The 72,089-nt window shown below is 37.0% G+C and overlaps 3 protein-coding genes across 5 annotated transcripts; 1 reads left to right on the top strand and 2 right to left on the bottom strand.

Annotated features, from left to right (window-relative positions):
- The first annotated feature begins 34,221 nt into the window (after nt 1-34,221).
- On the top strand, nt 34,222-53,960 carry LOC114277989 (uncharacterized). Of its 2 annotated transcripts, XM_082917006.1 has the most exons (15): nt 34,222-34,662; nt 35,721-35,746; nt 35,898-35,956; nt 36,190-36,298; nt 37,088-37,197; nt 37,386-37,454; nt 37,769-38,380; nt 40,250-40,788; nt 40,925-40,989; nt 50,433-50,512; nt 50,705-50,809; nt 51,519-51,658; nt 51,728-51,856; nt 52,838-52,990; nt 53,428-53,960. In XM_082917006.1, the coding sequence occupies exons 3-15, from the start codon at nt 35,924-35,926 to the stop codon at nt 53,564-53,566; spliced, it is 2,283 nt and encodes a 760-aa protein (XP_082773132.1). In that variant the 5' UTR covers nt 34,222-34,662; nt 35,721-35,746; nt 35,898-35,923; the 3' UTR covers nt 53,567-53,960. The 2 variants fall into 2 exon arrangements, with proteins under 2 accessions (XP_082773132.1, XP_028075756.2); XM_028219955.2 differs by lacking the exon at nt 35,721-35,746.
- Nucleotides 53,961-54,520: 560 nt separating this feature from the next.
- LOC114277990 (calmodulin-binding receptor-like cytoplasmic kinase 2) lies at nt 54,521-60,029 on the bottom strand. Its single transcript, XM_028219957.2, has 6 exons — nt 59,579-60,029; nt 58,248-58,504; nt 57,979-58,147; nt 57,790-57,879; nt 56,183-56,484; nt 54,521-55,074 (listed from the first exon to the last, which is right to left on the bottom strand). Exons 1-6 carry the CDS (start codon nt 59,829-59,831, stop codon nt 54,811-54,813), a joined length of 1,335 nt encoding a protein of 444 aa, XP_028075758.1. The 5' UTR covers nt 59,832-60,029; the 3' UTR covers nt 54,521-54,810.
- A 5,945-nt stretch (nt 60,030-65,974) lies between these two features.
- On the bottom strand, nt 65,975-69,948 carry LOC114277988 (Pentatricopeptide repeat (PPR-like) superfamily protein). 2 transcript variants are annotated; one of them, XM_028219954.2, is made up of 3 exons: nt 67,669-69,948; nt 66,878-67,004; nt 65,975-66,321 (listed from the first exon to the last, which is right to left on the bottom strand). In XM_028219954.2, the coding sequence occupies exon 1, from the start codon at nt 69,861-69,863 to the stop codon at nt 67,863-67,865; it is 2,001 nt and encodes a 666-aa protein (XP_028075755.2). In that variant the 5' UTR covers nt 69,864-69,948; the 3' UTR covers nt 65,975-66,321; nt 66,878-67,004; nt 67,669-67,862. The 2 variants fall into 2 exon arrangements, with proteins under 2 accessions (XP_028075755.2, XP_082773120.1); XM_082916994.1 differs by lacking the exon at nt 65,975-66,321 and having other exon boundaries at nt 66,675-67,004.
- Between the last annotated feature and the right edge of the window lie 2,141 nt (nt 69,949-72,089).

Raw genomic sequence — 72,089 nt, 5'->3', positions numbered from 1 at the left:
ACTATGGTTGAGTACAATAGAATTGGAATTTTTCCTTTCATGCGGAGCCAATGATTGGCATTTTGGTCTTCTGTTTCGTGATTCATGCAAAAATAAATAAAATTATAGACAATTTAGTTTTTTTTTTTTTGGTGAAAATAATCAAGTGAAACAGCCAAAATGGGCTACGGAAATCAAAGTAATGTCCTAGTGAGGTTTCAACAATATATTTATATGGGTTAATTACCCTTTTCACTCAAAGAATTCAATTTAAATTTCATTTTAGTCTCTATTGTTTCATTTTAGATAATTTGATCACGACATTTTAAGTTTAGTTTTAATTTGGTCATTCCTTCTAAATTTTTGTTAAATTTGTTTGCGCATACACCTTAAAAAATTGACAAGTGTTCTAAAATTGTTAATTATTAATTTTAATTTCCAATTTAAATAAAAGGATCAAATTGATACTATATTGAAAGTATAGAGAACAAATTATTCAATTTGAAACTATAAAGGTGAAAGTGAATTTTAAATCAAATTATAATAGTGAAAAGTGTAATTAACCCTATATATATATATATATATATATAAATCTCTAATTTTTATTTTATAAAATAGATATATATGTGTGTCTCATTTTTAATTTAATAAATGTTTAAAAATGCACCAACAGTGCATATAGTATAGATAAAACACAAATAGTGCACAAATAAAACACAGATAAAGTACAGAGAATTATGTCTACTTTATTTTAATTAATAAAATTGAATAATTGTACTAGTTTTTCATGCCTTTGTTACATGACCCAAAATTTATGTGTACAAGGAGTAGTATAGTCTTTCAATCCTTATGGCCATAAAAGAATAAAATTTGGGCTAATTTTCTCACAAATTTTACAATTGAACTTGTGAATCAAGTGTCCAAAGAAATATCCAAGAAAGACCGATAATCTATGAAAAAATATATTGATTGGCTAAAAAAATTAACAATTTCTAATTTTGTATTTTGTTGCTAAAAAAAAAAAAGGCGGATTGGGCCTTGTTTTAAGGTGTGCTCAGTATGCATGGGTTCAAACCTGAAAAAACAAAAAAATAATTAATTATCAACAGGTCTTTTTGATTGCACTTATTTATTCATAAGTCCAAAGTAAATTTTTTTACATATTTGTTCCTGTTTTGATAATAATAAAAAGACTTTGTATATTTATTTTGTATTTTTGGGATGATCACATTGATAAATTTATTAAAGTGATAAATCATTAGAATATTTTGCTTTTATTTGTGAGTTGTGATTTACTTTTAGTTTATTTGTGGTAGTTTGTATTGAAATACGATATTAGAAGTATAAGTAGTTGAATTGTATTTATTTAAAAATATTTGTATAGTAATTTGGCAAATTATACAAATAGTCTCTATAGTTTGGGACTCGTGTCAGTTTAGTCCCTGACTTTTCAATTGTAACATATTTAACTTTGAATTTTGAATCTTGTTCCAAATAAGGATAATTGAAGATACCATTGTTTAATTTCAAAGCCAAAATCATCAATTTAATAAAATATAAATTAATTTGACAAAAATAAATGTCAAAAAAATATTTTTAATTTTTTTAAAATTATTTTTATCCACCAATGATAAAATTATGTAAAATTGATAAGAATTAATAAAAATTACATGATTAATTTTTTTAAATTAATTTTATATGATCATTATCCAAACACATAAAAAAATTAATTTGGTAAAAAAAAATAAATATCTAAAAGATTTATTAGTTTTACATAATTTTATTTTTAGTGGGTAGAAATAATTTTTTAAAATTCAAAAATATTTGTTTGACATTTATTTTTGTCAAATTAGTTTATATTTTATCAAATTGACAATTTTACCCTTGAAAAATCTAATAATATCTTAAATTGTCCTTTTTTGAAATAAGGTTCAAAATTTAGGGTTAAATATGTCACAATTTAAAAATCAAGGACCAAAATAACACAAGTTCCAAATTATAGGGACTATTAGTATAATTCACCCTAATAAATTATCAGTAAAAATTAAATAAGATTTTTAAGTCAAATTCACAAGACCGACTTATACTGTCCCACACATTAAAATGAATTAAGCTTCTAACAAGGCAAAACCAATAAAGGCCCGGCCCGAATATATCTTTACTTTGGTTCTTCGAAAAACAAAATAACAAAAACAGAAATGCTAGTATACATAAATAAACACAGAAAAATATGTAATTGTGCTTGAAATTCCTCTCAATGTTATGTTTAGTTAGGGATTTAGGAAGGGATTTGAAAATAAAAAAAAAATAAAACGCGTGTAAAATTAGATAAATATATTTTATTTATATTTTACCTAACTTTTTCCTTCCATTTAAAATATAATAATAGTTTATATATAGTGCAAACGTGCACACGTGAAATTAGTTAAAATGTTTATAATAGTGTGGGTGTTTAAAAAAATGCTATTTTAGTATATTATTTTAGTTTTTAATTATTTTAATAGGTTAAAATTTTTGTGTTTGGGAAGATGATTAAATTTTTTTATAGTTGGATTTGATATTTATGAGAGAAAAAATAAATTAATTATAAATTTGATGTGACATTTTATCTTATTAACTATTTTAATTTATTTTATCTTTTGTCAATTTTAGCCACAACCAGGCTAGAAATTTTTTTGCCAAACAGCCCCAGTGCATATAAAACAATCAAGTACACCTTTGGGGTGGACAAACACCTGTTGGATATACCTCCTTATTGGAGTGTGGGACCCAATTGATTTTGAAATAAGAGTTTTAATGTGGTTTAGTTTAGGTATAATATATTTTTATATATTATATCTAATTTTGTGGAGAGCCAATTCAATTTAAATACAATTAGGGTTTAATTACAAAAATCCAAAATTCACAACATATATATTATAACTAATATATATATTGTTTGTCCTTCACCTTTTCCGAAGCACACAGCGGCAGCAGTGAATTCTTGGGGGAAAAGGTGCTTGCCTATCAATTTCATATATAATATATATAATGTTTAGCTCTTTTTTGAAGAGGTGCTGTGGCTAATATAGAACAATTTGAAATCAATCAATTCGGTGGGAGTGTTTCAGTGCATCTTCGGCTAGGTGTTTTGGTGAAGTTGATTTGGATTCGTTTTTTTTTTGTCTTCTTCAACTCTGATTCTGAAGATTTTGGTTCATCTATTTGGTGAGATCTTTCCTCTTATTTATTTGTGATTAGTTGGAATTCACCTGAGGGTGGTTTTGTGAGACCATTAGTGTCTCGTTTGTAATCGTTTGAAACTTATTTGGTTGATAGTAGTATCGGATTTCAATCCCGTGGACGTACCTCACATTGAGGGAACCACGTAAAAATTCTTGTGTTGCCTTTGATTTAATTTTTTCGCATTAATTTTTATTCCCATTGATTGATTTACTTGTAGGGAATCACATATTTTCCCTAACAACTGGTATCAGAACTTACGGTCTATTTGAGTTTATTTATTTGTGTAAATCAATGGAGGGAAATGTGGGTCGTATGTCCAGCTTCAATGGAAGCAATTGGGTAACTTGGAAAACTAAAATGGAGGACCTATTATTTTGTAAAGATTTGTATGGACTCATTGAGGGCGATAGTGGCAAACCCGAGGGTATGAAAGATGATGAATGGAATAGGCTTAATCGAAAAGCCGTTGGTGTTATCCGTCAATAGATTGATGACAGTGTGTTTCATCATGTTGCTACTGAAACTTCAGCACATGATTTATGGAAAAAATTAGAGGGTCTTTATGATAGGAAATCAGCCACAAATAAAGCCTTTCTATTTCGTAAGTTGGTTAATTTAAAATATAAAGATGACAGCCCTATTCCGGAACATCTGAATGAAATAAAGAGTATTGTTAACCAACTTGCTTCTATGAAAATTATTTTTGATGATGAGTTGCAGGCTTTGATGCTACTTAGTTCTTTGCCCGAAAGTTGGGAGACTTTGGTTGTGACGGTTAGTAATTCGGCGCCCAATGGAGTTGTCACAATGGGGCAAGTCACTAGTAGCCTGTTGAATGAAGAAACTAGAAGAAAATCAACGGGTTCCTCTCATTCGGAAGCATTCGTTGTGAGAGGCCGAAGCAAAACAAGAGGGAGGAGTAAAACTCCTCATGGTCGTGATCAAAGCCGTGATAAATCAAAAGATGGTTCTTTTTCAAAGAAAGACATTGAGTGCTATTATTGCCGAAAGCTCAAGAACAAGGAGAAAAGGCATGAAAAAAGGGTGGACAAGAAGCAAGAAGACACAACGGCAGTTACTACCAATGGTGATCTCAATGTCGTTTGTGAAGATGATTGTATCAATTTTGTGGGCCAAGAGAGCAATTGGGTGATTGATTCTGGTGCTTCTTTTCATGTGACTTCTCGAGTTGATTTCTTTACTACCTACACTGCAGGAGATTATGGTTCTGTTCGAATGGGTACTGAAGGTTTGTCCAAGATTATCGGCATAGGTGATGTTTGCTTGGAAACAAATTTGGCCTACAAGTTGTTACTTAAAGATGTGAGACATGTTCCCGACATTCGCCTCACTTTGATCTTTACCGGGAAGCTAGATGATGAAGGCTACAACAACAAATTTGGTGATGGAATATGGAAGCTCACAAAGGATTCCTTGGTGGTGGCTAAGTGTAAGAAGACTCATACACTTTATTCGATGCAAGGAAAAATTTGTAAAGGTGTTGTCAATGCACTTCAAGATGATACTTCTACTGAATTGTGGCACAAGCGGCTTGGCCATATGAGTGAAAAAGGGCTGCAAGTTTTGTTCAAGAAAGAGCTTCTACCCGGTTTGAAAGGTACACATCTTAAAACTTGTGTTCATTATTTGGCGGGTAAACAACATAGAGTTTCTTTTCATAAAAATGTTGTTTCTAGAAAAGAAAATGTGTTGGAGTTGATTCATTCGGATGTTTGTGGTCCTTTAAAAGTTAGAACACATAGTGGTGCACTTTATTTTGTCACTTTCATTGATAATTATTCAAGGAAAGTTTGGGCTTTTCTACTAAAAACTAAAGATCAAGTTTTAGAAGTATTTAAGCATTTTCAGGCCATGGTTGAAAGAGAAACAGGGCAGAAATTGAAATGCATCCGATCAGACAATGGTGGTGAATACATTGGGTCATTTGATGAGTATTGTCGCAGCCAAGGTGTTCGGCATCAAAAGACAGTTAAGAAGACTCCTCAACAAAATGGAGTTGCCGAGAGGATGAACCGCACCATTGTGGAAAGAACAAGGTGTTTGCTTTCACAAGCTAAATTGCCAAGATCCTTTTGGGGTGAGGCAATGAAGACAGCGGTTGACGTGATCAATTTGTCACCTTCCTATCCTTTGAATGGTGATGTTCCAAAAAGAGTTTGGACCGGTAAAGATGTATCCTATGAGCACTTGAGAGTGTTTGGTTGCCGAGCTTTTGTTCACATTCCAAAAGATGAGATGTCCAAGCTTGATAGCAAGTCAAGATAATGTATTTTTCTTGGCTATGGGCGTGATGAATATGGATATAGATTGTGGGATCCGGTCGACAAGAAAGTCATTCGAAGCTGTGATGTTGTGTTTCTTGAAGACCAAACAATTGAAGACTTTGGCAAAGGTGATCAACCGGAGCCAAAAGCTAATGATCTCATTGACATGGATTTATCTCCTTCATCTTCAGTTGATGATGAAAACGGGGGAGATGTGCAGCCACCTATTGAAGATGTAGAGGATGATGCTAATCCTAATGAAATTGAGCCAGAAATTGAGGAAGAACATCCAACTCAAGAACCGCCACCACAACTTGAGTTGAGGAAATCTACAAGGGACCGGCAACCTTCAAGAAAGTATCCTCCTAATGAATTTGTGTTGATTTCCGATCAAGGAGAGCCTGAGAGCTACCAAGAAGCAATTGCGTATGCAAAGAAAGGTGATTGGAAAAAGGCCATGGAAAAGGAAATGAACTCCTTACTTGAAAATCACACCTATAATTTAGTGAAGTTGCCTAAGGGAAGGAAAATTTTGAAAAATAAGTGGGTCTTCAAATTGAAGAATGATGGCAAGAATTTGAGGTACAAAGCACGTCTTGTTGTGAAAGGCTAGGCTTTGGGCAAAAGAAAGGTATTGATTTTGATGAAATTTTCTCGCCGGTTGTAAAGATGTCTTCTATTCGGGTTGTACTTGGTATGGCTGCAAGTATAAACCTTGAAGTTGAACAACTTGATGTAAAGACCGCATTTCTTCATGGTGATCTTGAAGAAGAAATTTACATGGAACAACTAGAAGGTTTTGTGGAGAAAGGGAAAGAGAAATTTGTTTGCAAATTGAAGAAAAGTTTGAATGGCCTCAAGCAAGCCCCGCGACAATGGTACAAAAAATTTGACTCTTTCATGATGAATAATGGTTTTTCTAAAACCACTTCGGACCATTGTGTGTTTGTGAAAAATTTCTCAGATGGCAAATTTATTATTCTTTTGCTTTATGTTGATGACATGTTAATTGCGGGTCAAGATTCTACCATGATTAACAAGTTGAAGTTAGAGTTGAGTAAATCTTTTGCTATGAAAGATTTGGGACCGGCAAAGCAAATACTTGGTATGAAAATTGTTCGTGATCGCAAAGATGGACTGATTTGGTTGTCTCAAGAAAGCTACATTGAGAAAGTTCTTGAGAGGTTCAACATGAATAAAGCAAAGCCGATTGGTTGTCCACTTGCGGGTCACTTTAAACTTAGTTCGAATCAATGTCCTACAAGTAAGAAAGACAAAGAAGAGATGTTGAAAGTTCCTTATGCTTCAGCAGTTGGTTCTTTGATGTACGCCATGGTTTGTACAAGGCCGGATATTGCTCACGCCGTTGGTGTGGTGAGTCGGTTTCTCTCTAATCCGGGTAAAGAACATTGGGCAGCGGTAAAATGGATTCTAAGATATCTTCGAGGGACTTCGAAGGTGTGTTTGTGTTTTAGGGATGGTAAGCCGATGCTTGATGGGTTCACGGATTATGACATGGCCGGCGATGTTGATTCTAGGAAAGCTACTTCAGGGTATTTGATGACTTTTGCAGGGGGAGCTGTGGCATGGCAATCTAAATTACAAAAATGTGTTGCTCTCTCAACTACCGAAGTTGAATTTATTGCCATTACAGAAGCTTGCAAAGAAGAGTTATGGTTGAAGAAATTTTTGCAAGAGTTGGGTTTGAAGCAAGAAAAGTATGTACTTTATTGTGATAGTCAAAGTGCTATTCACTTGAGTAAAAATTTTACTTTTCATTCGAGATCGAAACACATTGATGTGAGATACCATTGGATTCGTGATGTGTTAGATTCGAAATTGTTACAACTCGAAAAAGTTCACACGGATGATAATATTTCGGATATGTTGACTAAGACTTTGTCGAGGGACAAACATTTGAAGTGTCGAACTTTAGCAGGTATGGTTGATATCTCCACCTAAGTCAGTAGGGGAAGAATTGTTGGGTATACCTCCTTATTGGAGTGTGGGACCCACTTGGTTTTGGAATAAGAGTTTTAATTTGGTTTGGTTTAGGTATAATATATTTTTATATATTATATCTAATTTTGTGGAGACCCAATTCAATTTGGATACAATTAGGGTTTAATTACAAAAACCCAAAATTCACAACATATATATTATAACTAATATATATATTGTTTGTCATTCACCTTTTCCGAAGCACGCAGCGACAGCAGTGAATTCCTGGGGAAAAGAGTGCTTGCCTATCAATTTCTATATAATATATATATTGTTTAGTTCTTTTTTGAAGAGGTGCTGCGGCTAATACAGAACGATTTGAAATCAATCAATTCGGTGGGAGTGTTTCGGTGCATCTTCGGCTAGGTGTTTTGGTGAAGTTGATTTGGGTTCATTTTTTTTTTTTGTCTTCTTCAACTCTGATTCTGAAGATTTTGGTTCATCTATTTGGTGAGGTCTTTCCTCTTGTTTATTTGTGATTATTTGGAATTCACCTAAGGGTGGTTTTGTGAGACCATTAGTGTCTCGTTTGTAATCGTTTGGAACTTATTTGGTTGATAGTGGAATCGGATTTCGATCCCGTGGACGTACCTCACATTGAGGGAACCACGTAAAAATTCTTGTGTTGCCTTTGATTTAATTTTTCCACATTAGTTTTTATTCCCATTGATTGATTTACTTGTAGGGAATCACATATTTTCCCTAACAACACCAAAGGGTTTTTTTTTTTTTTTTCAACGGGAAGGATGTCTGATTTAGTTTATACGTATTCTTTCTTCAGTCCAGTTAAAGGTAGGTTATTCATATTAAGATTAGGAAATTCATAATAAAATTCTTTCTTGTGGCTTAACCCCAAGAGCTTAACCTTGAATAATTGTATGGAGAGTATACTCACAAACCATTCAAGACAATCCTCCAAGTTGATCCTAAGTTAAAGAAAGAAAAAAAAAAATTCCTGCCCCAGTTTGGCCTAACTCAACTTCAAGCCTAAAATATCCCATAAGGCTGGCCTAAACTGGTATTACAATCTCAATTATGCCCAACAAATTCTTTTATTAAATAGAGATTCACTAATAAGTCTCATATTTTGGATTTGTAATCTATTTAGTTTTATATTTTTTCATGTGATCTATTTAGTCCTTTGGGATGTGTAATGACCGTTGGAACAATCTTCTGTGTAAATAAAATAAATTGAAATAAAGCTAAACAAATAAATAAATAACGTACCGTATTTATTTATCGAACTGAATTAAAAATTCAAAGACCAAGTCGAGTGTGTGACACTCTGTCTTTAAGACAAATTCGCCCCGCTACGGTGCTTATGGTTGAGTGGCGTCTATCTCTCAGGATACAATGATTTTCAAAACTTGTAATAGCACTCCACACAATTTTTTACGGCGAACCAAACCTTGTGTTCTATACTCTCTTAATATTATTCTAAAATTAATAAATGAAGAATAAATGCAGTAAAAGAAATTAGGACAGCAAAACAAAAAGTTGCAGACTCAATTTCGGGTTCCAATAAACTGCTGGAATGATTTGTATTTATAGGCAATACTTCTGTCCGAATAGGTACCAAAAAAGGAATGAACAGATGCACTAAAAATTCAAATGTTCTGAAAAGTGTCCGTTGGTTAGTACAGGAACACACTTTCAAACAAATTTTGAATAGTGATCCGTTGGAGAAACTATTGGACCAAGTCAACGGAACTGTAGGTATATTATTAGTTAAACTATTTCAAATATATATATATATATATTAAACTAATGAAATAGTTAAATAAATAAATGAAGAGGTACAAACTTTAGGAAACTTCTTAGGAACCTAAAATTTAAATTTAGAATTAAATTAAATTTCCACAATTACAAATTTTACGAAACCACTTAGGAACCCAAAATTTGAATTTCGAATTAAATTAAATTCCCACAATAATTTTTTTATTGAAAAAATTCAAATGAATTTTATTTAAAAAATTAATGTTAGACCCGAAAACGACTTCAACTTCTCATTCACTCATAAATGGTTTTGACGTTCCATCTTCACCGTGTGACTTGTCACGCGGTAAGGAACACTTCACCTCTTCGGACCCGCCCTAAAAGACGTTCAGGGCCCACTCAATTTTGGGCTCAAAGTCGGCCCAAAATATGCCTATATTAACCATTTTTCCAACAATGACTCATTTGACTGCCACATTAGAGTCACATTTGAAAAAAAGTATACTAAAAAGTTTTTAAGTGTCACATCATACTTGTCACATTAGAGTGTTATACTTGAGAAAAGTACACTAAAGAATTTTTAATTTTTTTAAAGTGTCATATCATACCCGTCACATTGGAGTGTCACATGTCATATTTAGGAAAAATATACTGAGAAATTTTTAATTTTTTTAGAGTGTCACATCATACTCGCCACGTTGTCACTTTTTTTTTTTTGAAGTGTCACATTATACTCGTCACATTGTCACATTTGAAAAAAGTACACTAAAAAAGTTTTTTTTTTTTGGAGTAAAAGTTTTGAAGTGTCACATCATACCCGCTACGTTGTCACATTTAGGAAAAGTACATTAATAAATTTTTAATTTTTTTGGAGTTTCACATTAATACCTGCCACATTGGAGTATCACATCATACATGTTACATTAATAAAATAGTATAGTTGTCCACCAAAACAATACCAAAATAAAAAACAAGACTACATGAAAAGAAACTCTCCACTAATAAGACTTAACAGATCAATTAAAAAAATTTAAAATTAATTGGAGTATTTGTTTGTGAGATGGGATTTATTAGTAAATATGCTTATATGGGATGAAAAATATATTATAAAGGGATTTTTATTGATAAATCTTATTTAGAAGTGTTTTAACCCAAGAAGTCCATGAATGAACTTTTTAACCCATTTAGTCTCATGTATGTATAGTTTTATTCCATAAAGTCATTTTTCTTGATTTACACTATTTTCTTGGACACTTATGCTCTTATCTTTAATTTTGATACTCTTATAAATATTTTTTGAACGGTTAGCAATTTTATGATGTGAACATTCATATTTTAAAATTCACATTGGTAGGAATGTAAAATTGGCCCGTGGGCGGCCCGAAACCCGCCCGCGAGCTGGGGCAGGCCTGGTCCGTTGACAATGTGAATATTCACATTGACATGTTAACATTCACATTAATAGGAGTATAAAATTGGCCCGCGTCCCGTGGCGGCGCGAAATCCGCCCGCGGTCCATGGACGCCCGGGGCGGGCCCGGTCCGGCCTGTTGACAATGTGAATATTCACATTGACATGTTAATATTCACATTGATAAGAGTATAAAATTGGCCCGCAGCCCATGGGCGGCCAAAAGCCCGCCCGCTGCCCGGGGCAGGCCCGGTCCAGCCCGTTAACAATGTGAATATTCGCATTGACATGTTAACATTCACATTGATAGGAGTGTAAAATTAGCCCTCGCCTCGTGGCTGCCCGAAAGCCACCCACGTCCCATAGCGCGGCCCGGGGCGCGCCCGGCCCAGCCTGTTGACAATATGAATATTCACATTTACATGTTAACATTCACATTGATAAGAGTATAAAATTGGCAAGCGGCCCAGGGCGGGCCCGACCCGGCCCGTTAACAATGTGAATATTCACATTGACATGTTAACATTCACATTGATAAGAGTGTAAAATTGGCCCGCAGCCCGTGGGCGGCCCGAAGCCCGACCGCAGCCCGAGGCGGGCTTGGCCCAACCCGTGACAATGTGAATATTCACATTGACATGTTAACATTAACATTGATAGGAGTGTAAAATTTGCCCGCTACCCGAAATTTGCCCGATGCCCGAAGCTTGCCCGTGGCCCGGGGTAGGCCCGGCCCGGCTCGTTGACGATGTGAATATTCATATTGACATGTTAAAATGCACATTGATAGGAATGTAGAATTGGCTCGCGGCCCGTGGGCTACCCGAAGCCCGCCCACGGCCCAGGGCAGGCTCGTTTCGGTCCGGGCCCGAGCATGTCCGAGACCCTAGGTTAGGACCTAGGTCATCACTTTGAAGCCCGGCCCCGCCCATCGACTCGCTTAAGGCCGATTCAAGGCTCGGTCCGAGGCCCAGCCCGCCTGAGGTGCAATGTATTTTTTTTTGAAAAATAATAAAATTTTGGTAGAAAAAATTAAAAAGAATTAAAAAAAAATGTCCAGGCCTGCCCAAGCCCGACCTAAGCTCGAGGTTAGGCCCAGGTCTACCGGCCCGACCCGACGCTTGATCCATCGGCCCGTCCAAAGCCCGAATACCCTTGTGCCAGGGCTAGGGTCTAGGCCTAATTTTTTGGCCCGTGGGCCGGCCCGAGACTCGGCCCGGTCTGGGAAATGCTCATTTGGGCCCAGGCTCGAGCCTAGTTCGAGACCCTAGGCTAGGGCCTGGGCCATCACTTTGAAGCCTGGCCCAGCCCATCGGCCCGATTAAGGCCCATTCAAGGCTCGGTTCGAGGCCCGACCCGTGCCGAGGCCTAGTGTCTTTTTTTGTAGAAAATAATAAAATTTTGGTAGAAAAAATTAAAAAGAATTAAAAAAAATGGCCAAGCCCGTCCCGGGCCGCCCACAGGCCGTGGACGGGTTTCGGGCAGCCACAAGGCACGGGCTAATTTTACACTCTTATCAATGTGAATATTCACATTGTCAACGGACCGGGTCGGGCCCACCCTGGGCCGCTGGCCAATTTTATACTCTTATCAATGTGAATGTTAACATGTCAATGTGAATATTCACATTGTCAACAAGCCGGGCTGGGCCCGCCCCGGGCCGCCCACCGGCCGTGGGCCAGTTTTGGGAAGCCACGAGGCGCGGGTTAATTTTACACTCCTATCAATGTGAATGTTAACATGTCAATGTGAATATTCACATTGTCAACGGGCCGGGCCGGGCCTGCCGGGGGCCGTGGGTGGGCTTTTGGCCGCCCATGGGCCGCGGGCCAATTTTATACTCTTATCAACGTGAATGTTAACATGTCAATGTGAATATTCACATTGTCAACGGACCGGACCGGGCCCACCCCAGGCCGCCCATAGGCCACGGGCGGGTTTTGCGCCGCCACAGGACGCAGGCCAATTTTACACTCCTATTAATGTGAATGTTAACATGTCAATATGAATATTCACATTATCAATGGGCCGGGCCCGCCCCGGCCCGACTCGAATTTTTTCGGGCACCCACGAGGATCGACATGAGCCGGGCCCCTACACAATGACGATATGAACATTCACATTGACGGTGTGAATATTCACATTAGGGGTATTTTGGTAGTTATGTCACCCATAGGACTTATTGAAACATAAGAAAATAATGTGAACTAAATGGAACATAAGTAGATGAAAAGGGTATTTTGGTCTTCTTATCTCAAATAGGACATAATGGAATAGTAAAAAAGAATATGGGTTTGAAGAAATAAAACTCTTAGAAAGTGGATTTATCAAAAAAAACTCCCTATTATAAAACTAAAACTAAAAATTATAATTTTGTTGTTGAATTAGCACAAAAACTTAATATTTAGCCATTACATACTAAATATAAAATTAGGTTAGCTTATTTTCCATCTTAAGTGCATCATTTAAAAAAAACAAAATAATGAAATAAAGTAAATTATATATGTATATACATATTAACATCTATGCACAGATATAACATATATATGCACAGAAGATATATAATATAATTTTTACAATATTTTGCATATAAATTATAGTTTTTTAATTCATATGCAATTTTTTTAAATTTTCGTCATTTTATTTTTATACTTGACTAGAAAATCCTAAAATTAAAAACCATTTTTACAAAAATTGTGGCTTTTTTTATAGTTATTTTTCCTCCTATTTTGCTTTAAATTTTACTTTTAACATTATTTTTTAAGACCTCCTAGTATGGCAGAAAAAATAAGAAATAATTTTTTTTTTTTAAATATTTGTCAAATAGTGACATACCCATTTATACCGAACAATACCTATTTGAAAAGTGTGTGTTCTATTTAATCACAAAACTTTTTGGGTAAACTTAAAAGTCCTGTACCAATTTTTTTTTTTTTTCTTTTTCTCTGCACCTTGCTTCTTCTCTTTATCTCTTTCTCTGATATCCGGCGACAACCATGATCACGCATTTCTTTTTTTCTTTCTCTTTCTGATCTACAGTCATCAGTGACCGACGACCACTATTGATTAAGGTCCACTAGCAACCACCGAGTACCGACTCCTTACTTCGTGCTTACTGATGGCGAAAGAGATAAATGTTTGACGAAGAAGATAAGTAGATCTACTCAAATCTGAATAGATCTGCGTTAGATCTAACTAGATCTATTCAAAAAATAGTTGTCAGAGTACAAGCCTCTCTTTATATTTGTCTCTTTCCTTCAATCTCTTAACTTTTTTACTTTTTGTACTACACGATGCTATTTTTTCTGTTTTAATGGAGACAATTTTCAAGTTCTAAACAAGTTGTTTTCGAGTTTTAGTTGCAGGCGGTGAAAATTATAAAATTTTACAGTTTCAATTTTTTTGATGCTAAAATGAATCATTTTTTAGAACTATAAAATTTTGTAGTTTCAGCCATGGCACAATATGTCTCACTAATATCAATATTAGTTAGTAACTGATATTGTCCCACGTGTACACTGACTATCAATTGCTGTATGCTAGGAATCCTTGAGTATCTTATCATGCTTACTCAAGCGAATGGAAGAGGAAGCCACCATAAGCTTGCTCTGAAGATACTGAAACCGTGCAACTAACAAAGGCTTAGTAAGAATATTCGCATTTTGATCAGAAGAGGGAAAATGGTGAATAACCAGCTATTTGGTTGCAACCCACTCGTGTACATAGTGCTAATCAACTTCGATGTTTATAGTATGGGCATGAAAGACATGATTACTAGTTAAAGAAATAGTAGAAAGATTGTCACAGCACAAATGGGGAACATCAGCGGCAACATGTAAGTCCTTGAGAAACATAGATAACCAACTCAGGTCGGCGGATGTTTAAGCCGTGCACGATACTCTGCTTTAGTGGAAGAGCGAGAAATAGTATTTTGCTTCTTAGCAGCCCAGGAAATCAAGTTATTACCCAAAAAAATACAATAGCCAGTTGTTGATTGGCAATAAGTGGAATTGCCGACCCAATTGGAATCAGAATAAGCATTCAAAACAAGTAGGCCAGAGGAAAAATGCAAACCATGGGTAAGAGTACCTTTCACATAACGAAGAAGGCGTTTGACAGCGACAAAATGACAGTTAAGAGGTTGGTGCATAAACTAACAAGCATAATTAACAACAAAAGAAAGATCATGCCGAGTGATGGTTAAGTATTGAAGAGCTCCAACCACAGATCGATAGAGAGATGGATTAGAGAAAGGCAAATGAGAATCAGGAGATGAAGAAGATTTAAGAGACATGGGTGAGAAATAAGGCTTATAGTCACTCATGCCAGCTTTGACAAGCAACTCAGTGGCATACTTAGCTTGGGAAAGAAAATAACCATAAGAAAAAGTAGTAACAGAGATGCCAAGAAAATAATTCAAACAACCCAATTCTTTTATTTAAAACTGGAATGCATTTGAGCAGTGAGAGAAGTAATAAATGAGGGATTGTTACCAGTTAAGAGGATATCATCGACATAGATAAGAAAAATGGTGAGAGAAATAGCAGTGTAATGAACAAAAAGAGAAGAATCATAATGACTAGAAATAAACCCATTTTGAAGAAGAAAATATGAGAAAGTGGCAAACCAAATCCTAGGAGCTTGCTTAAGACCATATAATGCTTTGTGCAATTTACAGACCAATTGAGGCTTAGTACGATCAACAAAGCCCTATGGTTGGGTCATGTAAACTTCCTTATCAGAACCCCATGCAAAAAGGCATTATAAATATCAAATTGTTTTATAGGCCAACCAAAATGTAAAGCAAGAGACAGAAGCACTCGAATGGTGGGTTGTTTGGCTACAGGACTGAAGGTTTCTTGGTAGTCAATACTTGGTTCTTGAAGATACCCTTTAGCCATAAGCCTGGCTTTATACCTAGCAATAGTGCCATCGGAATTTTTCTTAAGCTTATACACCCATTTACAGCCTATGGCATGTTTGGAAGGAGGTAAGGGAACTAAATACCATGTTCCTTGTTTTTGAAGAGCATGAAACTCTTCAAGCATGGCTTTGTTCTAGGATGGTGAGAGAGAGGCTTTAGCAAATGTAGTAGGCTCAGAAGTAACAGAGGAAAGTAAGCAGTGAGAAGATGTAGAAACAGTCTTGGAACGAGTGAGCATAAGATGCTTGTTGATAGGGGCATAGGTAAGTCAATATGTAAAGAGGAAATAGAAATAACAGAAGATGGTGGAGGAGAGAAGGTAGGAACATGTACATGTGGTGACAAAGAGGGAGGAATAGAAGAAGTGCAGATGTATCGACATAAGTAGCAGTAGGATAGGGCATAGGGTTAGGACTGTGTGTAGATTGCTGAGCAATAGGAGAAACAAGATTTAGAGAAGAAGATAAACCAGAAAATGTATTGGTGTGTAGACACCCCATTTTTGACCGACCTTAAGACTCAGATGTCATCGTTTGTGCGCGCGATGATTATGCATGTTTGTGCTCGTTTTGAGTGCCCGAAGATCTCGGCCGTGTGCCTTGTCTTTGAGCCTCTAAACCCTCTGTGTTTTGGCCTGATTTTTGGACCGGACCTTGGTGCCTTTGCCTGGAGGGAGAGAGAGGCTTGTAGGCCACTTTTTGTAGCTGTAGGCTACTTTTCCCTCTTGTAGGCCACTTGTAGTGGCCCGTAGGCTAGTTTCAGGAGCTTTCAGCTAAGTGCCTTGTCTTGGGGTCTCTTGGATCCCTTCATTTTGGTTTGTTTTTGTGCCATACCTTGTTGCCTCTTGCCTAAGGGAGGAAGAGGCCTTGCCGACCACTTTTGGCATGTGCCGGCCACTTTCTTCCCTTGTAGGCCACTTTAACTAGTCAAAACTAGCTGGCCGACTAGTTAAAGTGGCCGACCGGCCACTAAACTGGCCGACAGCCTTTTTTTCTCATTTTTAGATATTTTCAGATCTTTTAAGCCAGTTGTGGCTCACTGGATTCATCCTCTATACACGTGTATGGAGGGATTGAGCAAACTTTTTGGCTTGTTTGCTCTATATAAGGGGAGCTTCCTCCCCCTTGAGAAGGGTTTAGAAATTTTAGGGCTAAAATATCCCTCTCTCACTAGAATTCTCCCTCTCTCTATATATTTGTGCTATATTGCCTCAAAAGTGTTGTTTCTTCATACTTTTGCACACAAACACCTACTCAAACACCTTCACTTTGGAGCTGAGGTCTATTGGAGTTTCATTTGAGGTCTTTGGAGTTCATTTGGTTCAAAATTATTGCTGAAGTTGCCTCATTGTTGCTGTGCTTCAAGGGTAAGGCACTTGTCCCTTTAAAAGCTTTGTTTTGATTATGTCTTTTGCCACCTTTGCATGCTAGTTAAGGGTTGGTTTTAGCCTCTTTATAACTCTGGTTTTAAGGCTTTACAGTGTTGGTTTGAACCTTGTGGGGTTAGGGGGGTGGTCCCCATCTTTTGCTCTTTGGCTTGTTAAGCCTTTTGAGCCAATTCTCTAAGCTTTTGTTTTGACCTTTGCTTGGCCTTTTTAGCACTGAAACTCAGAGAAATTTTAGTGGTAAAAAGTTGCTCTTGTGGTCCAAAATAGGAGGAGGGGATCCCCTCTCCTTGTATTCTTGTTTGCTTGTGTTGATGGCCTAATACATGAGCATGTATTTCTCTCATTTGCTAGCTTAGTCCAAGCATATTTTTGTGACTTTTTGGACCTTCCCTAACTCTGTTTTGGGTTGGTTTGATCATTGGTTTCTTGCATCATACACTTGTAGTGCAATCCTCCTTCTTGGCCTAACATGCATCATGCTTTATGCCTCTCATTCTAGCTCATGTTAGCTCTATCTCAGTATATTTTTGCCACTGATTTGCCATGTCATAACTCTATTTTTGATTGGTTTGGTTGTCTCTTGCATGCGTCTTGCACTTGTAGTGCAATTTTGTTCACTAGCCTAGTGTATTTGGTGTTTTAGCCTATTGATCTAGCATGTGTATGCTCTACTCCAGCACATTTTTGGCTATGTTTTAGCATACTTTAGGTCTGATTGGAGTGTTTTTAGGCATGCATGCTTGGCTTTGCATAGCTATAGTGTATTTGGCTTTGCTAGTCTTGCACTTTGAGACCTCTAGCATGTCATATTTGAGCTTTTCGCATGGCATGACATCATTTGGCATGTTATTTCAGACCATATACCTCTGCCATATTCGTGCATTTCTCGCCCTTTTGTTGTGCTTGAGGGTTGAGCCTTATGCTTCACTTGTGAGCCAATACGTATGCATGCTTGTCTAAGCTTTTGAGCTTCCATCTCAGCATGTTTTGGTCTTTGTTTTGGCCTAATTGAGCTCTGTTTTGGGCTGGTTTGGTTGTTTGTGTATTGTATTGCATGCCTCTTGTGTAGTGCCCCTTTACTAGCCTTATGCTTTGGGCCTTCTACCATGCCTTACTTGTGATGTTTATGTGATATGACATCATTAAACACCTAATTTCAGAGCATATAGCCTAGCTATACTCTCATGTTTATCACTCTTTAATTGTTGTTGTGCCCTTATGCCTTGTTGATGAGCCAATGCATGAGCATCATTATCTTGCCTTTCATGCCATCATTTCAAATCATTTTGGCCATTGTCTTGGCATGCATGAGGTCTGTTTAGGGTTGGTTTAGTCCATTGAGCATTGCATTGTATAGCCCTAGTGTTGTGTACTTCACTAGCTTTAATGCTTAAGGACTCTAGCATGCCATACTTGTGTTGTTAGCATGATATGTCATCATTTAACATATGATTTCAGTGCTTATACCTCTGTCATGCTCTCATATATGTCGTTCTTTCAATGTGTTTGAAAATTAAGTTCTGTGCCTTGCTTGCAAGCAAACGGATGAGCATACGTTCCTTGCTTTTTGTGCCTAGGTTTTGGTGTGTATTGGCCACTATTTTAGAGCATCTTAGGTCTGTCCATATGTGGTTTGGTCATTTGAAATTGATATTGCATGCCTCTTAAGTGATGCTCTTTACTAGCTTAACATATTTGGCATTTGAGCATGCATTACATATGTTGTTTGTATTGCATCGTGTTCAATCGGACGTTATGTTGAACACAAGGTGGATTGGTCCACTTCATACTCAAAGTGATGAAAGTGAGCCAGTCCCCTTTGTCTCCATTGCCTTTGATCACTCATGATAAGGTCGTGGTCTTAGAGTCTTGTGCATGCCACTTTAGCATTGAAAGATGAGCATTTGTTTGCATTGCATCGTGTTTGGATCAGATGTTAATCAAAACACGAGGAATGTGGCACGTTTCATACTCAAAGTGATGAAACGTGTTGCGTTTCTTGGTCGCCGATACCCTTGATTATGCATGATAGGGTGGAGACTCTTCGAGTCTTGTTTGTGCATTCACTAACATTGTTCAAGCTTGGCTCTTTGGCCATTGTGCATTGAGATACGTGATTGGTGGCTTGAGAGTCGAGTACTACGCTCCTTTGAACTTAAGAAATGATAAGGAGAGTAGTTGCGCACACATTTCCTTGTAAATGCATTGTTGTGCCTTTGTTGATCTCTGTTGCAGTAAAGTTGGGATTCTGGAAAGGAAAGTGGCCGACCGGCCACTTTACTAGCCTGCCGGCCAGTTTGAGTAGCCTGCCGGCCACTTGCAACAAATTTGTCCAAAATGCTCCTGTTTTGAGGCAGATGCAACCTGAAAGTGCGTTCGATGTCCTGAGATCACTGCGAGTGCAAACAGAGACAACTCATGGCAAAGCAATGCATTTCCTGGGCGAAGCAAACTGAGCATGCAGGTTTCCCTCCCCTCGACGCCATTTTAACTACTTTGCTTAGTTAGTTAATTTGCCGATTTTTTGTAATTAATTAGTCAATGTGTTTAGCTAATTCAATTGTTTTGTAATATTCTAATTAGCTTAGCATAGCTATTTGTTCCAATTTGGTTTGTAATAATTAATTAGTAAGTTAGTTAATTAATTGATTTGTAATAAGTAGCTTGGCTTAGCCTAGCTAGTTAGTTTATTATTCGGACCCTCCGTTGAGAGGGCAAATGTTGTAATAAGTGTGCGTGTGTGTGTGAATGTCTTCCAACCCCACGTCTTTCTCCCTTTTACTTATCAGCTTTGGATGGTTAGTTTAGGCCATGTTTTAATTAGCATACTTATGCTTTGCATGCGTGCATCATTCATATGTCTTGCATGCACCAGGCTCGGCGTATCATTTAAACTGCATTGTATTTCAATACTTGCTTGAATATGTGTTTCAAAGCATGTTATTGAGTGTTGCACTCATATGCCATCTTAGAATAGCCAAGCCCATTTAGCTGTATTTTGCATGTGTTGCATTAGGCATTGTTAACATAGTTAGGATCATGCATCGATTACTAACTAGCTTCTGTTTTGGCTCAGAGTACTCGGTGAGTGTTTATGCTTTAGCATCCTTGCATGTGTGTAAATGATTGCCATGATAGCATGCTTACCGTGAGGCTTTGTGCTTATGTGTTTAATTGCATGAATGCCTGTGGATGAAGGCTTCATTACTTGAGTTGGAACAATTCATCGAAATGTGAGTTTTAAGCCTACTTGAAGGTGGAAAATCCGCGTTTTAGCCTACTTGCGAGTAGCATCTTCAACCATTTTCGAAAAACAAACATGAGATGTTTTGTTCCAAATCGAGCGATTTAGTCTATACTTGTATGCTGTGCGCATCACATAGTAAGGTTAGCTAATAAAACCGGAATAAAAACACATGTGTTTTTAAAAACAACATATCAGGTTTAGTAGAGGCCGATTTTTAATCAGGCGAGCGGGGGTGCTCATTTCAGGACCTTTCCCTCTCGTACCCAAGTTCCCGAGTCGAGGCAACTTTGGTGATGACGGACACGTGGCCTTAGGCACGAGTTAGGGTTTCTTAAATTTTCCAAAACAAAATATTTAGGTGGCGACTCTGTGTAGACACCCCATTTTTGACCGACCTTAAGACTCAGACGTCACCAATTGAGCGCTCGGTGATGATGGATATTGTGCTCGTTCTGAGGTTTCAGAGTCTCGGCTGCGAGCCTTGTCTCCAGACTTCGGGGCTCTTTTGTGCTTTGCCTCGGTTTGCGAACCAGGTCATGTTTTCTTTGTTTTCTCTTCTCGAAGAGAGGGAGAGGTCTCGTATACCATCTCTCAGTGGCCGTAGGCTACGTTTCGTGGTCGTAGGCCATTTTTCCCGTTTGGAGCCCAGTTTTCGGTTTTCGGAGCCGTCAGCCGTATGCCTCAGTTCAGGACCACTTAACTACCTCCGTTTGCCCCTGTTTTTGGTACACACCTTGTTTCCTCTCTTTTGAGGGACACTGTAGCCCGAGAGACCACCTTCGTAGTCATACGCCACTTCTGGTGCCTAACAGCCTGTTTTTGGGGCCCCGGACTGAGCGTTTTGGCCCCCAAACCTTCGTTTTGCATCCATCTTGGTCCATTTTTGGTAGGGACCTTATTTTCATTGTTAGGGAGGTGGTAGTATGGTGGGAGGCCACCTTTTTTCCTTGGAAATCAGTTTTCTTTTTTTCTCTCTCCTAAAGCCGATTTTTTCTGACAGAAAGTTGGTTTTTCTCACTTTTGAGCCAAAATTTCTGGCTTTTCATACCACCATTGTGTTGTGCTCATCTGGTAGGCCACCAATATAGGTAGGCCGACCAGTAATTCTTCTTGACCCTTTTGAACCTTGCTAAAAAGCTGCTTTTTCTCTCTCTTGGGTCACATTTTCTGGTTTTCCACCATACAGCTGTGTTGCACTCATCTGGGAGGCCACCTTTTTGGGGTGGCCGGCCAGCATTCCTCCTTGAACCTTTTGACCTCTGGTCGGCCGACCAGGGGGAGTGGTCAGCCGACCACTTGAACTGGTCAGCCTGGTTCTTGCTTTTTACTCTCTCTGAATGCATCACAGTTGTGCCAGCTGGGAGGCATTTGGACCATCCTCCATACACGTGTATAGAGGGTGTATGGAGGATATTTGAAGCTTCCAAGAGAAGCTTTGGCCTCTCTTCTCTATAAGAGAGGCCCTCCTCTTCCATTTGAAGGGTTCAACAAATTTGTTTAAGGCATATACACTCCACCCTCCATAACTCACTATTCCAAGCTCCAAACCCTAATTTTCTTGCACCATTTGCACTACACCTCATAGCCTACCACCTTCACCATCCATTCCAGCACTTTGGGACTGATTTGCAAGGGTTGAAGGTTCACCAACTTGGTCCAGAAGTTGCTGCTTTGCTGTGCTACAAGGGTAAGCCTCCATTTCCCTTTTTCTTGCCTTATTTTGCATGATAGCTTAGCCCTATTTGAAAGCATTTTTGGGTTTTTTTTATAAACTGTAAAGTTTCATATTTTGAGCTCCTATTGAATTTTGATTAAGGATACTTTTCTGTTTGAAGCCTCCCACATCCTTGTATGCTTTATCCCTCTTTGTAGGCTTATTTTGCATCATATCTTAGTCCTACTTGTGAGCATTTTAGAGATTTGTCATAAACTTAAAAAAGTTTCCTTTTGAGCTTATAAACATGTTTAATTGATGTCACTTTTCTGTTTGGGGTCATCTACCCCTTTTCATGCTTTATTTCCTCATGTTTTGAGCTATGCATGTGAGCATTTGCATTGGCCTTGGTTTGGCTTCTTAGCCACTAAAATCTAGTGGATTTTCAGTGGCTTGGATGTGTTTTTGAGAGCTAAAATCAGAGGGGGGTGACCCCCTATCTCTGTGTCTTGTTTGTTGGCCCTTTTGGCTTTCCAAAGGGCCCCTTCACTTACATATTGTGAAGTCACTTTTTGGGCCCAATTTGGTGAGTTTCAAGGTCTGTCTTAACTCTGTCCGGAGCCCCTTTGGCCATATTTTATGTCTATAATGCATGTGTAGAACAATTTCATTCAAGGCCTTTCAAAGGGGCCTTTCATTGTACGCTTCATTGACCCATTTCAGGGCCAATTTGGCGAGTTTTAGGGCTTTCATAATTGATTTCTAGAGTTGGTTTTGCCATGTTAAGTGTTCTTGTTGTATGTGTTGAGTAACCCCTTGCATGGCCCTCCACAGGAGCTCATCATTTTTGCATGCATTGGATACATTTCAGTGGTTATTTGGGGTTTATTTGACATGTCATGTTCCTATTTTTGGCTGGTTTGGTGACCTCTCTTATGCTTCATGTACATGCCATGAAAACCATGCTTACTAGCCTAGGTTGCGTGTTGTTTTGGACCTTCATGTTGGCACCTTTTGGCCATGCTTTGAACTAACATTGTGCTTATTTTGGACTACCCTAGCTCTTTTTTTGGGCCTCATGGTCAAATGATGTCTATTTTGCATACTTGTTGTCCAATGCACTTGCCTAGCTTCGAGTTTTGAGTTTTATTGCATGCTTATACTGAGGTGTGTTCATGTTTTGAGCCTATTATTCATCACATTTCAGAGCTTGTTTGAATGCCATGTTTCCATGTTTTCATCTCTTTAAATGCGTTTGAGAGTCGGGCTTGTATGCCTCATTTACCGACCATTGAATGAGCTCCATTCCGTTGCATTCCGAGCCATCATTTTAGGCCAATTTTCCACTGTTTCAGACCTGCCTAGGGTCTGTTTGGGGTTGGTTTTGCCTTTGGTGTATTGCTTTGGGTACCTCTAGTGTAACGCACTTCACTAGTTTCGGTACCTGGGCCCCCTAGCTTGTATTGTGTGCCATGTTTGCATAATTGGGACCATTGAGCATCATATTTCAGAGCTGTAAATTGCATGTTTGTATGCCATCTTTCATCCCTTGCCATGCTTTAGCACAGTGGTATTTCATGTCCTAGGTTCGGTCCTTGGTATTTATGCATGTGTGCACGCATTTCGGTTGTCTCATTTTCATCTAATGGCCACTGATGTGAGTGTGGCTGAGGTCCACTCATGTTGGTGTAAGTCCATCGTGCATTGTGTATGCCATTTCGGTCCATAGCATTGTGTATGCTGAGTTGCATGTTAGAGCATTGTGTATGCTATGTTACATCGCGCATTGTGTATGCCATTTCATAGCATTGCGTATGCTAACTTGTATGTTAGTCGCCTTGTGTACGCCATCTCATTTGCATTGTATTTGAGATAGGAGTTAGCCCAAGCAAGGGAAACGAGGGACGTTTCGTACTCCGAGTGACGGAACGTGTCTCAATTCCCAATCGCCGACACTCCGGATTACCCATGATGGAGTTTAGGTCTTGTTGTGTTTATATGTGCATTCATTTCACATCGAGTCGTGCAATTCGACCCCTCGGCCATCATGCATCGAGATGCGTGATTGATGGCATGAGGATCGAGGACTACACTCCTTGAAGAGTAATCATGCATACATATGTGAAAATATTTTTGCCATGCCCCTTTCTTGCTCTCTGTTGCAGCAAATCAGAAATCAACAGCCTTCTGGAGCTTCGCACAGCATTCCGAGATTAAGTGTAAACAGAGGCGAATTGGGGCATCGCAATGGATTTCCGTGCCAAGCAACTCAAGCATGCATCTTTCATCATTCGGAACAGAGCTGAGGCGGTCCATAAGCTTGCATGCTAGTTTATCCGCTTTCCTAGTTAATTTGTTAATTAATTAGGGTTTTGTAATATTTAATTATTTATTCAGACTGTATTATTCTTTCGGACCCTCCGAGCGAGGGCACAATTGTAATAAGTGTGCGTGTGTGTGATGTATGTCTTCCAACCCCACGTCTTTCTCCTTTTTATTTACCAGCTTATGATGGTTAGTTTAGGGCATGTTTTAATTAGCATACTTATGCTCGCATGTTTGCATCCATTCATCTGTCTTGCATGCACCGGGCTCGGCACATCATGCTAACTGCATTTGTATTTCAATTCCGAGTTGAATACTTGTTAGTTGTAGCATTTCACATGTCATTTTAGAATAGCCGAGCCTACTGTAGTTGCATTTTTGCACGTGTTGCATTAGGCATTTCTGTATAGTTAGGATCACGTATGGATTTCTAACCTAGTTTCTGTTTTGGCTCGGAGTACTAGGTAAGCTTTTACGCTTTAGCATCTTGCATGCGTGTGAATGTTACCGTGATAGCATGTTTACCATGAGGCTATATGCTTATATGATATAACTGCCTGAATGCTTGTGGGTGAAGGTTGGATTATCTGAATTGGAATATTGCATTGACTGTGAGTTTTAAGCCCACTAGATAGTGGCAAAACCATGTTTCTAAGCCCACCCGAGGGTGGCAAAATCTACATTTTTAGCCTACTTGCGAGTAGCAAACCGCTTTTCGAAACAAACATGAAATGTTTTGTTCCAATTCAGGCGATCCAGTCTATACTTGTATGCTGTGCGCATCACATAGTAAATCTAGGCTAATAACTGGAATAAGAACGCATAATGTTTTCAAAACTAGATATCATAGTTAGTAGAGGCCGATCTTTGATCGGGCGAGCGGGGGTGCTCACGCAGTGATCTTCCCCAATCGTACCCAAGTTCCCGAGCCGAGGCAACTTTGGTGATGACGGATACATGGCCTTAGGCAACGAGTCAGGGTTTCCTAAATTTTCCAAAATAAAATATTTAAGTGGCGACTCTGTATCTAGCAAAGCAGTCCATGTTTGGCACTTCTTTAAAAAAATCTGTTTTCAAAAACGATTTGTCGGATTTGGACTCTTTGATGATTCATCGGTCTTGCATTACACTCCGCAAGATTAGATACAGGACCGTGACACAAATTGAGTCCGAACTGTAGTGAGGCCCAAGGGCGCGTCTACACTCTAAAATCTGGCAAAGCAGTCCATGTTTAGCGCTTTTTTATTAAAATCGATTTTCCAAAACGATTTGCTGGATTTGGACTCTTTGGTGATTTATCAGTCTCACATTGCACTTTGTGAGATTAGATTCAGAACCGTGATAGGAGTCCGAACTGTAGTAGCTAGAACCCAATTCGCGCCCTCGCGTGCAGATTGAGTTCAGGCGGTCTACAGGTGGACCAAAAGAAATTATGCAAATAAGGGACAGAAATGAGAGGAGAAGAATGAGACTCATCAGCAAAAGGAAAGTAATTTTCATCAAAAACAACATGTCTAGATATGTAAATTTTACCAGCCAAAGGGTCAAGGCATCGATAACCCTTAACAGATGAGTGATAACCTAGACACACACATGTAACAGACCTGGGTTGAAGTTTATTAGTTATGAAGGGTTTTAACCAAGAACAACACTGACAACCAAAGGTTCTTAAGATACTATAATTGTGACAACCCTACTCAGTGTTATTCTAGTTAATCTTAAATGTGCTTATAATTGTATGCTTGATATAATTTTGAGAGCTAATTATATGATTATATGTGTTTCTCAATTTGTATTTGTTCACCGTAGGAAAATCTGTTCGTTTTTCTGTTATAGAATTTAAATTGAAGGTTGTGGAGGCATTAGAAAGTGAAATTGTCTATACCATTGTGATTAGCGTGATTTTTAGAGCCTGTGGTGAAATTTAATTAAAAATTGATTCGGATCAAAATAATTAGAATGAGTTGATTAAATTAAGTATAATTACTTAGCCTTAATCAAATTTGATTAGGCAAAGCATATATAAGTGGCCTTTATACACCTGAGTTTATTCCTTTGAGCTCAAAATCTGAAATACACCGCTAGAGAGAGAGAGAGGGTGAGCCGAATTTAGAGAGAAAGGGCTTATTCTTGAAGATTGTTGCAAAGGAGCTCAAGAACTAAGTGGATTACCTCAAAACTTAGCTATAATTGGAAGGATTAGAGCTTCTAGGAGAGTAACCAACCCTTAATTCATGAGTGTAAGCCTTCAATTATGTGAATTCAAAGAGAATTGGTAATCAAGAACAAGATTTGAATGGTGTGTGATGAATTTGAAGTCTATATCTCCATGCATATAGAGGATTACCATGAATGTGAAAAATCATGAAGAATTGAGTACCAAATCACACATGCATGCATAATTTTGTTGAGCTTCATGCTTTTGAACATCATTTGTACCATTTGAAATGGAATTGGAGTCAATAATTTACATGCATGCATGAGTCGTGAAGGTATGAAGCCTGATTGCATGAATTTTGAAATTGGCAAGAAGAACTTGAAATGATTTGGGAAATGAACCATGATTTTAGCCCATTTGGTTTCAAACTACCTTTGTTCACATGATAGACTAAGTTTTTCCATGTTTTGGTGTCAATTTGCAAGTTTTGGACCTTTAGGAGTGTGTTTTGAACTTTAATCAAAATTCTGGAAATTTCAGAATTCGATTTGTCCGCTTGAGCGATGAAAGTCTCGCTCGAACGTGAAGTTTTAGCTCTTAGAAGTTTTGTGGAGATTCACACAGAGGCGTGAGCGGCAGATGTTACGCTCGAGCAAACCCTGTTTTGCAAGACTTTTCGTTCGAGCGTCAGAAATCTCGCTCGAGCGTAAAATTCATGCAACCAGTACTTTTACAGAGTTTTACAGGCTGCTCGAGTGACCAAACTTATGCTCGAGCGAAGAGCCCTATTTCAGAAATTTTGAAAAGTTGTTTTATGTTTTGTTTTTCGTTCTCTTTCATTTCTAAGCACTCTTAAGCATACATTGAACATTGTAAATGCACTAAAAGGATAAGAAAAAGGCCAAAGAGAAATAAACAATTAAGAACGGATTGAATCGCTTGTGACCCAATATGTTATGACCCAATATGTTATGAAATGTGTAGGGTCAAGCGCAATCAATGGAAAATCCATCGGCAGAACACTGTGAGTAATATCTTAATAAAGATATTTTCAAGTATGTTAGTTTCCAAATGCTTACTTATGTATAAATTTCATGGATTTGTCAATTTGAATTGTGAATGAGTATTCATTATGTGAATGAATTGGGCCCAAAGCCGTTTGACATGAATGAATTAGGCCCGAGGCTGTCTGACATGAATGAATTGGGCTCGAGGCTATCTGACATGAATGAATTAGGCCTGAGGCCGTTTGATTTAATGGGCCAGAGGCCATTTGATGTATTAGATAGAAATATGAATGGGTCTAAGGCCATTTGATATGTTTGTTAAGAATTTCATTCATGTAACTTCTTTATTTTGATATTATTCACTGGTCTTTCGCTCACTCTTATTTATATGTATGTAGGTGAGCAAAGAGATGTCCAAACCCAGCTCAGTGAACCTCAGTAGAGGATATGAGAGAAATCCAAGTTTTGTGAAGTCAGCCCGAACGTCTCACGCACGAGACTTTGTTTTTGTTCTTTTGTTTATCCTTTTTGCTACCTTGGTGAATACATCAGATAACCTATGTATATAAACTTTTGTTTGGCTGACTACATGTTTGAAGTTCCTGGATGTACAAGATGTTATAAGATGTTAATGTTGTCCATATGTGTGAGTTATTATGGAATGCTTTTGAAATAATTTTTGTTACGCCAAATAAGCGCAGCTCAATGGACAAAAATTTTAAGTCGCTTTCATTTGGCCCCCTTTATTTATATTGAGACATTTTTGTATAAAGAATGAGGCCGTAGGTAATCTCATGATTACTGGCCGGTTATGACCTTAATCCATAGGGGCTTGTTCGAGTCATGACAATAATCATATGAATGATTATACAAAATCTTAAAATGAGTTTTAAAATGCAACTTAGCAACAGGTAGCCGATTAATGAGTAACACAATTGTGGCTAAAGCATCAAACCAAAAACCAAAAGTGAAGAGGTAAAGAAGAGTGATGCATGAGTGCAATAGTTGTTTCGACAATGTGACGATGCTTCCTCTCAGCCACTCCATTTTAAGCTAGAGTATGAGGGCATATAAGTTGATGAACAATGCCTTTAGCGATGAGGAATTTCAGAAACTGAATAGAGAGGTATTCACCTCTATTATCACTACACGAGATTTTAAGTTTGGTGGAAAATTGAGTCTTGACAAATTGTTTGAATTCGAGAAACTTAGTAAAAACCTCACTTTTATAGTAAAGAGGAAATAACCAAGTGAACTTACTGTAATAATCCACAAAAATGACATAAAACTTGTAACCATAACTAGAAGGAGAAAAGGAACCCCAAACATTTGTTCCACAGTGGAATTTGTAAAATTTGTCTTCAGTAACTGTCTGACAGAAGTCCACTGTAGAAAAGGACAAATTGTAAAATTCCACGTGTTTGAGGTTCCACTGGAATTAGAAAGGACAAATTGTCTTTGGTAATTGTCTGACAGAAGTCTAACGATAGCGGCATGTAGTAGCGTCTTTAATTTTTATTTTTATTTTTTTATAAAAAAAATTATAACAATTAAAAATAGGGGGACTTACGTGTAAGTCCTAATAGGTGAATTTATTATCCAATAGATTTTATAATGATTAATAGCATTTTTCATCAAACACTATTAAAAAGCGTCACTAGTTCTTAATTTTCAACATAGTTTGAAAATTGTCACAAAAAATGTCACTAATTATAAGTTTTAGTGACAATTTAAAAAACAGTAGCAAAAAAAAAAACACTAATTTTCAACTTTCAGCAACAGTTTGAAAATTTTGTCACTAAAAAGTTACTAATTACAAGTTTTAGCAACAATTTATGAAAATCATGACAAAAATTCATTAATTATCAATTTTTAGCAATATATGCAAAAATTAGCAATAATTTTACTAGGATTTAATAAGAATTAAGTTCACCTATTAGGACCTACTGATAGTTTATTCTTAAAAATATGTAAGAGTAATTGATACAAATATCTTATTTTGAAACTAGATAGTATGCCCTATCGATAAATTCCTCATAAAAATTTGATGAAACTCAGCCCAAGAGGTGAGCCCACCATCCCTTGTGTCTTGTTTTAATACTAAAAGCTGTAAAATATGAACATTCTTAAATTTATTATTATTTTTTTAAATCTCAAAGATCACATGAATTATTAGGCTTGCTATAAGTATGAGTCCTCATTGGCAAGTGATTTTTTTAGTCATAAAAATATAAAATAAATTAAAAAGTTAATAACATAAAATGTCACGTTTATGCTTCGTTTGGGAAGTGGGTTGGTTTTTTGGTTTTTTTGGTTATTTTAGCCTGGGCTAAAAAGTTTGGTTTGGGAATGACTTTTTGACTTTTTTGATTTTTTGTGTGAGACGAGAGTGTAATGATTATGGGTTGGATGTAATGTTTTGTTTGTTATGGCTAAATGTGACAACCCTCACCTCTGATTAGTGCTAATCTATGATTAAGCATGATAAGTAACTAATAAGAATGAAATTCTGAACTGAGTGTATGAGTGTATTGTTTTGAATGCATTTCTATCTGTTTGATTTATGAATGAATCTGTTCATGTTTTAACTTTGAACTGCGAATTGAAGGTCTTATCGGCGACCGAACTAGAAACTGATTGGTGTTATGTGTTAATTAGAATTTATGTGATTTTATGGTAGATTTAATTAAAATTTGATTTGGAATGATTAAATTAGATTAAATAAAGATAAATTACAATAGTTTGCAATAACTACATCTTTGCCATTGAGTGGGCCACTCTTAGAGTCATTGTTTGGAGCTTGGTTTTATATCATTTCTTCAGCCACTTTGGAGACCATAACCGAGAGAGAGAGGGAGAGTAGGAGAATTTTGGTTTCATTGAGATTTTGGCTTGGAGAATTAGAGGAATTGAAGGGGGATTGCATGTTTGAGCTTGTATACTTTGAATTCAAGGCCTAAGGTATGAAAATCATCTTCTTAATTGTGAATTCAAGTTGTCTCTTGCATGTTTCATGGAAATTTGGAGTTAAAGTCAAGAATTGAGTTAAATAGTTGATTTGAGTAGCTAATCCATGCATACATGCACATACTCTAGTATTTTGAGGTTGTTTTCATAAGAATTTCCACATGCATGTCTACATTTGGGTTGTAGTCCATGAATTCATCATGTTTTGGAGTTCAAACTTGCATTTGGTTATGTTTTGGAACATTAGAATCCATTAAAACACTTGCATGCGATGTTCTTGCATTGTTCTTCAAGTTTCCTTTGAATTTGTGTTCAATTGACTTACCTATGGGCTTTGATTTTACAAATTGATCTTTGAAACATGTTATACTATGAGTCTTCAAGTGTCTTCCAAAAATTAGCCCAAAAGAATCGAGTTTGAAGCCTTAAAAGTTGAGTTTTCTGCTTGAGGATCAATCTGAAAATTCCAAATTTAGATCCACGCTCGAGCGGAGGACTTCACGCTCGAGCATACACTTTGAGTACATACACTTCCGCTCGAGCGTAGGAAGTCACGCTCGAGTGTGAAATGCATATGCCCAGAAGTTCATATGTTTTGCAGTCTGCTCAAGCAAAAGAATTCACGCTCGAGCGAGGATCTGAGTCTCACGCTCGAGCGGAGGTCGAGCGTCCGTCAATTGTGAAAATCGTGCATCTAGTACTTTTCTCATGAGTTTACAATCCGCTCGAGCGAGGGAATTCACGCTCGAGCGAAGCTCCTTTGTTTACATGTCCGCTCGAGCGTAGAAAGCCACGCTCTAGCGAGACCCTTGTTTTAGCAAAAATTTGAAAAGTGTTTTAAAGTGCATTTTTGCATCCTCATTCCATACTAGGCATTCCTAGGCCAAGTTTAAGGCATCTTAATGAAGATAATGTTATAGAACCACACCTGTATAGTTAGGGGCTAAGTTATTAATCCTGAGTGTGTGTTCGTTCTGCAACTGTAGAGTTGACATCTGAGGACGCTCGTTAGCTTGTCTCTAGCTCAGTGCTCTGTGAGTAACAATGTTGTAAAGATATGTTCAATTATGATTATTTTCTGAATGATCAACTGTACTGCTTACTGAAATGCTATTGTTCAATGAATGAATGTTTGTCCTATTTGTAAACTGTATCCGTGGCATCCGTAGCAATTTACTGCTGCTGTATTGTTACTGCTACTATCACAAAGATCTCTGTTGGTTCCCATGCTTGGAACCACTATTGTTACTGTTATGATAGCCATCGACTGACTGTTCGGTCTGTTAAGACCTACTGTACTGTTTTGCTATGTGATGCACCACATATGATTGCTATGGTTTCTGAGTGACTGATATGACTGTTTAATTACTGAAAGGACATTCATTCTTAACCGCTTTACATAACTGTTATTCACTGGGCTTTAGCTCACTGTTTATATATATATGTAGGTGTCCAGGGACCGAACCGGAGCTAGGAGCGTCGGATTAGCTCTTGTTTTGTCAAGCCAACCACCGTGCCTCATCTCAAGGTTCCAAGTTCGTTCAAGCTACGACTGTTTTGGGGTGTTCAAATTCACCCTTTTGTTTCTGTTTTGTAATAGTTGAACAAGACTTGACTGTACAGTTATAGTTAGGGATTTGATCCCTGACATGGATATTTGTGTATATGTTGCATATATATGTTTTGGTTGTCAATGTGGCATGTTTATAAAAAGTCTTTTTGCATTCAGACTGTCACAGCTCATTGGGCATCTTTTATTTATTGTTTTGGCTTCCGCCAACCTTTTTACTCTATATTACTGGCATTACTGTTAAGCAGACTTTCGGTAATCACGGATTACTGCCCGGTTACGGTGCTAAACCTATAGGGGTGGGTTTGGGTCGTGACACTAAAATAGCCTATTTTGTTTTTTAGGATTAAAATAGCCGCAAACCTATCCAAACCCACTTGCCAAACCATGCCTTAAATTATAATTATTTCACTTTTACTCTCATAAAAGTCAAAAAAGTCAACTCAAATGAACTTTTTAATCCTAGATTAAAATAATTAAAATGTAAAAAAATTAAAAAGTCAATCCACTTCCCAAATAAAGCCTTAGGTTTATAGATATCCTAACATTGTTAATGCTATAATTTATGATTTGTAACCTTACATGTTTGATTGTTGAATTAAATTGATTTGCATTGAGGGACAAAATTATTAATATGATGATATTAAGTTCAAAGTAAAATAAATTGTGTTTAATTATGTATTAGTGTGTTGATGTTAATTGAATGGAACTAAATTACACTAAATCCCTCATTATAAAAATAGTTTTTTTTTCTTATTTCGGTAAAGTAAAAATAAAATAGTATTTTTAATCATTTAATTCATGAGATTTGATTATGAATCCTACGTTAATGGCAATGTTAATCTTACCCTTTGGAGTTAGCAATCACATGGAACTCTTCCCATGTCATTTTGAGGGCCTGACAATTATTTTTAGTAGTTTTTTTAGTCGATATTTTTGTTTCTACTAAACATTTTTTTTTTTCATTTTTAGATCTACTAAACTATAAATCTTTAAAAAAAAAAAATTTAAAAGTCCATTGAAGAAAATAAAACTAAAAAGATTAAGTATTTATTTTTAAATTTTTGAATTTTTACTTTTAAATTATTCCAAATAAAGACTTGAAAAATAAGAAAAATGACACATTTAAAAAAAAAAATGTTTGTTTTTCAAGCAATGGAACAAAGCCAAGAAAACAAACTCGAGCAATGTTAATTATATATTTTATTCCTTCCGTCTTAACATATTTGTCTGTTATTTTATTTTTTATTATCTAAAAATATTGGTTGTTTCTCAAAAATTAAGAATTAAAACAACATGAATTTCATATTTTGTCATTTTTTTAAATTTATTAATATTAATATACACAAAAAATATAATTATAACAATTGATATTTTCAAAAAAAAATATTTTAAATCAAATGATAGTTTTAAAAATTAATATTTTTGAAGTATAATAATTGTATTACAAAAATAAAAAAGTTAAATTCTCTAAAAAAAAAAAAAAAAAAAAAACTATATTTTGGGACAAAAGAAACACTAGGCCTCGTTTTGGAACATACTATTTTAGTAATTTTATAATTTTTTGACTAAAATATAAGATAAAAAAATTAGTATATTTGAAATGACTTTAATTTTTTATGAAAATATATGCAAAAAGTATAAAGAAAATAAAATATTTAACTTTTTAGAATAAGTTATAGGCGTTTTGATTTTTTTAATAACTTTTTGACTTTTAAACTAAAAATATTACATGCCAAACGAGCCCTAAATGTGAATATTTGGTAAAAAATTTAAGACATTTAGGGTTCGTTTGGGAAATAGGTTGCTTTTTGATTTTTTGGTTAGTTTAGCCTGTGACTAAAAAGTCTTGTTTAGGAAGAGTTTTTGATTTTTTTGACTTTTTTTAACTTTTTATAAAAAAAATAATGTAATAATTATGAATTGAATGTGATATTTTAACTTATTAAATTAAAAAATTTATTTTATTTTTTTGTGACTAAAAAAAATTTCAAACTTAACTTCCCAAACGAAGCGTTAACATTTTTGAACAAACTATGATCACGCCCCCATAGATTAACACTCTCCCAACCCAATAAACAAAGAAAAAAACTATATGCTACCATAATTAATTCTTATACAGAACATTTAAAAAACAATCCGATAATGACATATTAATTAATTATTATTAGGGTCATGCTACATCCCCCTAAAAAACATCCCCTAATCCCCCTAATTTCCATATTAAGTAAAAAAAAAAAAAAAAAAGGAAACAGTTGCCAGAAATGGAAATTAGGGGGATTAGGGGTGAGGTTTTTAGGGCTACAAATCATTTCCCTTATTATTATTCTGATTATTATAAATGAGGACCTAATCATAATCACACCCTCTGTGCTTTTTAAATGAAGAGTCCCAATTTTAGATTTGCGTAATCTAATGGGAGTCTTCAATTTCAATCTTGTACAACAATACACACACATACGAAACACACACGGGTCAAAACTCAACCAAGATGTGTTCTCTCTTCTCTTCACTCCTCTCTTAATGTTCTAAACTCAACCCAACATTCATGTTACTAAACTAATCAAAACCCATTTCATAAAACTCTCTCAATCATCAAACAATGGCCTCGAATTCGATTCTGGGCCCTTGTTATCTGAATCTGTTCTGCCTTACATACTTGTCTATAATTTTTTTATGTTTTCTCGGCCACTGTTTCTCGTACGACCAAGTACAACAACGCGGTGGTCTGTACAATTCCTTCACCGTTTCGAGCTATTGTTATTCCAGAATTGAGCTTAAACCCTACCAATGGCGTTACATCAGAGGTACTTTGCATGTATACTCTTCTTATACATATACATACATACATATATATATATATATATATATGGTGACGATTGGATTCGATTAATTAAGTTGTTCCTAATTTTTAATGGGTTATTGTCTGAAATGGGTCGAGGTCAAAATTTGATCTTTTTATTTTAAAATGGTTTTTTTATTGAATTTGTTATGTCAGTCTTTACTAATTTTTAATGGGTTAGGTTATTAGCTGAAATGGGTCGAGGTCAGAATTTTATTTTTTTTTATGTTTTTTTTTTTTTTTTGTCGAATTTGTTATGTCAGATGTTTTGCATGTATACTCATTCATTTATTAATGTATATGGTGCTGATTGGATTTTTAATTAATGAATTTGATTAATTAAGTTGTTTGTAATTTTTAATGGGTTCTGGGAATTTAATTTAATTTAATTTTGTAATGATTTTTGTAGAATTTGTTCATGTGATTGAATGGGTATTCAATTGCGTATTCAATTGCTGTTTAGTTTTTATGCTATTATATGTATTGTGTTTTGTTGTTTATGTGAAATATTATATGATGGATTTCACATGCTTTGTTCTGTTGTTTTCTAATTTAATATCACATTGTGGTTTAAGAGGGGAGAATTATAAAAAGTAAATGAATTCAGGCAAATAGTTTCCGAACCTTGCCGTTGACTTGGGTTTTTGGATTTGAGGTTTTTTTGGTTTATTAATGGGATGTGGCCGAGTAGTTTATTTCTTAAAGAACATTAAAATTGGTAAAGTTATTCGAAAAGATTTAAGATCTATGTTTTGTTTAATTTTTTTTTTCTTGGGATTTTACTTTCTGTAGAAAATTGTGGATATAATTTTAAATAAATTTTAGACAAAGAAAGAGAAAGGATTCAACCAGGTGATCCTTGTATCTAACTAGAAATAGCCCTGTTTGGTTGTGTTTTTGTTCTCCTCGTTTTTTGTTTTTTGTAACTAATCATTTTTATGTTTTATGCGAACATTGGATTTTTATGTTACTGTTATTTTTGGTGTATATCCCGGTTTGCCTCTCACTTTCGGCTGCAAATAGTTAGACCTCCAATAAAGCGGTTTCAGGTCCGTGTATGCACTACAAAAGACCATGCTTATTATTTCATTCTTTAGCTCTCTTTTCTATCTTAATATCACTATGTAATTTCAGAAGTCATGATGAACTAGAGATTTTTAGTGGTTGATTTATTTCTTTGGTTTTTGTGTCTTGTTGCAGTTGATTTGCCTCAATGGTTCTCTTCAATGTCTATAGCGCTGGAGTCAGATGTAGACCTTGTAAGTATTCTTATCAAACTTTCTCCAGTTTGCTTGTCCAATGTACAATAAACATGTTTGATAGCTACTTCCTGACTTTCGATTTGTTTTGTTGCAATCAAGTTATCCTCTCCTCCCCCTCCCGCCCCCCAAGAAAGTGTTTTCTTGACTTTTATATAGAAATTAGAGTTTTCCTACAGTTGTTTGATTGTTATCCTTTGGATTTCTCATGTGCATAATTCAAATTCTTTCAGGATACAAAAAGCATTAAGAAAGTTCCCACAAGTACGCTACCAGTGATATGCTTACGAGAAGGGAGCCCCCCTCTGCCAGATGCTTATAACACTTCTTTGACAGGTTTAGGTAAAAGTTACCAAGATAAACTTGTTTAATTCATATTTCACATTCCCTTAAATCCTTATCGAAATTTTTGTTGTTTACTTGAGTCCTTTGCATTCATCTCTATCTAGTCCATGTTTTCTATGGGGTTATCATCACTTGCGCATGAATGCATTTAATAAACAATTGAACCTATTACACATCTTTTTATGTCCTAAAAATTGGTTTTCATTTTAAATGAAGTCACATCAATACTCAAATCTTCCTAGGATTTTGTTCATGTTGCTATGTTCTGTTAGGAATTGTAGAACACCTAACTAGGATTAATGAAACACGAAAAACAGAGAAAAACAAATGATCAAGAATTGTAAATTGCGCACACACAAGAACAGAAGAACACAAGATTTATGTGGTTCACTCCAAAACTAGGATTATGTCCATAGTCACTACAGTTTCACTTTGATCAAAGGATTTGCAAATGGTATACACACATAAGTAGGGCTACAAGTCACATGTGCGGAATACCAAAATACCTTTACTCAGATTCGTGATCGAGTGGTAGTGTCTAGTACTTACTAGGATCCACCCTACCCCAACTTATTATTCATAACTCTGTTGGTTTTTGACCATTATTTAACATGGTTCCATTAAAGTGCTTATCCGTTTGTGGGTGTTTTTATTTATTTTGTTTTTTTACTTGTGCTTATCTTTTGAATCAATTGAGAATTGTTTTTTCTTTGTTTCTTTTGTTCTTTTCTTCACTTCTTATCTTCCAATCGCTATGTTTTAGATGTGTTTCTCTTCTCACTGCAGTTTTAGATCCTATATCAAATGGATCTTTTGGAGACATTCAAGGTCTTCAGAATGCAGAACTGTGCTATCCCCTCCAGAAAAATATATCTGTGATTCTGACGAATGAGCAGGTTCATTTCTAAATGTTTGAATATTCACTCTTCAGTGTAATTTTCTTTTATGTGTAACTAGGAGGGTTATGCACCAGTGTGGCAGTGCATAGAGTATATGATAAATACTTTCCTTAGTTTTTTTTTTTTTGGTTGTATTTGTCATCCAGTTAATTAAAGTGAGTTTGACACACAAAGTTGTTATACAGATCTCTCCCGGAGTCTGGTATTGGGGCCTATTTAATGGCATCGGACCTGCGAGGACACAGTCAAAGATGGTACTCTTTAATCTTTGTTAAACTGATGTAATGATGCTCAATATCTTCTTCGCTTCATTTTTGTGATACGTTTCTTGTTTGATTGTGTTGTGTATGTATTTTTCTTTGGGTACCTTATTCCTTTTGATAATGTTTCATCCACTAATTTATTCTTGCTGTATGTCGTTTTCACATTGCATTACACGGGAAAAAAAAAAAAGGGAAGAAAGAAAAACTCTTTTTCTTTGGGTACCTCATTTGTTGTGATTAGTGACATTTTAAACTTGTATATGAAATTGGAAGGAACTTTTAATAATGCTGTTCTGACATTGCAGATTAATCGAGGTTCAACATACTCAGTCAGTGGCAATATAAGTGTGGAAGGATGTGCAGCCCCGACGCTGTCGGGCCAATATTGCAACCAAACAGTTGATCTGCTTTCCTGTGCTGATAGCTCCAATTTAACCCAAAATCTCCTAGATGCTAAATTGTACAATCAAACAACAGAGAATGTGGTCTTTTGCAGAAATTCAGATCAGAATTCTTGTCATGGAGTCAGTGAACCGAAAATCTACTCCTTGGATGTAGCGGGGATAGCAGAACAATTAACCATAATGGCAATGAATGTGAGATTGAATGAAACAACTTCGTCCAATGGTACTGGGAATGATAGTGGAATTATTTTGATGTGTTATGCACGTCAAGGTGCAATACCACTGCCCACTCTGCATGATTATTCCTCCAACATCAGTGAAGGCCCTTTGGTTATACGCTCTCCGAAAGTTGGTCGTTGGTACATTGCAATTCATCTTGTTAATTTGTCAAGTGAAATTGGAGGGTTTGAGGGCATGAATGTGACTGTTTGCTATTCATTGGACTGGCTGATGCTTCAATGTCCTGAGGGTAAGGCTGGATTGAACTGTACATGGGAAAGATACATTCTTCAGGTGGGATTACTCATTATTCGTATTGTCTGCATTTCCTATTTCAATTTAGGTTTTCATCTACTTTGAATTTCGATAATTGCTTTGATGCTATATTTGGTTTCAATGCATATCCTCCAAGTTGGATAATTTGCTTGTGTATAGTGGTGCTGAAATTGACCTTAGGCATAGTGAGAAAGAAATTTCATGGGGAAATGCTATTTATTACCTGATTTATTTCGCCAGTCCTGTGTATTCATCCAATAAAAGTCGTGTGTATGTGTAGAACCCACCATATTTGTTTTTTTATTATTTATTTTAAAAAGGTGAGACTTACCATGCCATGTGGGAAAAGACATAGGAGGTGAAGAGTTTTGATAAAAAATTCCGGTCAATGTAGCACGGACACGAACATGGGACACGACACTGACACTCGAAAACGCAATTTTTCAAAAAATAGGAGACACGACACATTGGGGACACGTTTAATATATATAATTTTATTTATTTATTATATGTCTAAAATAAAAATAAAATCATTAATTCTTATACAATCACAATAATAATAAAATTAATAACATAATTTTAAAAAAAATTAATAAAAAATGAGTTTTTTAAAATAAAAATAATTTATTTTATGAATTTTAAGTTTAACAAAAAAAAAAAGGTATAAAACAAAAGAAAAAAGAAAAAAAAGAAAGGGAGAGAGAACGTTGAAAAAAAAATATAAAAGAGAAAATAGAGGAGAGAGAGAGTGAAGTCAAAAAGCAGAGACAGACAGAGTCAAAAAAGGGAGAGACGAAAGGGAGGAGGAGAGGAAGAAAATGAAGAGGAGAAGAAGAAGACCAGAGAAGATGGAGAGAAGAAGAGAAGAAGCAGAATACCTCAACTTCTTGGATTGATCTGAAACAGGTTAGGCTTCTCTCCCTTGATCTCTTTCTCTCTCCTCTCCTCTCCTCCCTTGATCTCTTTCTCTTTCTCTGTTTCTGTCGATCTCTTTCTCTGTCTCCGTTGATCTTTTTCTCTCTTTCCCTGTCTCCGTCGATCTCCTTCTCTCTTTCTCTACCTCCTCTCCAACAGTTAGGGCTTTTCGATCCCCCTTAGGCGTGTCCGGAAAGTGTCCCACCATGTCCATGGCGTGTCAGACTGGAAGATTTCAAAAAAAAAAAAGAGACACGTTAGAGAGAGTGTCGGACACGTGTCTACCGCGTGTCCGACACGTGTCCGACACTCGTACGCAGTGCCTGGGGACGTGTCGGTGCTTCATAGATTCCGGTGATATATTTCAGCCTTAATTTCATAACATGGTATACTGAAGGCATATTGGACCAAGGAGTTTGTGCCTTTATATTAAAAAATTTGGCATAACTGAACAAGTGTTCATACTTCAGAATGTTTGACTTGAAACCATGAATTGGCTGAAATATTAATAAAGTTTAGTAATATCCATTAGCATATGCTGCCATGCCTTATACGATGAAGGCAATTTACCTTAGACACATTTTCTTATTTACAGTTCTAATAGTAGTTTCATATATTGGTTGTATTTCTGTTTAAGAATGCCAATTAAACCAAACCATACTAAGACTTATGCCCCAATCAAGTAGGGCTGGCTATATGAATCCTTTTCACCATTCTGCTACGTCAAGGGTTATATCCTTAGTTAAATTTATGAATGCCAAATACTTGTCTTAAATCTGGTTACATGCAGCTTTATTTCCTTCGTGTCTATGCTTGTTGAATCCTGAAGAAAGTCAAATTTATGAATGCCAAATACTTGTCTTAAATCTGGTTACATACAGCTTTATTTCCGTAGTGTCTATGCTTGTTGAATCTTGAAGAAACTTATTTGCGGGAGTAATTTACTGACAAAGTGAGAATGATTGTGTGCAGACAGTTCTCAGGAAGAATCCATCCGACACTTTCGAATCTTATTATTTACCAATAAGTGGAAAGGTTTCGTCAGATTCAGCTGATTTCCCTCTCGAAACCCTTTTAAGCAACTCGTCATACGAGGGGAAGTTGGATTTTGCTTGGACCTACTTTCTTTTGGATGCTCCTTTAGGTGCTGCAGGAGGCAATCTCCACATCCGACTAACATCAGATGCAAAGATAAATTATGAAATCTATGCCAAATATGGTGGATTACCGTCTCTTGACAGCTGGGACTACTTTTATGCAAACACAACAAGCAGCAGCAATGGCTCAATGTTTTTTAAGCTGTATGATTCGGATGATGATACTGTTAGTTTCTACATCTTGTATGTTAGAGGCGGACTGTGGAGTTTCGGGTTGAGGCACTTAAACCCTGGTGATGGTGCTTCCAAAAATCTAACTACTATGTCTATTTCAGTAGAAAGATGCCCAAGGAGATGCCTTCCTCACGGGCGGTGTCAGTCTAGTTTCGATGCAAGTGGATTAACATTATACAGGTTTCATTTTCAGCCTATTTTAAATATTTTATTTGCTTGGCAAGAAAAATGAATTTTCTAGACGATGACATGTTTCTTTCATTTCTTTCTTACCTTTGTGATTTCGGCTTATAGTACTGTATTTTCCATTTTTCAGTTACTGCTCTTGTGACCGAGACCATGGAGGCTTTGACTGTAGTGTTGAAATTGTAACACATAAAGGTAAATCTTATATTATTAATTATGCCAAACCAGCCTTTCTAACTGGTATCCGTCAATTTTTTGAACATATTTCAAGTTGCTATCATAATCTGATTTGTTTATTTTATGCCTTTCTCTTCCTAGTCGTGTTCGTGTATTTTAAACATAAGGTTGAAAGTTTATTTTCCACAATGAAACCAAAATATTGGAGACCGCTCTTTTGAAAAAATTCAAGTTAGCTTTTAGAAAATAAGAATTTCTTACACGGGCATTATGAAGAAATTGATGATTTTAGAGTAACCAGATTAGGGAATGATTAGGATATCATCCTCTATTTATATTAATGAAGATTAATAATTACAAAGCAGCCCTAAGGCATAGAATAATTACAAACTAATAACCCAAATAATAATATAATATGCTAGCACTCCCCCTCAAGCTGGTGCGAAGATATCTCTCATGCCCAGCTTGCCTAATATGTCATGAAATGGCTTATTCCCAACTCCCTTGGTGAGAATGTCAGCAAGTTGTTCACCAGACTGCACAAAAGGAGTACAAATGGTGCCACTTGTGAGTTTCTCTCTAATGAAATGGCGATCAATCTCAACGTGCTTTGTCCTGTTATGTTGAACCGGATTGTGAGCGATGTTGATAGCGGCCTTATTATCACAGTATAACCGCATGGAGTCCGTCTGATCAATACCTAGATCACTCAACAATAACTTGATCCATAAAAGCTCACACACCCCTTGTGCCATAGCTCTAAACTTAACTTCTGCACTTGACATGGCAACCACATTTTGTTTCTTACTTCTCCAAGTAACTAAGTTGCCTCCAACAAAGGTGCAATAGCCGGAAGTCGATCTCCTATCAGTTACTGATCCAGCCTAGTCAGCATCTGTATAGGCTTCCACACGAAGATAATCATACTTTGAAAAATAAAGACTCTTACCAGGAGCAGATTTCAAGTACCTCAAGATTCTCATGACAGCCTCGAAGTGAATCTGATGTGGAGCATGCATAAACTGGCTAATCACACTGACAGCAACAGCAATATCAGGACGGGAGTGAGATAGGTAAATGAGCTTACCCACTAATCGCTGATAGCTCCCCCTATCAACAGCTTCTCCTCTTTCATCATCTCCTAATTTCTGATTGGGTTCAAGTGGAGTGTTACATGCCTTCCAACCAAGCATCCCAGTTTCCTTCAACAGGTCAAGCACATATTTTCTATGTGAGATAAATATCCTATCCTTGGAGCGAGTAACTTCAATTCCCAGAAAATACTTCAAGCTTTCTAAGTCTTTGATTTCAAACTCATTGGCTAAATATTTCTTCAACAGAGGTATTTCCTCACTATCATCGCATGTAAGAACTATGTCATCTACATAAACAATAAGTGTTGTAGTCTTACCACGTGAGGAATGTTTTACAAACAATGTGTGGTCTGCCTGACTCTGTTTGAAGCCATATTTAAGTATAGCCTGAGTGAATCTCTTAAACTAAGCCTTTGGAGATTGTTTGAGACCGTATAATGACTTCCGAAGCCTGCATACTTTGTCTTCTGTCTGATGATCCTCAAAATCAGGAGGAATGTCCATATATACCTCTTCTTCGAGGTTACCATGGAGACAGGCATTCTTGACATCAAACTGATGAAGTGGCCAATCTAGATTAGCTGCTAGAGAGAGAAGTACTCTGATTGAATTCATCTTAGCCACGGGTGCAAAGGTCTCCTGATAGTCAACGCCATATGTCTGAGTAAACCCTTTTGTCACAAGTCTTGCCTTGTAACTCTCAATAGAACCATCTGCTTTGTGTTTCACAGTATACACTCATGTGCATCCCACAGGTCGTTTGCCCGTAGGTAACTCAGCCAATTCCCATGTGCCATTCTTCCTAAGTGCTTTCATTTCCTCAATCATGGCAAGTTTCCACTCAGAGGTAGCAAGAGTATCCTGAAAATGGTTAGGAATGCTAACAGAGGAAATATTTGACACAAACGCTTTATATGAGGATGACAAATGAGAGTAGGACACAAAATGTGAGATAGGATGTTGAGTACAAGATCTCACACCCTTTCTCTTAGCAATAGGAACATCAAGATCAATGGACTCAAGAGATTTAAAGTTACCTGGACTCTTATCAGAAGTAGGAGATGGCAGTGGAGGAGCAGAAGTGGTCCCTTGTATCCAGTTAATTTTCTGTCTGTCTTTGTCCCGAACATAAACTTGCTCTTCCCTATCCTTGTCCTTGGTGACATTGGGTTCTGTAGTCCCAATAGAAGAGGTTGGTGCAAGAACAACTGGTTCTACTATAGGAATCATAGGACTCACCTCACACCAAGGCTCCCCCGGAAGGGAGGACTGTGACACCAGAGAGGACAAGAAATATGTCTGGGACTCAAAGAAAGTGACATCCATGGACACAAACCACTTACGAGAAGGAGGGTGGTAACACTTACCCTTTTTGAGTAGGAGAGTAACCCAGAAAAATACATTTGAGGGAGCGAGGGTCCAACTTACCACGAGTAGGAGAGTGATTATGAACAAAACAGACACAATCAAATATTTTGGGAGGAATAGAAAACAAGGACTGGGAACCTAAGAGGACTTGAAGATGAGCTTGTTTTTGCAAGACCTGGGTAGGAAGACGATTAATAAGATGTGCAGCAGTGAGAACAACGTCGCCCCAATAGGACCGAGGCACACTCATAGAAAAACACATGCACTGAGCCATGTCAAGAAGATGGCGATTCTTGCGTTCCGCCACCCCATTTTGTTGAGGGGTATTGGTGCAAGAAGTCTGATGGATAATGCCATGAGTAGAAAAATATTGTCCTAACTCAGAATCTATGTATTCTCCCCCATTATCAGAACGGAATAGTTTGACAGTTGCCCCAAACTGAGTACAAATCATCTTATGAAAAGTGCGGAACACAGAGAGAACCTCACTCTTGTCTTTCATGAGATACACCCAAGTAGTACGAGTAAAATCATCAATAAATGTAACAAACCATCGATGACCTTTCACAGACATAACACGAGAGGGACTCCAAACATCAGAATATATTAATGAAAAAGGAACTAAACTTTTATTAAAACTAGGAGCAAAAGAAGCTCTGTGTTGTTTTCTAAGTTGACAAGACTCACAAAGAAACTCAGACACATTATTATTTGTGAAACCAGATGGAAATAAAGTAAATAAAAAGAAGGATGCCCAAGATGCCAATGCCACAGCCATAAATCATCTAGGATAGTAGGACTCGTGGTGGAAGAATAAGCAAGCTTGTCCGGTTGATCCAAGACGTAGAGGCCATTTTTTGCACTACCACTGCTAATCGTTCTCCTCGTGACAAGATCCTGAAAAAGACAATGAACAGGAAAAAACGTCACACTACAATTCAAATCCTGGGTAAGACAACTCAAGGATAACAGATTAACAGAAAAGTTGGGAACATGGAGAACAGAAAATAGAGGTATGGTAGGAGTGACGTGGACTAAACCTTTCCCAAAAATGGAAGAAACAGTACCATCTGCAATCTTAACTTTGTCCTGATCTGAAAAGGGCTTATAGGCAGAGAAAATATCAGAGGAGCCAGACATATGATCTGAGGCACTGGAATCAATAATCCAAGGCAAAGACTTATGAGACAGGAAAACACAAGGAGAAGAGGCTAAGTTACCTGAGCGGGCAAATGACGAGGAAGATGTACTGAGAGAAGTAGAAGACCGGTGGTCCAGTAATTGACGCAGAACATCCTCAAGCTCATGAGTAGGCATGCTAGAGAGATTGTTAAAATGTATGTATTATTGAATGTATTATTGATTGATGTATTACAAGATTTATGTTTACAATTCCTATACAATCTATATATAGAAGAAAATGTGGTAGTAGGTGTAGTGGAGGTGATAGTGGGTTAGGTGAAGTGGAGTGTGTGGTGAAGTGGAGGTAGGTGAAGTGGAGTGTGTAGTGGAGTAGGTGAAGGTAAAGATGGGAAATTCTAACAGCCCCCCGCAAACTCAAGGAGGATAGAAACTAACCAACTTGAGTTTGAAGAGAGGAACAAAACAAGAAAATACATAAAAAAAAGGATAGGAGACACTGTATGGTCGTGTCAGACCAGTGGTGAAGACATTGTATGGTGGTGTCATAACGTTGCAGAGGACACTGTATGGGGGTGTCATAACGTTGTAGAGGACACTGTATGGTGGTGTCATAACGGTGTAGAAGACAGTTTATGGGGTCATGTCGGACCGTTGTAGAAGACAGTTTATGGGGTCATGGCGGACCGTTGTAGAAGACAGTTTATGGGGTCATGTCGGACCGTTGTAGAAGACAGTTTATGGGGTCATGTCGGACCGTTGTAGAAGACAATGTTGTGACAGTTTACGAAGTCTTGCTGGACCCTTGTAGAAACTAACCGGAATCAATGTCGGGACAGTTTACAGAGTCTTGTCGGACCCATAAAGGAGCTAACCGGAATCAATGTCGGGACAGTTTACAGAGTCTTGTCGGACCCTTGGAAAAGCTAACCGGAATCAAATGTCGGGACAGTTTACAGAGTCTTGTCGGACCCTTAAAAAGTCGCACCCTCAAAAGGTGTGCCCAATTTGTCAAAAAGGCGTGCCATCAAAAGGCGTGCCCAATTCATCAAAAGGCGTGCCATCAAAAGGCGTGTCCACTTTATCAAAAGATGTGCCATGAAAAGGCGTGCCAGTTTGTCGGGCGGCAAGAGGCGCGCGATACGCGTGACTGCTGCGGCTATTTAACCAAGACGAAGGCTGAGGCTGAGGCATACCATTCTGAAACCTCTGAAACCAACCCTTCGCTGAAAAACTCTGCCTCTGCGGAGAGAGAAACTGTGGAACACTTTGTTGCCATTCTGTCACCAACCCTTCCGAACATTACCAGTCTGAAATTGCTATTTCGCTGAAACACTTAGCAACCCAAAAACATGGCCTCTTCTTCCCGTCCAGTTACCCAGAACCTGCTCACGCTCTTTCCAGAACTGAACGAGCCCACAAGAGAAATAACTGGTGCGGTGGCCAGTGAACCGCAACCAAACACCGCTGGGTATACTCCGTTGAACTTTCCGATGCGGTCTGTGGAGCAAAGAATGGCAGTGCTCTCGGATGTGGAGGCCAATCAGTATACTTTGAAGGTATGTGTGGAAAGCATGACGGCGGTCACAAACCTGTCGAACCGGCTGCAGAGTAGGACAAATGAGGTGCAGCAGTTAAACTCCCAACTGGCTCTGCTCCAACGCATGTATAAGGATGCGCGAGCAGAGATAAGCGTGCTAAGGGCAGAAAACAAGGAGCTGAAACGGAAGGCCACCGTGATGTTCCGATTTGGAGGGCCACCAGATGCGGGAGTGGAAGAGCAGAGAGGAGGCAACTGGCTTGGTGGTCGAGGAAGCACGGAGGCAGTACCGTCAAGGGCCGCCCAGGACGGAGGCAAAAAGAAGAGACCGGCGGCAGAGTAGAGAAGAAAAATCCCACCTGTGGATGTGGTTTTTTTTTTGTTTTTTTTTTTTTTTTTTTGTGTGTGTTTTTTTTTGTTTTTTTTTTGTTTTTTTTTTTTTTTTTTGGGTGGAAAATGCTGATCGGGGTTGATCCCGGCATGAAAAAAAAAAAAAAAAAATGACAAGTTTCTGGAATGAAAACCGAGGTGGGTGTGAGTGGATTTTTTTTTTTTTTTTTTTTTTTGAAACTAATAATAATAATAATAAATAAAATGAAGTGGTGGATCAGCAAGAGTTGTGAATCAGCAAGAGTTTGGTAGTGGGAAAAAGAATGATAGTCTGTGCAATAAAATAAACATAGATATATATATATAGAGAGATATATTAAAATAAGAGAAAGTGGAGTGGGGTGATTAAAAAAAAAAAATAAATGTTGGCATCAGAAAATACATGTGGGTCTGTCAATCCCGTGAGTGTGTGTATTGGGTGACCTTTTACAGTAGGTGAGTCACATGGGAGAGAGAAAAGCAACACACATATGCATGTGCTCTCTCTGCCGATTGTCATGGAGCAAAATTCATGATTATGAATTACTTTTGCTAGTGGTAGGGCCCACCAGCACAATTCATGGACCATTCTTTTGATTATACAACATGGAGCATCTCTGGGAAAGAAAAATAGAGAGAGAGAGTAAAAGAAAAGGAAGGTAAGGGAAGCATCAGTGTAGGAGAGAGAAAAAAACAACACACGCAGGTGCTCTCTCAGGATGGGTTCCCCAACAAATCTTTTATTAATCTGTTGAGCCACAAAGTATGGCCAACAAATCAGAGGCACTCCCTCGAACACACTCTCCAGTGGCGAGTTCTGGTCATTACGGTGGCCGACGCAAGAGAGGAGAAGGATGAGAGTGAACATAAGAGGTCGAGGGAATTGGTATTTTGGTAAGACGATTTCGGAAGCAAAAACGGCTACGACTCGGCAAAACTGCAGTGGGATGAGGTTCAAACAGCCATTCAGCAGGTTCAAAACATCATCAATCGGTGTTTGACAATCCATGATAGGCTAGAAGCATCGTTACGTGATCTCTCCAGAACAGGGGATGTACGAGCTTGTAAAGCAACTCGGAAAGCAGCTGACAGTTCATTGAAAGAGCTTTCCAAAGAATTGAAGCCCTTGGTTGCTTTCTTGCATTCCTCTCCGCAGGCTGCTCAGATATTGCCGAAGGTGAAGGAGCTGGTTGTCAAGGAGAGAGAAAATGGGTAGATTTGCAGGGTGTTGGGAAGGAGGTGGCTCTCAGTTGATGAGGGAAGCGAGGCAGTTGAATTGGTTGAGATCCGGCGGGCGGTCAAGGCAAGGTTGCCGCCCACCGGAAGACGAAGAACACCAAGATCTTTAACCTTGCTCTGATACCATGTTAAAATGTATGTATTATTGATTGATGTATTACAAGATTTATGTTTACAATTCCTATACAATCTATATATAGAAGAAAATGTGGTAGTAGGTGTAGTGGAGGTGATAGTGGGTTAGGTGAAGTGGAGTGTGTGGTGAAGTGGAGGTAGGTGAAGTGGAGTGTGTAGTGGAGTAGGTGAAGGTAAAGATGGGAAATTCTAACAGAGATCATTAGAAGCCGGGCCAACAGAAGCAGAATTAGAATCAAGTGTATCAACAGCACTAGACTGATGAGCTCGGGGATAAGAGCCACGTCCTCTAGACGGGCCTGACTGACCTCCTCTAGAATCAAACCGATCACCTCGACCCTCGGGGATAGGAGTCCCATGAAGCTTTCAACACGTCTCACAAGTATGCTGCGGCTTCTTACAATAATCACAGAATACAGACTCTTTGGCGGTAGACGGAGGGATGTGAGTCAGGCTGAGGCCATCTCGAGGGGTAGATAGTAATGCTGAGCAGTCAGTAGAGACAGGAGACATCATAGCAGACTGGTGACTCTCCTCATTCTGTCCATAGGCAAATGCCTCCTGAAGTAAAAGAAGAGTGTCCATACCCAGAACTCGACTCCTAACTAGATCATACTCCACATTTAGGCCTTCCAGAAATTTAAAGACCCGTTCCTGTCCGATGAACTTCCTGTACCCGACAGAATCAACAGTGCAAACAGGCTTATAGTCCTGCAGGTGATCAAGGCATTTTCAGCCGTTTGTGAGGAGGGTGAAGTACCGAAGAACAGTCTGCTCCCCCTGAATAGAGCTCTCAATAGAGCGGCGCAACTTAAACGCCTGTGAGAAATTCCCTTTGCGAAAATAGGTGGCAGCCACAGCATCCCAAACATCCTGGGCAGTCTCCATAAACAAGTAGCCCTCACCAATTTCTGGAACCATCGAATGAATAAGCCAACCCATAATCAAAGAGTTGGTAATCTTCCATTAGTCATAACCCGGGTCAGTGGTGTTAGGTGCCCTGTATCCTGCTATCAACATACCTCATCTTCCCTCTGCTCTTCAAAAATATAGTCAAACTCTGAGACAATGCTAGATAGTTTTGACCATTAAATAGAGAGGTGGTGATTTTCAAACTAGGGTTGGGGTTATCAGGTATGGTAGTAGGTATAATGAAACTCTCACCCCTAGGTGTTGGAGAGGTGGTGGACACACTGGTGGAATCTGTCATGGGTACTATACTACCGAACTCGCAACAAAGCTAGTGGCAATCACAAACCTAGAAGGTGGTGGTGGAAGAAAAGACACAATGACCACTGTAAAAGTATAACAAAATTAAGAAAACATAATTTTTTTTTTTTTTTTTTTTTTTTGGAGTTCTGTGCTGTGGTTAAGTTCTAATAGAGGCACTACACCTACACGACATATGAGATGTAAGACCAAACAGAGGTGATACCAGAGACGACTGAAGATGAGTGACGAAGTGGCGAGCGACGACTGAAGCTGTTCAAGAGATGACGGCATAGGGGAAGTTGCCTGAGGCAGAGGGGCTACCAAGAGCAGTCGACACTAGCGGATGACCAACCCAGGTAAGTTTCGAACCCTAGAGTGATCTTTGTTGCTGAGTTTGACCAACAAGGGTGAGTCGAAACCCTAGACAAGCATCAACCCACCCGAAACTACGTGGGTCCTTCTCGGCTTGAGCCGAAGCCCCTCAAGGTGGAGTCGGCTTGAGCCGAGAGAGAGAGAGAGGAACTGGCGCCGGTGGTGAATAGGAATAGTATGGGTAGATGGATTTAAGCGTTAGGGTTTGGCTCTGATACCATGCTGATTTTAGAGTAACCAGATTAGGATATCATTCCCTATTTATATTAATGAAGATTAATAATTACAAAGCAGCCCTAAGGCATAGAATAATTACAAACTAATAACCCAAATAATAATATAATATGCTAATAGAAATTAGCAAAAAAATCAATAGTTCTATATCGGTGATTTTTTTAATACTTATCTCAATTATTTCGTACTAGTTTGGAGCTACATCATTAAGATGTTATTGTATAATTTATGAAATTGTTATTTTAAGGCATTTTTTGGTTAATATAATTCATATAAATGAAAAAAATCTACTTATATATATATATGGAAAAAGCAACAAATCGCATTTACACATCAAATCAATAAAGATGATATTATACGTAATACGTGAAATAGATTGGGGTCATGCCAATAAATATTGTTGGAATACTCATGAATTAAAGCATCAATAAAAGAATTTTCAAAAAGTTGAATCGTAATAAAAGAATTTTGAAAAACTTTCGTCCCTGCCTGGTTCATGCTTCTACACAGACAAACACACACTCACACGCACATATCTGAGGTGACTCTGGGATAATTGTTAGGTTCTGATCTTATTTCCAATTTTTCTCGAATTTGAACGTCAATTATTGGCTGGCTCAGATTATGGTTTCCACATCAAGCATACAAATAGAACTCTGTTTTTGTTGATTCTTTCTCTTCTGCATTTTTTGGCTTGGTAAAAACATTTATTCGTGGCATGGCAATAATAATGGATGTTCTACTGAAAACTCATGTAGGGCACATATGGCAATCAACTGCCCTTATTGTTTCCAATGCTTTTGCTGTACTTCCTGCTTATTGGTCCCTTCGGCAGAAGGTAACATTCATTTGTTCATTGGGATTGGATTGGAAATGTTTTATAATTTTTTTTAAGGCTGAAAATGGTATTTACTTTTTGTCATAATATAATTTCCTGAAATGAAGTTGAGGCATTCAAGTAAGCTATTAAATTATTTGTCCCTGTTTTTGATATTAAGTCATCCAGATCAATGTTTTCATTTCTCGGCAGGCATATGCGGAATGGGTGCTTTTCATGTCTAGTGGTATTTCTAGTGGATTATATCATGCATGTGATGTAGGCACCTGGTGCCCATTACGTTATCATGTCTTGCAGGTATTATTTTTTTTCTTCATGACTTCTATGTGGAAGTACTCCTATTCACAGTAATACGAGATAGTATCACTATCATATTCCTCTCTGTTGGATCGCCAATTGTCCCGAAAGGTTAAGCAGTTAGGAAATGGATCCAACAATTTATATTAATCTATCCAACACCCTTCTTCAAGTGTCTTGCATGTGGAGACAAATTGACATACGTAGAGAGTAGAATGCAAACGGAAAACAAGGGCAAATGGTGAGATGAACCAAGACCTCCTCCAACTTGAGTTCTATTACCATGTTTGATCACCAATTATCCCAAAAATTGTTAGAAAATGGATACAACAATTTTTATCAATCTATCCAACACCCTCCTCCATGTGCAACCCCATCTTGCACGTGGAGATGCAAACGAACATAAATAGATAGAATGCAAATAGAGAGACTTGAACCCAAGATCTCTCCAAACCTGAGCTTTGATACTATGTTAGGTCTCCACCGTGACCTGGGTGTCTCGGATTCAAACCACAAAAAGCCTCCCTGTATACATGGGTGACATTGTGTACATCTGACCCTCCCCAAACCTTGCATTGGCGGAGCCTCGTGCATTGAGACTATCCTTTGTTTGAGAGAGAGAGAGAGAGAGAGAGAGAGAGAGCTATTGTTATTGAGGGATTTCTATTTTTGAAACATTATTGGCTATTTAACCATGACCTGTTCTCAGTTTATGGATTTTTGGCTCTCTTTCATGGCGGTGGTGAGCACTTTTGTATACCTAGCTGACATTGGTGAAGGTCCTAAGAGGACAATTCACACAGTTGTAGCAATTGTTACTGCCCTCATGGCTGAAACCGGACCAACCAGGTATTAGATCATTTATCATCAAATTTATGGTATTTAATGGCAGGCTTTTAACTGTACTAAATTTTGCAGCTCAACCAATATTGTTCTTGTAATAGCAATTGGGGCTTCAGGTCTGCTTATTGCCTGGCTGATTGAATTTTGCACAAAATATAGGTCTCTTTCCTTTTCAACAGAAATCTTTCTGAATATCCTTGACAGGTGAGTTGTTCCATTATTTCAAAATCTTGAAAGCTGATTTAGATTTTGGATTTAGATCGTTTTGAGCTAAAGATGCAATCAAAATACAAAACCGAAAAGCTGCAATTAGATGGTATAATTGCAATATAAAGTTAGGGCTTATCTATGAGAAAGTATTTTATGTAACAGGTACACCACCTGGCCGAGCTGATGAAGTGTACTCTTCACTCGTTATTTGTCACGTTGTAAAAAGGGGGACCTGAGTTTGACGTGGCCTAACAGTCAGCTCCTCAGGTCGAGCACAAAGTGACTTTTTCAGTCCCACATTTACCGCATAACAAATAATGAGTGGAAGAGTATGTACACCACGTTAGCACGGTCACGTGGCATACACATTACATAAAATACTCTCTATTTGAATACCCATGGGTCTGAATGGTCCTACCGATATTTTATGTAAGCATTTCAAGTAGACATGATATGGTCGTCTCACAGTGATGTTAGAAATATGAACTTCGTAACTCTTGGAAGCCTGAAAAATGATTGTATGATTAGTGACATGGTAATTTTTTTCTATTTTATCCATAGAAAGTTCATTGGGGTCATTCAAATGAAGGGATGTCTATACACACCCTATTTATCGTAGAAAGTGCAATGGGCCATTTAAGTTCAAGGGACATCCAAACTAAATTTATTTTTCTATTTTGGGAAAATCTTTTTTAAACATTGCTATTGTCCATGCCTTGCCTCCGCATATGAGCTTCCAAGGCTGTTTGTTAGGTCAAGGCAATTGACGTTGAGATGTATATTAATATATGAAGCTAGAAGTACTAATAGAAATCGGGAAGCAATTAGAGTACTCTTGACACGTTTTTTGGGGTATGTCTGCACTATGCTAGAACACCTTCGTGGTTGCTCATGCAAATATTTTTACTTCAATGGAATATATTTAGTCGTAATTATGATTCTGAAGAAGTCATGGGTGTACATCTGTCGTCGCAGGTGGCAAACCATTAAGGGATGGCTCCATAATCTCATGATGACACTTGTAAAGCGTTTCCGATGGGAATTTGTACTTGCAGGGTTCGCTGTGTTAGCGATGGCTGCAATTAGCTGGACACTAGAGTCTAGCCAAAGCTACTGGATTTGGCACAGGTATGATAGGACATCATAACAAAATGCAAGCTTTCCCTCTTCCTAACCTGCCGAAAAGTTGTCTTGGCAGCGTGCCCATCCAATAATAGGGGGACACATGACTATCTTGTGTAAAAAGTAGGAGACTGTTTGGTGCAACTTGTGGAGATGTTTATAACTTCGTTTATTTTAGAAATCTGAGCCAAAGTGTTTGATACATTTTTTTTGCTGCAAGTTTTGATGCAAAAATAGCTTAAATATGTTGAAAAAAATTCATAAAGCTTGTGATTTCTCATTATCAATTTTTAGCTTGCTAGAAGTTGCACCAAACAGGTCTAAAGTGATCATGTGTCTTGCTATTGAGACACACCACGTGTGCAATAGGTCGGATTTATAAATAATTTCTCTCTCTCTCTCTCTCTCTCTCTCTCTCATTTGGTGCATAAAATTGCTTTCAGTGTGTGGCATGTTACCATATACACATCTTCCTTCCTCTTCCTCTGTTCAAAAGCAAAAACCACAGATGGTGAGAATGAAGGACCTCTGAATGCAAACTATGAGTTAACTCGGCAGGATTCTTTTTCAAGAGGTGGATAGCAAGATGGGGAAAGACAACTTATACTAGGTATAATCCTTGACAGAATATGACGATTCGTGGTGACGCTGAGACTGATGAAGACAGTTTGCTTGCATCGATCAAAGCAACCACCAAGTAAGATCATCAACTGAAGGAGTTGGCTGTAAATTCTTCTCATTGAATAGGGTATTTAGATTTGGGAAATGGCTAATTAAGTCACAAGTATTTATCAATCTGTGCACAAATTTTTTTTTAAAAAAATTTATACAGAAAAGAGCTTAGGCAACGGAGAAATATCACTAGGAATTAGGTTTTTTTTTCCTTTAGATTTTTATCTTCTTTGCTACATTATGTTTATAACTTTGTATTATTCTTTCTATTAACAGAATAATAGAAGTAGAATTATTCATTTCATGTGTCAAAGCCTGTAATTATGTTCTGATTGGTTCTTCTTTTACTAGTGTTATATATAGCTTCAAATGTAGTAAGGGCGTGTTTGGGTGTTCCTTTTCTGTAGTCATGTGGTTATGTACATAGGAGGTAGCAAAATATGGAGACAGTAATTTTAGTATCCATTTGACTAGAGTGAAAAATATGATGGAACGTGAAAGTGAAAATATGATAGAAAATGGAGTGAAACAAAAGAAAGTGAATAGAAAATCTATTTTTGCATTTGGCTAACAGGCAATTTTTATGAGAAAGTTATAATAATGTCTCTACTTTCATGAGAAAAAAGTAATTTATTTCTAGCACCACATTTAAAATAAAATAAAAAAGGAAGGAAAAAAAAACTGAACCAAATTATCATGTTGATGTACGTTGTAAAACAAATTGAACTTTCTCGCAGATGATGAGAAAAAAAAAAAAAAACATTAGAGATCTTGAAAAATTGCTCATAAATGAGAGAGAGAGAGAGAGAGAGAGAGAGAGAGAATTCAAGATGCATACATACACACAAGAAGCAAACCCCAGCCTTTACAAAACAACGGACATCATATAAACCCAACAAACAACCTTGAAAGTTACCTATGATCAATCTAAACTAGACTCTAAACTCTTCTCTCTTTTTTTTCTTTTTTTTTTTTTCTTTTTTTTTGTTTAACATAATTTCTTCTACATACATAATCAATCTCAATTATTTGTGTTCTAGCATAAAAATGGTCAAACGCTTCATTTTTTTCCCCCTCTCTGCATCTCTCTCAATCCAATGCAAATTCGACTTGGCTAAATTGTAACATTGTGATTGAGGGATATACATTCATATTCATTCTTCTCTGATTATGCAACTCCTGAAGGAAGTGGAGGAGAGTGAAGGGGGATCTGAAGCAGATAACTCTCTGTAATCCTTTCGGATGCTCCATAGGATCTCTGCACATCTCCTCATCTCTGGCCGGTTCTTTCTGTGAGGAGCCAAGCATTGCAAAGCAAGCTCTAGGATTTTTTCTAGAGCGAAGTTATTCGCATTAGATTGATCCAGCCTTGGATCTAAAATCGAAATTGCATCTCCATCAGAAAATTTCTTGATGGCCTGCATTTTACACAATCCAAATCCAATTAGACATTCTACAAAATAAAAGTAAACTTATCAGAGAGGAAGAATTCTTCCTATATCTACCCAATAAGTCCATGCTTGATGACGTTTATATTTACAATTTTTTTATTGAGTTTGAAAATTATATATAAAAACTAGTTTAGTTTCTAATTTTGTTTTCAAAAATTTATTAGTTGTTACAAAATTTATATAATTTCTTGCAACCACATAACGTTGATTTCACTTGCTCAAAAAAAAAAAAATAAAAAAAAATTCATTACTTCTTCCTTGTCATATCCCCTCTAGCCACCACCCATCGCTCATCTCCACCACCAACCAACACATCCAGCCCACCGTCATCAGTAACTTCTTTTGACAACCATCGCTCATTGCCACCACCGACCAACACATCCAGCCCACCATAATTAGGCCAAGTTTGGGATGTTCCAAAAAAGTCAAAAAGTCAAAAAGTTACTCAAAAAGTTAAAAAGTTAACACTATTCACCAAAAGTCAAAAATTACGGCTGCACAACTCCCAATTCAAATTTTTCCCTACAAATCAATTTTTACAATTTTTTATTACACATTTTCCAATAAAACGTCAAAAAGTTAACCCAAACATTCATATTTTCAACCTCAATTTTTTAGTCCAAAAAGACAAAAAGTGCACTTATTTAGTCTTCCCAAACTTGGCCTTAGTAACTTCTTTTGACAACCTCCTCTAGCAATAACCTTTCGTGGCCAGCAATAACCACTAGTTGGTGGTGACCACCTTTGCCACCACCTCTTGTCCAAAATCACCTTCGGTCGCCACCTCCAGCCACCATATCCGGCCATCAACAAACACCTTTAGTCACTACCTACTTCCAAAACAAGAGTATCAAACATGTTTTTTGTGTTCATTTTTTACTAAAAATAAACATAAATATAAACTTATTTAATATTTTTTTGCAAACAAAAAATAAAAAATTGTGCTTGTTACCTAACAATACCAAATCGTTTTCCCTAAAAAATGACCACTTTTAAATTTGTCAGGAAAAAAAAAAAAAAAAGGGAGGATGATTTAACACAATTACATCAGAGATAGGAAGAAACAGAGTAATACCCATCTTGCTGTTATGCGTTCCTTGAGTTCCCGTTTAGATTCAATTGGGCGTCTGCCTGTGACTAGCTCCACCAGCAACACACCAAATGAATAAACATCGCTCTTCTCAGTTAGTTGATAGGTTCTCAGGTATTCCGGGTCTAAGTACCCTGCAGTTCCTTTTACTTGGGTGGAAACATGGGTAGCTCCTGAATCACTATCCGCTGCCAATCGAGCAAATCCAAAGTCGGCCACCTTGGCTCGTAGGTTCTCAGTCAGGAGAATGTTGGAAGACTTGATATCTCTGTGGATGATAGGGTGATCTACTTGCAAAGATATAATAGGGATTAACACAATCACAACAACCTCTGGAGACAAACAAACAAGGACAGGCAAGCAGTGATGAAAGTAGAGAGCTAACCTAAACACAGGAAAAGATCCATTGAAAGAAGGGATTCGGAGAGAGAAAGGTAGGAATTACGTAGACTCGGGTGTGGGTATCGGGTGTGAGTGCATATCTAAGAGTTGGACAGTTTGAAACTAAAAATTAAGAATACGTGAATATGAATCTAAATTTAACTACGGGTACAAACTTACGTTAAATAATTATTTTTTAAAATATATTTATTATATAAAGATGAGTTAAATAGTTATTTTTTAAATATATTTATTATTTTTTATCTAATGTATTATTTTTATTGATAATATTTATAATTTTTTTATTTTTAATTGACATATATATTATAAATAAAAAATATAACAAATAAACAATAACAAATTATGTTAAAATAAATAAAATAATAAAATTAGATGATTTATTTTTTAGATTTTTTCAATTATTTATGATTTAATTAGATTTCTTTTAAAAAATATATGATTTATTTTATTTATTATATGTTAAAAACGAGAGAGAGAGAGAGAGAGTGAGAGAGAAAATAGAACGGCAAAATAGGAGAGAAAACAGAAAACATATCGTCAACAAAAGAGAGAAGAAGAGATACATCGACTGAGAGAGAGAAGAGGAGATCGATCAAGAGAGAAGAAGACAGAGAAGACGAGATCGAACTTTTCACCCTTTTGAAGTCGGTGACAGGTTCTCTCCTCACTCTCTCTTTCATTTCTTCCAAACATAGTCGTATCCATTTGCAAAGAGCTGTATCAAGCACCTGTACCCATACTCGCACCCGTGTCCATGTCGTGTCATGTCAACACTGATACTTCCGAAATTCCAAAGAGTCCATGTAATGTAGAAATGAGTGCGAATAGTGTGTGCCACATAGTAAAGAACGATCGATGGGATGTATTTCTATTTTCTTGCTTAGAAGAGGATCAATGTGAAAGAAGAGCTAACTAGAAAACATGAATTAGGATTCTTGCTATAATCACCATTGCAATGGTAGTTTAAGTAAGTGATTTAAGCCCAAAACATAGTTAATGGTGGTTGAAGTGGATCGTTTAAGCCCCAAACACAATCATGTATTGCAAGGATATTATTGCAGAGAATCCTATTCCGGAAAACACAGGCAAGTGATTTCATTTCAATCCGACATAAGAAGAGGATTTGATCAAAGCAAAGGGGGGATTTCTCCATTCCAACAAAAACTAGAATGATCGATCCATAAACAGACCTGTATACATATGGAGATAGGTAACTGCATGGGCCACATCTATTGCAATATCTAGCCTTGCAGCAAGATCAAGAACACTGCCATGTATACCTGCATTAGCCCTTCAAACACATTTCAGCATATGCACATGCACAGAGAGAGAGAGAGAGAGAACAGAAACATAAATGTTAAGAGGTTGAAGAAACTCACAATCCAAGTGTTGTCTAAGGGTTCCATTGGGGACATACTCCACAACAACAATCCTTTCATCTTCATGCTCCAAAAACCCATAAAACTTGACCAAACTCAGATGTTCTATTTGTGCCAAAGCTCGAATCTCACTTTGAAATTCCACTCCCAAATGCTTATCACCTACACTCTGCAGAGAAAACAGAATAAACTTCTAGTTAAAATCCTGTTTCATTCATTACCCCCAACAATTTCAGGAAATGGAACTGATTGATTGATTAAGCTTGAACCTTTTTAGCACGCTTGATTGCAACAAGGGTACCATCTTCGAGCTGTCCCTTGTAGACTGTACCAAAACCACCTTGTCCTATTTTAAATGTTGGGGAAAAATTCCTCGTAGCCTTGTAGATTTCTGCAATGGTGAATTTGAAACTCCCAGGCTCTCTTGTGCGGATAGAACTGTTTGAATTGCCATAGATACTGCGATTTGAACCACGATTTGAACCACGCTTCGTCTGACTACCAGCACCCGATGCATCCGAAAAAACTGAGATTGAAGAACTCAAAACAATTTCTTATTATTCTCATTGAAATGTTTGATGTCGAGGCAATGAGGTAGTATGAACGGCACATACAGAGTTCCAAAATGCAGTAGTCATCAACTAAACATTTAAAGATAGTTAAAAGCTCATAAAAAACTTGAAATTCGAGAAGCGTTTAGGGCGTCAAAATAACTTGGAATTCGACAGCAAAACGGGAAAAATATTGGGAATAATTGAAAGAAACACACTATAGAATTGAGTGCAATAAATGAATCTACTTGCTTCATAAGAAAATATAGGAAAATACAAAAAGTCCGATTTGAGATTATAATTCCACTGTTTGGCACCCAAGAATACAACAACAGACCATCTTCTACTTCGAAAACAAATACTAACACAAAACATGAAATTCAACCTTTCATTTTTTTCCACAACTTCATTTTCTCCAGTCTTGTCGGCGTCCGACACAAATTCAACAAGTTTCGTTCATTTTCACAAGCCTTCTCAAACGACCAACACAAATTCAGCAAAGAACGAAAACTTGTTAACTTGGACGATGAGATCCAACCTGTACTATTAACCAAACGCCAATTCCACGCAAAAATCTGCACTCTCTATCAAACGTTCAAGCTTTTATGTGTGTTTGTATAAATAATATATTTAACATGAAATTCAACCTATCATTTCCACACAACTTTCATTTTTCTCGAATCTTCTCACAACCAAACTGACAACACAAATTCAGCGGAGAACGAAACTTAAGTTGGCCGATGTGATCCAACCTGTAATTATTAACCAAACACCAATTCCACACAAAAAGCTACCCTCTCTATCAAGCATTCAAGCTTTTAAATAAATACATACATAAATACTAGCAGTGAGTGCACACACAATGTGCGTGCAAAGATTGTAGTTATAAAAGAAGAAGATGAATAAAAACCGTTCTATTTGTGAAGTTTTAAACTTCTCTGAATCAATTTGATTTTTCACATGATAATTTTCAAACTGATCAATCGTTATAGAAATAAAATATAGATTTTTTTTTTTTTTTTTTTTTTGAGTTTGAGAAAAGTGATTACCAGAAGGAGCTTTGAGCTCGTCAGAATAACGGAAGTTCTTCGAAGAATTGGTCTCCGGCGGAGTGAAGCACCCAACGAAAGCTCCGGCGACGGTCCTGGCGGCGATCGCGACAAGGTTTCTGCCTGAGCTTGAGTTATGGGAGGAGGACGAGGAGGAGTAGGCGGAGCACGGCGACTCAGCAAACCGGTCCGGCGTTTGGATTGCACTGGATCTGGAGCTCCGGCTACGGTATCCCGAGTTTCTACTTCTCATTTTTACACAGAGAGAGAGAGAGAGAGTGTGTGTTTGTGTGTGTGTGTGTGTGTGTGTGTGTGAGAGAGAGAGAGAGAGAGAGAATTGTGGAAATGGAAAGCTTGTGTGTGTGAGAGAGAGAGAGAGAGAGAGAGAATTGTGGAAATGGAAAGCTTGAGTTGAGAGGGAAATACGAAGTGGTTTCAGTGGTGCGAAGTCTACCACTAGTCTGTGTCTTTGGAAATTTATTAGGGGGCAGGGGCTAACGTGCGCCGCGGGGGTTGAGGTTTATAACTATCTACAGTCAATTTGGGTGGAGGACCATCACTGATTTTACATTTACAACAAGTTTTATTATACAAATAAAATTTTGAATATTGCTATTCATATTAAAAAATTAAATTTATTTTTAAATTTAATGATATGTTAAGAAAATAATTGATTAATAAAGGACTATTATATCATTTTTCTAAAGTTTTAAATAGTACAAAAAAAAACTATACAAAATGATGCCAGTATTTTTTGTTATTATTTCACAACAAAATACTTAGGGTGTGTTTGGTAACGTTTACGTTTTCAGTTTATATTTACAAAAATTTTATAAACTGGTTTTTGTTTATTTTTAGAAAAACATAAACTACAAACGCGTTTGATAATTGAAAAAATGTTTAAAAAAATTTAAAAATATAAAAAAGAGTGAGAAATGGCAAGTGGTGGCAAGTGGCGGCGGAAGACGGTGGTGGAAAGTGGTGACGGTGGGTGGTGGGTAGCTGGTGGTGGCGGGTGGGTGGTGGCGGTGGATGGGTGGGTGACGGTGGCGGGTGGTAGTGAATAGGAGGTGGTGGTGGCGGTGGCAGGTGGGTGGTAGATAACGGGTGGTGATGGGTGGCGAGTAGGTGGCGGGTGGTCGGTGGTGAGTGGCCGATAGCGGGTGGTGGTGGGTGGCGGGTGGGTGGGTGGGTGACGGTGGCGGGTGGTGCGTGGTAGCGAGTGGGTGGTGGTGGTAGTGGTGGCGGGTGGGTGGCGGATGGCGGGTGGTAGTGGGTGGTGGCGGGTGGGTGGTGATAATGGGTGGCTGGGTGACGGTAGCGGGTGATGGGTGATAGCGAGTGGGTGGTGGTGGTGGTGGTGGTGGTGGCGGCGGCGGCGGCGGGTAGTGAGTGGTGGTAACAAGTGGGTGACGGATGGCGGGTGGTGGCGGGTGGTGGTGGATGGGTGGGTGACGGTGGCGGTGGTAGGTGGTAGCGAGTGGGTGGTGGTGGTGGTGGTGGTGGTGGCGGCGGCGGCGGCGGGTAGTGAGTGGTGGTAACAAGTGGGTGACGGATGGCGGGTGGTGGCGGGTGGTGGTGGATGGGTGGGTGACGGTGGCGGTGGTAGGTGGTAGCGAATGGGTGGTGGCAGGTGGGTGGCGGGTGGTGGTGGTGGTGGTGGTGGTGGTGGTGGGTGGGTGACGGTGGCGGGTGGTGGTGGTAGTTGGTGGGTGGGTGACGGTGGCAGGTGGTAAGTGGTAGCAAGTGGGTGGTTATGGTGGTGGTGGGTGTGGGTGGTGGTGGTGGCAGGTGGGTGACGGATGGTAGTGGTGGTGGGTGGATGGGTGACGGTGGCGGGTGGTAAGTGGTAGCGAGTGGGTGGTGGTGTGGTGGTGGTGGTGGTGGCAGGTGGGTTGCGGGTGGGTGGTGGGTGATGGTGGTGGTGGTGGTGGGTGGTGGTGGCGGGTGGATGGCAGATGGCTGGTGGTGGTGGGTGGCTGGTAGTGGCAGGTAGTGAATGGTGGTGGCAGGTGGGTGGTGAGTGGTGGTGGCAAGTAAGTGGCGGGTGGTGGTGGCGGGCGGTGAATGGTAGTGGCAGGTGGTGGGTGGTGGCGGGTGGATGACAGATGGGTGGTGGTGGTGGTGGTGGTGGTGGCGAGGGGTGGGTGGTGAGTGGTGGTGGCAGGTGGTGGTGGAGGGTGGGTAGTGAGTGGTGGTGGCGGAAGACGGTGGTGGAAAATGGAGGCGGGTGGTGGCTAATGTTGGGTGATAAAAAAAAAAAACTGAAAACTCAAAATGGAAACACATTTTTTGTGTTTTCATTTTTTGGCCAAATTTATAAACTGAGACCACTGATTTATAAATCTAAAATTTTACCAAACAAGTTTTTATTTGAGTTTTTTAAATTTTTGTAAATATAAACAGAAAACTGAAAACGTAAGTGTTACCAAACGGCACCTTATAATTCTGATTTAAAATTATAAAAATATCGATATTGCATAATTTTGTATGGATTATATAAATATTTTTTTGGTGAATCCATTTTGAGTAAACTATAAATATAACTCTTAAAATTTATTTAAAATACATATTGTGCAGGGAGCAAATATTCAGGCGAGTCCGCACTCCTTTCTTCCAAGCTCCGCTTCTATCCGGTCACCTGCGAGCAAATAACGGTGAGCTACCTGGCAGCGTGTGGCCGGAAAAACCCTCCGACGATCAAATTAGCGCACACCTCAGGATAGAGAGAGAGAGAGAGAGGAGTGTTTGAGTGTAAGAATTTTCTTACAAAGTGTTCCTGTATCGCGTATAGGGGGCGCAGACATGCTTATATACCCTTCTGCGCCCCAAATCTACTCCCATTGGTCTCTCGACACGTGGCTCTGTTATCCCATCTGTCAGCACAAATCTTGCTATACATCACCTAACCCAACTGCCAGCCCACTCTGCTGGGAGCACGGCAGCGAGGCAACATTATCTCGGCTATCAACGGCCATACTGAACATGCCCAAGTGCAGTTGATGTCGTAGTTTCCTACTACCGGACTTAATTCCAACCGTGCTCAACTGTATTCCGGCGAAGCTGAGCTGGAGATTGGTAACGCCGGTCAGCCAAAGACCTTCTCGGCCAAGCTCCAAGCACAAGCCTTCCTACCGGGTTAAGGTGTGTGCATTACAACCTTGCAACGCGTGAGCTGGGGAGCCTCATCTAGACTATTCCTCCACCTGTCCGACCTTCGCGGAACCGAGATCAGATAACTCGGTTCCACGTGGGCTTTGCCATTACCGAGCAATATCACGGCCTGATCTTGGACCCCAATACCTCAGCCTAAATCTGTCCGGCTAACGTCACGGCCCAATCCCAGATCATAAATCTCTCTCTCACATATTGTTTTTTGTGATTTTTGAAATCACATTATGCCCTTTCAAGTTTATAATCGCATAATAAATGTCTCATTTTATTAATAAATCATAAAGTTAATTAATAATTTTTAATAATGTCAGAAATATAATTCAATTAATGATTCAGATAGTTTTATTATTATATAAGAGAGCAGTTAGAAAATTTTATTTTTTTTATTAAAAAATTTTGTTAAATAAAAACTTCTAACAAGGAAATATTTATAATTTCTCAAATCATAAAAACTAGTTCATATTTTAAATAAATTTCAAAAATTTATTTGTAATTTATCCATTTATTTTACTTTCAAGACGTGTCATACAAACTTTTTATTTTCCTTTTAGAATTTTTCTTTTATTTATAATTTATTCATTTATTTTACTTTCAAAACGTATCGTATAGACTTTTTATTTTCGTTTTAGAATTTTTCTTTGATTTGTAATTTATCCATTTATTTTACCTTCAAGACGTCATATAGACTTTTTATTTTTCTTTTAGAATTTTCCTTTTAGCTGGCAAATACTCATCATAGACTTTTCATTTTCCTTTTAGAATTTTCCTTTTATTTGTAATTTATCTATTTATTTTACTTTCAAACTTTTTATTTTTCTTTTAAAATTTTCCTTTTAGCTGGCAAACACTCATCATAGACTTTTTTAAGAAATTTTCTTTTATTCGCAATTTATCCATTTATTTTACTTTCAAGCCGTCATATAGACTTTGTTTTACTTTTAGAATTTTCCTTTTAGCTGGAAAATACTGAGGGTTGTTTTGGAAAGTTGGTAAAAAGTTAACTTTTGACTTTTTATTAAGTTTTTTTGACTTTTTTAGAAGTGATTTGGGAAGTTAGTAAAAAGCTGGCTTTTTGTTTTTTAGTTTAATATTTATTTATGATGTCAAATCAAATTAAAATGACCAAAATACCCTTACTCAACATAAGAGAGTTATTTTTTTATTTATTTTTCATAGGCCCTAATTTGTAATTTTAAGGCTGCGTTTTTAGCACTTGCCAAATGACTTTTTTGGCGTTTTTGGCAAATGACTTTTTTGGCGTTTTTGGACATTTTGTCCAAAAACGTGGTTTTTTACCGTGTTCCCAAAGTGACATTGATCGTGAGTGGCAGAGTAATATTTATAATTTTCTAAATTATAAATTAATTTATATTTTAAATAAATTTCAAAATTTTATTTATAATTTATCCATTTATTTTATTTTCAAGACATATCATATAAACTTTTTATTTTCCTTTAAGAAATTTACTTTTATTTATAATTTATCCATTTATTTTATTTTCAAGACGAGTTATAAACTTTTATTTTATTTTTGGAATTTTCCTTTTAGCTGACAAATACTCATCCTGAGCTGGTCGATGACTGACTTGTGCTATGATTGTCACTAATTTGGGGGCAACAATGATTCATTCCACTAAAAACATCACCACTAATACCATTAATGTATTAAAAAAGTAAAAAAAAATAAAAATAAATACAACTCCAAGACCAAAACATCACATCATTAATGGCGAAACCCACTGCCACCTAATTAGTGGGAGCACTAATTAGTGCTCCCAAGCATTTTTCATTTGGGGGGGAGATTGGACGGTATTATTTAGTTTATAAGAACTTATTACAAGTTTCGTTTTAATAATTCAAACCATTGAATATATAGAACTCGTCAAATATTATATGTTTCTGAAAAATGACGTTGATCAGATATCGATAGTTATGTGATTAAATCAATTTTTTATAAAAAAAAAAGAATGAACAAATTAACGATTAACAAAAAACTGATAAGATCACATAGTTATCAATATCCAATCAACATGATTTTTCACAAACACATAGTACTCGACGAGTTTTACACATTCAACGGTTCGGATTATCAAAACGGAACATGTGGTAGGCCTCTATGGGCCGAACAATACCGTCCAATCCGATTAAGGACCGGAGACAAACTGCTCTCCTTGTGGAAAATGTAGTTTTAAAAAATTAAAATTAAAATTTTAATCTAATAGTATATTTTTGAAAGTCTTGTTAATGAACATTGATTAACCAAACTTACATCTATTTTTATAAATAGTGTATAATTATTTAGAACTCGTTAATAAAAATATCTTAAGAAAATTTTCACTAATATTGATTAATAGAGTATTAAATAGTTGCATAGTTTTTAATTACTCATTTCACAAGGCATCATACTTTTAAATCAATGAGAACAGTAACCATGAAATATAGCACAATTTTTTTTTTATATATATTTTTTACTGAATAATTTTTCAAATTGCAAACCCACTTAAATGTTGTCAGTGCATTCAATTTCATGTCTACAATACAACCACAATAAATTATTCCAAGAGGGAAGGGAGTCCTACTAAGAAACAATGTACGGCCACAAGTAGCACACACTTGTCATGGTCGACCACTTTTTTTTTTTTGTTTTGTTTTTGGGTGGATACATGGTCAACCACTGCCTAATACAAGTCTTCCAAATAAACCCAAGAAAAAATACATACATTATATTTGCAGGGCAATTAATACAAGACAAAAATATGTAATTATACAGTAGTTTTAAAATATTATTTGATATTATTTATGTGGTATTTTAAATCAATTACATAGTAAAAAATTTTATAAGTGAGAGATGCTAACTTATCTTTAATATATAATTGGGAGATAACTGATTGTGATTTTTTATTTGTCGGGTGTATTATATAGGGGTGCTTTGGCAACCAAATAAAAGGTCAGTTTTTAACTTTTTACTCATTTTGTGTCACATCACCTCACATTTTTTATCTATAAAAAGACAAAATAGACTAAAAAAGTCAAAAAATCAATTTTTTACCAACTTTCCAAAACACCCCATAGACAATATCACATTATTACTATGTAATAATTTTATGGCAAAAACATTGCTTTTGCCCTAATTAAGGTTCAACTAACTGAAAAAAAAAACCCACCATCAATTAGGGCCAGCAAAATTATTATGCTTTAATATACAGTAATTAACCACCAAAAGTAGATCAATTGTCTCCATTTACTCTGTCAAAATCACAGTTGGTTGAGTAGCAATACTTACAAAGCACTTGAAAACATGAAAACTGTGAAATGTTGGTTGGCAATAGATCCTTATGTTTGGTCCCTAATTTGTCTCCAAAAATTATTTGTAGTTACAAAAATAATCTTTTTCTTTATGGTCTAGGCTATTTTAGTAAGAAAGCGCTCTTAATTCAATTCAGTAGAATGTGAGTCTCCAAAGCTCGATGTCATAGCTTCAAATCTTATAGAGCGTGATTCCCTTCTTTGTAGATCGAATTTGACTGAAAAAGCTGCATTTAACTTGAACAACAATCTGAATTTGACCTCTTGTGGATTAAAGAGGTCAATAAAAAAAGAGAAGTTAATCGAAGGTCCAACTGATCACCACATTTTTTTCCCAGAGTAAGATGCTCACATTATTCCTAATAAATGAGGCCATCGAAAAGGAGATGTATGGGATCAACTTTGTCTTACCTAACTGACCAAGCTAAGTCAGATCGACATGACTAATACTGTGACTACCATTTTTATTAGTTCAAGAAGACCATGTGGTGTTGAGATGATACTCTAGAACGATTGAATATTTACGTAGTTGTCTCTACCTAAGCCAAACCCCTGGCTTTTCGGCAAAAAAATGAATTCGCCTAACTATCAAGAAAGTGATTAAGAAAATATCAGATTGAAGCAAAAAGGAAAAAGTAGTTGCAAATCTGTGAAGTGCAAGCAAGAATCATGTGTGCAAGTGAGAACTGCACTATCTTATTTGTACTCCATTGATCTGAAATTACCCTTTGATATTTCTCATTCAAGTGAAATTCCTACAAATAGTTTTGTAATTGTGATTGACGTTACAGTCCTAGCTACATCAGCATCGAGCATTACCTGAATTAACAGTCACCGACTTCAAAGAAATGTAGCAATGGGTCAAATCACCAATGTTATTGTTCATGAATCAAATGATTGTTAGATCATATCCATTAGCATACTTGACAAGTAGTACCATGCTTACCTGCAAGTTGAAATGGGAAGTCACAAACACACAATGAAATGTCATTGAATCCATAACATGACTAGACAATCATAGACTTAAATGCAGGGCTGCAATAAATTTTCATATCCACCTCGAGTCAGTGTCAGCATCAATAAAATGGTGTTTGATGTTGTTTACTGCAATTTCAACGTGTTGTTTACAGCTTATGCATTTCCTAAGTTGGGAGATGAGTGGTTTTAGAGTTTTGCTTATAGATTTTGGATTTTTAGCTTATAATAAGTTGGGAGATGAACATTTTTCTCACAATTTTAAAGAAAATAGGGCATAAAATAGAGAATTTTAGAACGTGCACAAACCTCATATGAAAGGCAAGGACCAAGAAACAGAGACACCTTTTAATAGTGTGTCCATATTAGACACTATTAAAAGTTTTATGTTGGTCCTTGCCTTTCAATAAAGTTCTATGTTGTTGATCAAAAAAAAAAAATGATATCAGACACCAACACTCATCCAATATTTTGACATGTGTCCGACAAATGTTCAAACGTGTCTTATTATTATTCTTTTTTAAATTTAGACCCGAACAGACTTTAGACACTTTAGGGGGACATGTCTCCATTGGTTAGACACATGGGGGGGAAGAAAAAAAAAGATCCTTATTTTTTTTTTATATTTAAATTACCAGGCCGGAGCATCCGTATCGCGTCGCCAATCCATGTCCATGCTGCTTAGGGCAAGGGCTTTCAAGTTCTAACCTCAGAATTAGAAGCCAAAACCAATTTCCACCAAACAATCACCACTCAGTGTCCTTATCAAAATAAAGCACCATGTCATCTGGAGAAATCAAACACACATTTATCCTCAATACATTCAAATCTAGTCCACACAAGACAAACAGTCTTCTTCATCCTCCATTAATCTCACCAGAACATCCAATAATGTATAAACCTCCAAAGCTCGCTTGTGGGATTTATCACTTGACACAAATGTATGAAGCTCACCAGCAATCTCTATCCAGCTACAACCTGGAACTTTATGACTACACCTATCCCTCATCATTCTGCGAACTCTTGCAACATCAAGCCAACAACCAACAGAAGCATACATGTTAGACAAGAGGGTATAATTCACAGTATTGCCCGGCTCTAATACAAAAAGCTTTTTTGCTGCCCAGATTGCCAATCCTGAATTGCCACGGACCTTACACGCACCAATAAAGGCTCCTAGCGTGTCTGATCCGGGCTCAATAGGCATCGAGTTCAAAACATTGAAAGCCTCATCTAGAAAACCGGCACGCCCAAGAAGGTCAATCAGACAAGTATAGTGCTCTGAATGTGGCTCAATGTGATAGTCATTAGTCATTAAATTGAAGTAATGAAGCCCCTCGTCTACTAGCCCCCCGTGGCTGCAGGCAGAGAGAACACCAAGAAATGAAACTTGATCTGGCCTCCCGCTACTATGCAATAGCATCGTTTCAAAGAGTTCAATCGCTTCCTTTGGATTTCCATGGAATGCATAGGCTCGAATCATTGATGTCCATGAAACAAGATCAGGCTTTGCAATAAAGCTGAAGATTTTGAGTGCCATATCAATGCTACCACACTTGGAATATGCATTGATTAGGGAATTTGCAATTGACAAAAAAGCTTGAAACCCATTTTTTACTGTGTAGGCATGAACTTGCATGATTTCAGACGAGGAGGATAAATTGCCACATGAACTGAGAACACTAGCCAACGATAGTTCATCAGGACAAAAATCTTCTCGGAACATCTTCACAAGAAGTTTCATAGCCTCCTTCCCATCACCATGTCGGCCATAACCTACAATCATCGTGTTCCATGAGATAATATTTCTGAAGACCATCCCATCAAAGGCTTTGCTAGCATCCACTACATTTTCAGTCTTCGCATACATATCAACTAGTGCACTAGCCACTACAACGTCTATATCAAAGGACAATCTAATAACAAGGCTATGAAGCTGCCTACCCAACTCAAAAAATTCCAAATTGGTTGAGGAATTTAGGAGATTGCTAAGTGTGAAATCATCGCCCTTTACACCCTCCAACCGCATCAAACTAAAGACCAAAAAAGCTTCTTTTGCCAAACAATTCAAAGCATAGCAAGACACCATCCCATTCCACAAAACCAAATCTTTCTCCAAACAACAATCAAAAGCACACCTGGCATCTCCGACTAAACCGAATTTCGAATAGAAATCAACAAGAGCACTATTTACAAAACAATGTATATACAATCCCAGTTTCATTAGAAGACAATGCAACTGTCTGCCAATCTCAACATCATTCAGCTCAACGCACATACGAAGCAAACTCGCGAACGTAATGCAATCGGGAACCACCATTTGTGACAACATTCTCTTGAAATAGCGAAAACCCAGATTATGAATCGATCTAAAACCACCACCACAGTCAGATACACCACTCAATAACGTGTTCCAAGTTACAAGATTTCTCACGAGCATTTCATCGAACAACTTGCAAGCATCATAGAATTCCTTGCATTTAACATAAACATTCAAGAGTTGGTTTTGCAATGACAATACATTATGGTATCCTAACTTAAATAGATGCGCATGTAATTTTCGTCCTTGAGGAAGAGAACCCATTTTTGCAGAGCTCTTCAACGCATTGGAAAAGGAGGAACGGGTTAAGAGTGAGTCCATGAAATGGGTCGATTTAGAAACCGCCATTGAAGCTCTGAATCGACCCAGATGGAGAGGTTCGTTGATTTTGTGATGGGGGTCATGGTTTGGGCCGTTGTGGTTGGTTTGGATAACGGTCATAGAAGTTGATAACAGGCGTATGAAATGGACGGTGGGTATTGAAAGAGAGCGGCATTTGTTGTGGATCATCCAATTGATGGAATGAAGAAGAGATAGATTAATCAGAGCATATGGCTTTGTTTGACAAACAACCTGGAGATGGTGAACTAATGGGCCTGAATCTTCTAATTAAAGGAAAAAGCCTGATAAGGCCCAGTTTACATGTGTTATTTTTTGTTTTATTTTATCGGGAAATTTAGTGAAAACTCCCGCAGGAGGCCAACATCTTAGTGGGAAAAGGACAATTTAAGGCCTAATTTGGGAAGACTAAATAAGTTTATTTTTTGACTTTTTATGAAATATAGATTGGGTTTGAGTTGGGTTTGAAGTGATGTGTTAGAGAAGTAATGTAACTTAAATAAGATGATGTGACTTAAATAGGATAGTGACTTTTTAACTTTTTGTCTTTTTTCAATCATGATAAACTTGGCCTTAATCTCTTGAACAACAAGCATGTTCTTCATGAATGACAGATTTATAATTTTTTTCTTTTTCCTGAATAATCTTATCCTGAATATATGTATTAGAGTTTTGAATTAAATTTATTAGTGATAAATTTTGAAATTTTGTTTAATAACCATTGTTGGTCATCATTCAATGATTAAATCTGAACTACAAGAAATAAATTTATCTTTGAAAATAGAATACTATTCCACACTAGTTGATCATCGCCGAAAGCATCAAAGTGAAGGCTATTCTTTGGATTTGTTAGTTGAATCTATTTATCTTGAATTGCTCTTTTTTTTTTCCCCTCATCTAGTTGGTGATTTGAAATTGTTGTTTGTTAATTATTGTTGATTTGTTTGTAAACATGTAATGAAACAACTAGTTTTCTTTAGTTCATATTCTATTTTTTTTTTGTTACTGACACCCAATCCAAAAAGATAGTAAAGTATTATTTTGCTAGTCAGTAACATTTTACTATTAAATAAAGTAAAATGTTACCTTGACTTCAATTTTGATGTTTTTTTTTTAAAAATAATTTTATAGTCAACCTAGACATTATTTGTTAAATCTTGATGAGAGAATTCTAAAAATTTTAATTTTATTAAAAATTGATATCTAGATAAAAAGTTATATCATTTTAAAGTTTAAAAATATTTTGATAATAATGAAGTATGTTACAAGATTTTTTTTTATACTTGTCCTTAATCCATTAAAATTTATTATGAGGGAATTTTGATCAAATTTATTTTTTTTGCTAACTAGAAAAAATAAAATACGCTTGTCTGAAGTTAAAAAAATAATTTGAAAAATTAACTGGGTTAACAAATAACAAATAGATTAGTTTTGTATGAGATGTTCTAGATTTAAATTATTTTTTTTTAAACAACTATAAAAATAATTGTCAAACTTTTTTTTTTTTTTTTTCTTTCTTTCTTGAGTGGTTTATAAAAAAAATGAAATTTTCACAAACACTCGACATTTGAAAGTTGTCATTTGATAACCCAAATATATGGATATTTCTTGACATTTCAAATTCATCATGGACACCCTTGCCATTTGAAAGTTGTATAAATAATTTCATTAGAAATATTCAAGATAAATTATTTTGATTTCTTTTGAAATTTAAAGAAAACACAATAAGTCCTATAAGTTTAATATAATTACATTATTAATATTTTAATGTATATAATATTTGGTCTTATTTCATTAGAAATTTGTTAGTTATATGAATAAAAAAAATAATATTGTAATATATTTTACATTGAAATGTATATCTTATCTTATATATCTTTGTATTTTCGTATCATCTATATTAACCTTACTAGAAAATTTTTTGTATAATTATGTAAGATTATAAAATTTATTATATTTTTTTTAAATATCGAGAAAGACCGATATAATTTATCTTAATATTAACTTCAATAACATTTGAACATTGATTGAGGTACAAACAATATAACTTCCAAATATTAATGGGTGTTTACAATATATTGAAAATGCTAGACGTAACCTCCTTATTGAAATGAGTGGTGCTACATACACCAATTAATATATTAACTAGTATATTAACACTAATTATGATTTTATTATTGATCTCACTCATTATATAAAATACAAATACAAAAGATATCTTAAATTATGTCATACCAACATTAGTTATGACCTTATTATTGATTCCATTCATTATATAAATTACAAATACTAAAAATATCTTAAATTATGTCACATCGTCAATTATTACACTAATTAGTATACTAATTAATACATATAACATTACTCTATTAAAATTAAAGGAGTGAGGATTGGGTT

The sequence above is a fragment of the Camellia sinensis genome, chromosome 2 (assembly GCF_055761805.1).
Source record: "Camellia sinensis isolate YWXY chromosome 2, ASM5576180v1, whole genome shotgun sequence".
Lineage (NCBI taxonomy): Eukaryota > Viridiplantae > Streptophyta > Magnoliopsida > Ericales > Theaceae > Camellia > Camellia sinensis.
Note: the sequence above shows the minus strand (reverse complement) of the source record. Positions and strands in the feature narration are given on the sequence as shown.

Bases quoted from the DNA above. Each gene is read 5' to 3' on its own strand.
- LOC114277990 (XM_028219957.2), bottom strand. From the start codon at position 59,831: ATGAGAAGTAGAAACTCGGGATACCGTAGCCGGAGCTCCAGATCCAGT. The intron at 58,505-59,578 runs GTAATCACTTTT...CTTCAATCTCAG, and splicing joins CGAGCTCAAAGCTCCTTCTG to TTTTTTCGGATGCATCGGGT. The intron at 55,075-56,182 runs GTATTACTCTGT...TGTAAAATGCAG, and splicing joins AACGCATAACAGCAAGATGG to GCCATCAAGAAATTTTCTGA.
- LOC114277988 (XM_028219954.2), bottom strand. From the start codon at position 69,863: ATGATCCACAACAAATGCCGCTCTCTTTCAATACCCACCGTCCATTTC.
- LOC114277989 (XM_028219955.2), top strand. From the start codon at position 34,458: ATGGCCTCGAATTCGATTCTGGGCCCTTGTTATCTGAATCTGTTCTGC. The intron at 40,990-50,432 runs GTAAATCTTATA...AAACTCATGTAG, and splicing joins TGAAATTGTAACACATAAAG to GGCACATATGGCAATCAACT. The intron at 50,810-51,518 runs GTATTATTTTTT...ACCTGTTCTCAG, and splicing joins TACGTTATCATGTCTTGCAG to TTTATGGATTTTTGGCTCTC.